The sequence below is a fragment of the Camellia sinensis genome, chromosome 5 (genome assembly GCF_055761805.1).
Source record: "Camellia sinensis isolate YWXY chromosome 5, ASM5576180v1, whole genome shotgun sequence".
Classification (NCBI taxonomy): domain Eukaryota; kingdom Viridiplantae; phylum Streptophyta; class Magnoliopsida; order Ericales; family Theaceae; genus Camellia; species Camellia sinensis.
Window position 1 is genome coordinate 135,668,899 of NC_138965.1, and position 72,089 is coordinate 135,740,987.

A 72,089-nucleotide genomic window follows, 5' to 3' on the forward strand; every position below is an offset into this window, starting at 1 on the left:
CAAGCAAAGGCAACGATGACTCAGATCGATTCTGAGGACACCTTGCCGATTTCAAAATTGGCCGAGGGCGAGAAGAGTTCCTCCGCCGCCGAGAAGAGGCCTGCTGAGGACGACCTCTCTAAATCTACCAGATCAAAGAAGTTGAGGTCAGACTCTGCAACCGCCTCGGGTTCAATTAAGGTTGATGACCCTTGGGCCCCATCCATTACGATCAAGGATAAACCAGTTAGGACTGGTGATAGTGCTATTGACATTGAGGTCGGTGTTGCCCTCTCAACTGCATTTCTCCTTTCAAATGACCTCAATCGTATGGCCAAGGTCAGCGAATATGAAAACTTCGCTCTGATGGTGCAGGATTCTGTACTGGTAAACTCTTAACACTTGGTACTCTCCATTCTCTATTTTTATACTCAAAGAATTTACTAACTCTGTTCTTTGCTTTTCTTCTAGGCAATCCAATATGCCCACTCATTTGCGATGCAGGCAGAGGGAATGAAGAAGGAACTGGTCCACAAGACCAAGGAGGCTGTTGGTTTGCTCAAGTCGTTGAACAAAGCCGAGGCCAAAATGAAATCCTTGATAAATCAAGCCAAAGCAGCTAAGCAAGCCCAAGATGAAGCCGAAGAAAAAGTCGGTGTTGCAGAGGTTGTTGCTGCGGTTCTTAAGGCAGAGAAAATAGAGGCCGAAGCAAAAATAGCCGAAGCCCAAGCCGAGCTCCTAACTGCTTTGGCCATAAAAGATGCTGAGATCAAAGCGACGGACGAGAAGGCCTATGCCGAAGGGGTAGCCGACATCCGTGAAGAATACAAAAAACAAGTCAGACAGGCATGCAACAAGGGTTACACCCTTAGTTGGATGGCTGCTCTGAAGGAGTTGGCTGTCCCCGAGGACTCACCTCTCAAAGATGAAGGCTGACTTATGCTACCATTTCCTTTGACTTCAAGCCAATCTGAGGCTAAGGTTTGAGGGGAAGAAGAAGAAGAAGAATGAGAGGAAGTCGAAGACGAAGACGATGACAAAGAGGCCGAGGTGGCAGGTGACGCCGAAGTTCCTGCTGGGGCCAAGTCTTCAACTTTAAATGAGCAAGTCCTAAACTTGACTTAGGATGAGGAGGACGAGGTTTCAAAAGGTGCCTCTCCCAAGAAGACAACATCTGAGGTGCCAATCGCCGAGAAGAGCCTCGATCAAACTCTTCAAGAGATCGACGCCGAGCTCGAGGCTGAAAAGGCTGCCGAGAAGATTTCCCCACTGTCTTCTGGGGCCGAGACACAGCCTGCCACCAACGCCGAGTAGTCTGACTATAAGCTTTTTCTCTGTACTTAGTACTTTTTCTGAACAATGTTTTTAGTTTTCATATTTGGCCAACGTGCCACTTTTGTAATCTGAACAAGTAATCCCTCTTGTAGGCCGAAGTGCCCTTTTACTTCTTTTGAATTCAAGTACAACTTCTTCTTTCAAGTGTCTGTATGTTTGTATGCTTTATTGTTTCCATACTTGGAATATTTTGCTTGTCTTCAGTTTTATTCTTTTAGCTGTACAGTCTCCTTGGACTATAACTTCCAACTTGTTTATCTTGACCTTGCCTTAACACTTAAAAACATTGTAAAAATATTTTAACAAGTGTTTATCTAAAACTTGCCATTTCACTTATTGTCTTCTACCAAGACTTCAGTCTTCCATATTTTCCAAGTTTTGGCAACCCGGTAATCTCTACAAGTATGTAGATACTTCTTTCAACATAACCTCGGTTTAACTTCAACTTGTAAATTTTTCTGAAAATTTCAACAAGTGTTAAACCAACTTTAACTTGTGAATTCTAACTCCCAAGCATCATTCTCTAGTTCTCTGCCCCCTTAATGTGAACTTAAGTTCCACTTAGGTTCTCATTAAGCATGTGGATATGACCTTGTTGCCGAAGTTATATTCAAATAGAGACTAGCCGAGGTTCTCAACCTTGGTTCCTCTGTTAATCTTACGCAAATCTACTTAGTTTCAATCTGTGTTTGACTCTGCCAATATGGCAAGTCCAGGTTAATTCTACTTAGTTCAACTCCATTATATGCAAGTGTAATTCAACTCTGCCATATAATGAGTCTAAGTTACTCGTCATGTTTCACTTAGAAACATTGCCAACTTAGTTCGACTGTATTATATGCAAGTATAATTCAACTCTGTCATATAATAAGTCTAAGTTATTCATCATGTTTCACTTAGAAACATCGCCAACTTAATTCAACTCTATTATATGCAAGTATAATTCAACTCTGTCATATAATAAGTCTAAGTTATTCGTCATGTTTCACTTAGAAACATCGCCAAATTAGTTCAACTCTATTATATGCAAGTATAGTTCAACTCTGCCATATAATAAGTCTAAGTTATTCATCATGTTTTACTTAGAAACATCTCCAAGTGACTAGTCAGTTGTATTACACAAGTTTTGAAATTAAAAATCAAGCTAAAATTTTATCTATTACTTCGGCTAATAACAAAAAAAAACTTTAAAAAACAAAAAATCTAATGATAAAAAAACTTTAGGTTGCAAGTACTCCAAGGTCTTGGCAACTCGTTGCTTTCACTATCTTCAAGTCGATATGCCCCATTGCCCAGGACCGAGATGATTCTATAATGTCCCTCCCAATTTGGCCCAAGCTTTCCCTTTTTGGGATCCTTCTTGTTGCCGACGACCTTTCTCAGGACAAGGTCCCCGACTTGAAACTCTCGTGGATTGACCTTCTTATTGTAAGTCATAGCAAGCTGCTGCTTGTATGCCCCTAGCTGAATTGCTGCTTTCTCCCTTCTTTCTTCTAACAGATCCAAATCTCGGGCCAAGAATACCTCATTGGTCCCATTTTTTACTCCCTGGGTTCTGATCCCTAGAATGCCGACCTCTAGTGGAATAACTGCTTCTGTGCCATAAGCCATGGCGAATGGGGACTCGCCAGTTGATCTTCTCGGCATAGTTCGATATGCACAGAGTACATTAGGCAACTTATCCACCCACTTACCTTTTGCTGCTTCTAGCCTCTTCTTAATCCCATCCAAGATAGTTTTGTCGGATGTTTTTACTTGTCCATTGCTTTGAGAGAAGCTTGGAGTGGAATAGTAGTTCTTGATTTTGTACTTTGCACAGAAGCTCTTGATTAGCTTACTGTCAAACTGCGTACCATTGTCTACTATTATCGCCCTTGGGATCCCAAACCTGGTGATTATGTTCTTCCATATGAAGTTCTTTACATCAACGTCCCGAATCTTTGCAAGGGGTTCAGCTTCTACCGACTTGGTGAAGTAATCTGTTGTCACTAGCAGGAACTTCCTTTGTCCAGTCGCTTGGGGCAGTTGTCCAACAAGATCCATGCCCCATTGGGCAAATGGCCAAGGGCTGGACACTAGGTTCAAATCCGCTACTGGTTGGTGTATCAAAGGTGCAAACCTCTGACACTTCTTATTCTTTTTGACATAAGCTTCAATATCTTTCTGCATATAAGGCCACCAGTACGCCTGAGTAATGGCCCTATGAGCAAGTGACTTGCCCCCAGCGTGGCTTCCATATACTCATTCGTGTATTTCATATAGGAAGTCTTCAACTTGTGCAGGATGCACACACCTCAAAAGGGGACCAGTAAAAGATCTTTTATAGAGATGTCCTTCTGCTGTTAGACTGAATCTTGCCGACTTCAGTCTGATCTTGTGTGCTTCTTTATGATCATCTTGTTGTTTCCCATCTCTAAGGAATACTATTATCGCATCCATCCAACTTGGTCCCATCTCCACACACATTGCCTCATACTCTGTATTTAGTGGTTCTACACTTGGACCTGACAAATAGTCAACTATTATTATCCTTGTCTCTCCTGGTTTCATTACACTAGCTAGGTTGGCCAAGGCATCAGCATGGCTGTTGTCATCTCGGCTAACTTGTTGTAGTCGGCATTTTTAGAATAATGCTACCAGTCTGCCCACCTTCTTTACATAAGCCATTATCCTTTCATCTCGGGCTGCGTATTCGCTTGTTGCCTAGTTGACAATAAGCTGGAAGTCACAGAAGACCATCACTTCGTCGGCTTCCATTACTACTGCCAACTTCAATCCTGCGATCAGTGCTTCATATTCTGCTTCGTTGTTTGAGGCCTTAAACCCCAAACGAATGGACTGTTCTAGCATCTGCCCATCTAGCGATACTAGCACTACTTCTGTCCTCGCTCTTTGTCGGTTTGAACTCCCATCAATAAACAGACAGAAGGAGTCGCCAATGTAAATATCGTAGGGCCTAAGTTTCTCTTCTTTCTTCTGTTTTGCTATCTCCCGCTGGGTTTCTTCTTGTTCATCTGGACATCCTAAACCGCGACTCAACGGAGCTCGATGTATAGTGGCACCTGGTGTGAACTCGGCCATGAAGTCAGCCAAAACCTGGCCTTTAATTGTTGTTTTAGGTCTGAATTCCAGATCGTATTGGCCCAACACCACTGTCCATCTGGCTATCCTGCTTGTCAGATCTCCTTGTTGTAACAGGGACTTCAAAGGATGCTCAGTTAATACCACAATCTTGTGGGGTTGAAAGTAATGATTCAGTTTCTTGGAAGCTATTATTAAAGCCAATGTCAATTTCTCCAAGGGTAAGTACCTGGTCTCTGCATCTGCTAGGGTTTTACTCACGTAGTAAACTGCCATTTGTTCTCCCTTTTCTTCTCTGATTACAACTGCACTCACTGCATGCTCTGAAACCGCCAAGTATAAGAACAGCTCCTCTCCAAGTATTGGATTTGAGAGAACTGGAGCGGTGGTCAAGTATTTCTTCAAGTCGGCTAATGCGACTTTGCACTCTTTTGTCCATAAGAAGTCTGTGGCTTTCTTCACTAAACTAAATAAAGGTTTGCATTTGTTAGAATTTCTGCTTATGAATCTATTTAGGGCTGCAGCCTTTCCAGTTAACATCTACACTTGTTTTACCGACGTTGGGCTTTTCAACTCCAAGATGGCCTTGATTTGATTCGGGCTTGCCTCAATGCCCTTTCTGGTGACCAAGTATCCCAGGAACTTTCCTGATCCAACTCCAAATGCGCACTTCAACGCATTGAGTCGGAGCTAAAATGTCCTCAGGATATTGAAGACTGTTTTCAGGTCGGCTAGATGATCCTCAGGTTTCTTGGTCTTCACGACCATGTCATCAATGTATACCTTCACTATTTTGCCTATTAGGTGTCTGAACATCTTAGTCACCAATCTCTAGTAAGTTGCTCTTGTATTTTTCAACCCGAAGGGCATCATTCTGTAGCAATACAACCCTTTCGGGTCCTCATCTGAGGAGTACATGGCTATCTGATGGTACCCTTTGTAAGCGCCCAGAAAGCTCATCCTTCCATGTCTTGAGGTGGCATCCACCAATTGGTCAATTTTGGGGAGTGGGAAACTGTCTTTGGGACAAGCCTTGTTCAGGCTGGTGAAGTCCACATAGACCTTCCACTTCCCATTCTTTTTCTTCACAACAACCATGTTTGATAACCATGTTAGGTAGTTTACCTCTCGAATGGGTCTGGCCTTCAGAAGTTTATCCACTTCCTCTTCTACTGCCTCAACATGCATCAATGTAGGCCTCCTTGCTCGCTGGATGACAAGTTTGGCCAACCTGTCCATATTCAATCTATGGCAAGTGACCTCAAGGTCAATGCTAGGCATCTCGTATGGTGTCCAGGCAAACACCTCAAGGTTTGCTCTCAAGAATGCCTCTAATTCCTTTTTCTCTTCCTCGGCCAAGCTTGAGCCGAGAAGGAAAAAACGCTTTTCATTCCCTTGCTGGACTAAGATTTTCTTCAAGGCTTCCTCAATTTTCTCAGCTAGTTCTTTGCCGACGTCCTCAAGGACCTCCATGTCTTCATCCTCAATCTCTACTGTTTCTGCTTCTCGTATGTTGCAGGTGGACTTCATTGCTCCCATGGAGCAATTCTTTGCCTGCACCTGATCCCCTCTGAACTCCTCAATTCCATGCTCTGTTGGGAACCGCAACAGCTGGTGCAGTGTTGACGGAACAACCCCCATTGAATACAGCCATGGCCTTCCCGGGATAACATTGTAAGGGGAGGGGATGTCAATTATTGTGAACTCTGTGTTTGCCTTTTTGGTGCCAGCCTACACTTCTAAACTTATTGCTCCCAGGGGCCATGTTGGCATTCCATTGAACCCAACCATTGGACCATTGGACTGCTCCAGATCATCTTGGTGAAAGCCAAGCTCCTTGTAACACGTGACATACATGATGTCACAAGAGCTGCCCTAGTCAATTAAGATGCGCTTTACCTGACACTCTCCAATTTTGAGGGATATTACCAGGGCGTCATTGTGTGGATGTTGCACCATGTCTAGATCGTCTTCAGTAAAGGACACCATTGGTCCCTAGTGCTCGTCTGCCCTAGGTCTTTTCTGCTGGACCTGATACACATGTTGCAAGTGTTTTATCTTCTAAGTCTCCCCACGTATCTCGTTCTCATTGACCTTCGAGTGAATCACATTGATCACTCGAGGTCCGCCTGCCTGCGGTTGTGGTGCTGGCGGGAGTGGTGCTACTAGTGCTTGAGGCAGTCTCGCTTGTTCCTCCTTCGTCCTGGCCTCATCTACTAGGTCCCTTAAATAACCTTGTCTTACCAAGTCTTCCAGATGTGTTTTTAGGGCTCTGCACCCCTGAGTTAGATGCCCATCCTCATTATGGTAGGCGTAGTGCTTCCCTAGACTTCTTCCCATAAATTTGCTGGAAATTTTCTCTAGTGCTCTATAATAGGGCTGATTTCGGATTCTTTCTAAGACTTTGTAAACCGGAATTCGGAAAACAGTTGTGACTGCCTATATAGCCCTCAGTCCTGTCTTTTGTTTGTTGTATCCAGTGTTACCTCGGCCTTGCTTCGGCGAGCCGTTTCTCTTCTTTTGTTTTGATGCCTTTATCCCCAGCATGTCTTCCTCGGCTCTCGCATACTTCTCTATCCGGGCCATAAGTTCCTCCATACTTTTTGGTAATGTCTTTGCCAATGATTTTTGAAGCAGACAATCATCGTTCAGGCCGTTCTTGAAAGACACAACCGCCACCACTTGGTTGCACCCTAGTATTCGGTTGAATACCTCATAATACCTCTTGGCATAAGCCTTCAGGCTTTCATCCTCGCCAATTCTTAAAGCCATCAGGGAGTCCACCCTCAACGGCTGTAGTTTGTTTGTCACAAACCTGGCAACGAACATCTCGGCCAGGCCTTTCCAGTTTTTTACAGTTCCTTTTGGCAAGTTGTGATACCAGTCTGATGCGATTTTTCCAAAGGATAAGGGGAACACCTTGTAGAGCAACGGCTCGTTCCGTGTGTATAGTGCCCTTGAGTTCAGGTACAAGCCAACATGAAAGTTAGGGTCAGACTTACCATGGTATATCTGGAATCTCGGCATGTGGAACCTCTTCGGGGCCTCAAATTTGTCTAATTCTACCGAGAACGGCGTTCTTGGCTTGGCCGGAGAGATTACCTCGGTATCTTGTCGCTTCCTGTGGAGGTAATCTCTCAGATCCTCTTTGGTTTGTCTAGGAGCTCGGCTATCAACGGATTTTAGCCTCTTTGGTGCGCTACTCCCGATGTTGTTGTGAGTCCTCTTGGACCTCCCTCTATTAGTCGTGTCGAAACAAAGCTCATTTCCTTGAGCATGCTGATGTTCTTTGGCATAGGCTTCTTTGGTACGATGTATTTTCCGAGACTCTCCCTTCATCGACTCTCCTCACCCGACCTCTTGTAAAGGTCGGTGAGAATGTTCCTTGGTTCTGTCGTGCTGAGGGACTGTAAGAACTATTTTCTGCCCCCCTTTCTAGGCATCTTTGTTGGCCGCTGGAATCGGTGTATCATGTAACGGAAACAGTGGCTACATGACGTTGTTTTGCATCATGAAATTGATGACTGATTGCAGGTTCGCCAATTTGTTCACCATTCCCTTCATCTCGTCGTCCCTCTGCAGGCATCCATCTTTCCATACTTGGAGGTCGTCCTCGTTATAATACCTGCCTCGGTCTGCCTTCTTTGGTACGTCTCCCTCCTGGCCGACGTCTTTCTCTCCGAGATTCTGATCTCGAGTTTTTTCATTGCAATTATCCTCCTCTACATTAGGATCAAAGTGTTTACCACTTCTAGTAGGAATGTCGTCCCCAATCTTCTTTTTCTATCCGTCGTTGGCCATCTATTCTCCTTTCTTTCCCACAGACGGCGCCAAATTGTGAGTGCTAATTTCTAACCACACTGCCAAACAGGTACTTAGCTGGAGAACATCAGCAGAATAGATTGCGCCTGAACGACCTGTCACAGAAAGATGAGACTCCGGCGGTGGTTCGTCCACCCGGGGGTTCTCTGACGATCAAGTTAGTACTCAATTATCTCTCAAAGATAGCAAATAGTGCTTATACTCACTAGTCAGAATACAAAAAGCGTACCTTAGACCCATGAGGGTTCCTTACTTTTATAGTCAGCACTAACCTAATCCTTACAGAAACCTAGCTTCCCTTGGACTCTGGCCCAATACTCATCCTGGACTCTCCCATAGATAAAGATAAACTCCCTAAGGCCCCATTTGTTTTCAGAGGTAGAATGGAAGGGATAGTGAGGGGATTGTTAGTGAAGGGATTAAGTAAAATTGTGTTTGTTTTGATGATAGTTGTTAGTATATGAATTGTTAAATTATTTTTATATAAAATAATAAAACAAATAAAAATATAAAAAATTAAACATTAATATTTATAAAAAAATTCTCAATATATAAAAAATAAAAAAATAATAAAAAAATTTTCTAATCTTCTCACTATTTTTCTAATACCATCTCCCTAACCTCCATCTCAATCCCCTCCCCAACCTCCATCTATATCACCTCCACCATTCTAATCCCCTCCCCAACTCTACAAACAAACACAACACTAAATAACACTTCCACCATCCTAATCCTCTTCCATCTACATAACCCAAAACAAACGGGCCCTAAGAGCTTTATCCTTTTCCAGGCTGAGGTCCTCCCCCTCCCCCATTCTAGGACTCTTATAGCTTATCCGTTTATCCCGAATTCCAGTATTTGTGCAGATAACTTCAGCCTAGCCGAGATCATCTCGGTGTCATGATCAGGACACGTGGCACTTCGGCTGACATTTCGACGGCACCTTGGTCACGTGTTGTTATTCAAGAAAATATGTCCCCACAAGTATTATATGATAATGTTACATAATACTCTAAATAGTATTTTGATACTACTGAATAATTACCGTGACATTATACATTAAAACTTAGCCCTTTTGTTGATGAAGTTGGATCCTTCATTCAAATCAATCTGTCTTCCCTGTTTCAATGCATCTTTATATTACATGATATGTATCTCTCTGTTCTAATTGTGTGATGGAGAAAGCACTTGAAAAAAAAAAAAAAAGTAAGAGAAATTATTAGTGACACATGATGTTATGTTACATTTAGCGACACCTGATGTGATCATTTAATAATAAATTACTATATAGACATAAGGAAAATGGTTAAGGACTCGAATTTGCCTCGAATCTTAATTTTATTTTTTTTCTTTTCTTTTAAGATAGTGTTAGTTTGATTTTTTTTTTTCCCTCTCTTTTCTTTTCTTTTCTTTTCTTTTTTCAAGGGTAGTTTATGTATAGAGATGTGTTAAAAAATTAGACATTCTGTAAGTGAATTGAGTTAGACTGATTGGATGATAAAATTGATTGATTAATTTTTTTTAATTTTATTTGTTGGGGTTTTTTTTTTTAAAGGTAGTTATGTGTAGAGGTATGCTAAAAAACTAGACATTCCGCACCAACTCATCGTACAAAATTATATAAAATTAATAAATTTTAACCAACAGTCTAACTGATCAATTAATTAAGTTGGACTGATTGAGTGATAAAATTGACTGATCAATTTATTAATGTCATATAATTTTATACGATAAGTTAGTACGAAATATCTAATTTTTTTGATACATTTTTACACACAATCATCCTAAAAAAAATAAAATAAAACAAAAAAACTAACACACACACAGCCAAAAAAAAAAAAAAAAAAAAAAAAAAAAAAAAAACCACATTCGAGGCCTCGAATTCGAGGCCTCTAGCACTACCGATAGATATAATAACCTTCACTTTAAGGCCAAGTTTGGGAAGACTAAATAAGTGCACTTTTTGTCTTTTTGGACTTAAAAATTGAGGTTGAAAATATGGATGTTTGGGTTAACTTTTTGACTTTTTATTGGAAAATGTGTAATAAAAAATTGTAAAAATTGATTTGTAGGGAAAAATTTGAATTGGGAGTTGTGCAGCCGTAATTATTGACTTTTGGTGAATAGTGTTAACTTTTTAACTTTTTGAGTAACTTTTTGACTTTTTGACTTTTTTGGAACATCCCAAACTTGGCCTAAATATAGTGATTGCAAAACTATATTGGAACGCGTAGTTATATCCGAATAATGAGGAGTTCACTATCTCATGTATAGTTTTATTATTGATTAATGATACTATGTACCGTTACAATGTCATATAACTGTTATATTAAATTTTTACTCAAATGATAATATTATTATACATCACACCTATTACAAAATCACAATAAAGCTTAAAAGAAATTTATTATTTACACATATATGAGCATCCACATCAGTCTCAACAAATGTAGATTTTCATTAAGGCTTGGTTTAGGAAGTGAGTTGGTTTTTTGATTTTTTTTGACTATTTTAGCCTGAGGCTAAAAAACTTAATTTGAGAAGGACTTTTGACTTTTTTTCATTTTTTTGTGAGAGAAAGAATATAATGATTATGGGTTGGATGTGATGTTTTGTGGGGCTAAAAAGCTTATTTTGTTTTTTGTGACTATTTTAGCCCCAAACCCACTTCCTAAACAATGCCTGAATATAATTAATAAATCATAAAATTCTTGTTTCATCAGTCTCAACAAATTATTTTTAAACTAGCTCTTGGTTAACTTTGCTATAACATATCACTACATGTAATGATACACTGTTCACAGCTTATACAATATTTTATTATTTATTTTTAAGAGTGACTAGACATCCTGTTGGTCATCCAGCAACACAATTTGTTTTTATTTATTTTTTTAGGAATATGAAACTACATAGACTTTTTATTTTATTTTTTTGTATGTGAAACTGCATATATATAACAATACAAAATTAACTTCTCATATATTATTTGGCTACTTTTTAACAATACAAAATGAATATTATATAAAATTTAACTTTAAAATATAGAATCTAATGTAGTGTATATATATAAAAAATGCTAGCTAAATTAAAAAAATAATTTTTTAATTATAATTTGACTCAAAATTTGTTAAGACTCGTATGGATGCTCTAGAAATGGGTGCACCACTTTCTAAGTTTTACTTGTGTGATTTGAAATAAAAGTTATGATCAAGTGAATTTATGTTGCAAAATTTAAAGTAAAATCTACAAATACAAATTATTATGATTGTGTCATGACAGGTGTGATTAAAAGTTACAATCTATTTATGATAAGAAATATTACGAACTACTTTGATAAAAAAAATATTATGTTATATTATGATGTGAATTACTAAATTTTTTTTTGTGATACAGTTTTTAAAGACTTTTACCATAGCAGGTCCCTAACGTCTAACATGGGTGCAGTGCAGCCCATCACCAGGTGGTCCCCTCACCTCAACCTCTTAATTTGTTTGAATCTATCTACGTATATAATATTATTTACACTCATAATTTATTTATTTTTATAAATATCCTAAGGAAGATAATTACTGTATAGGCCAGAAGCTGACACAAAATGCCATTTTAGTCTGACTGTTAAATCTCCTCCCTTCCTTCCTTATCACACACCAACCTCTTCTCTCTCTCTCTCTCTCTCTCTCTCTCTCTCTCTCTCTAGTGGATGAGTGCTTCAATTCAAATTCTCTATTGGTGAAGGTCTTTTCATATCTTTGTTAGGTTTTGAGTGCTCTGTTCTCACATATTCAATGCAGCATAAAAGACCCTTCTCTATCAAATCTTCATTCTTTGGAGTTCTCTAAATCTTTTGCTCTCATATTGGTAATTCCTCTCAAGCTCCACAAGTAGAGCCCTGTTTTAATGGGCATGTTTGGTATCATTTTCGTTTTACGTTCTTTAGAATAAAAAGTTCGTGTGAAACTTGTTCACCAATAAAGTTTTTTGTGTTATCTGAAACAAGAAAACATAAAAACAAAAACGATACCAAATGAGCACAATGATTTTTTATGCATAATCTTTGACCTTTCTTTGATTGATTTAATGAGGTTCATGCCAATGTTTAAGGCCTGTAATTTACTTATTATGAACCAAATTGCTGCGTTTTTATTTTTCCTTTTTCTATTTGTTTTTTCACAATTGGTAGGAGGAAAAGTTGTATCGCATATCGATAAAACTTGAACTCAGACATAAGACTTATGATTAAAACATTGTTTTTCATTATATATTAACGATATGAAGTTGGGATTATTATAATTTTGAAATAATGAATACAATTTGTATGACAATTTCTTGAATTAGGAACACTTTAAGCGATTGAAGTTTTAGCTTAGTCAAGCGATTGAAGTTTTAGCTTAGTCAATCGATTTTTGAGCTGAAAATGCCACTCAAGAATGGTCGTGGGAAGACAAAAGGGGATAAGAAGAAGAAAGAAGAGAAGGGTATTGATTTGTTTTTCGAAAACAAATTTATTTTTTATTTTTTATTTTTTATGTTGTGAATGTTCAATACCTTGTTTTTGTGCAAGGTATTATTTAATTTCTATGCTTCATGAATTTGCAGTTCTTCCAGTTGTAATAGACATAACTGTAAAGCTTCCGGACGAGACTCATGTTATTTTAAAGGTTTGGTACTTCTGAATTTATAGCTTTTCTACTAGTTATGCAACAATTCATTGATATTTAATGTTATTGTGTTCACATTCACTCCCTTTTTTTCCTAACTTAATTTTCTTTGTTTATATTAGCTTCTAGCACAGAGAGCATGAATATTATTTATTCTTTCTATTTTACATATCAGTCTTGTCATCGTCTTGTGTGTTGGAGGAAATAACGAAGCTGGAGAAGAATCTTATTAGTTTGATGTCACAATTAACAAAAAAAAAATTGTCAAAGACAAATTCAATTTTACAACAAAACTTCTAAAATGTGGTCGTGTGTTTCGCTTTTGTTAATAAGTTAGGTGCTTGAAATTATTTTTAGAGTTAATTGGGTTCGTATACACGTGTAATTGTGTGGTTACTAATAGTTGCGTAATCAAAACGCAATTTTTTGAATTTCATATTATTGACAAATGATACTGTCGTATATTTAGAATTAAGATATTTTTAAATTGATAATTATTAATATAAAAATAGTTTATCTGTAGCACTCAAACGTTCAATTGTTAAAAAAGTACAATCCAAGTATTGGAGAGAAGCCGGCACCTACTAATATTATTTTTAAAAAATTCTTTTATTTTCTCAATAGATGAAAATAACATTATTAACTTATTTGTAAATATGGAATGGGCTCGTTTGGTTTGATTTTCTGAAAAAAATTTGGGAAATTTTTTCTACAAATAAGTTTTCAAAAATAATGAAACCAAACAAATTTTCCCAAAAAAATTTCTCAAAACTTGTAAACCAAACAAGTTTTCCAAACAAATCTCTCTCTCACACATATCAAATCAATCACTTTTTCCAAAACTCTATCTCAAAATAATTTTCCAAAACATCTTTTAAAAAAAACTAAACCAAACATGTTTTCGTACTTTTTATCTCTAAAACACATCTCTCAAACACAAACCAAACATTGCCAATAGTTGTTGTCACTTATCAAGGACGGAATTGCAATATTGGGCAGGGAATATCGACGGACAGGATTACAGATGTTCGTCGCCTATTATCTGTGAGCACAATTACTTGCTGTATCACCAAATTTTCATTAACCCATGAGGTATGGTAATTTTAGTAATAATATCAAACTATGATGACTTTTCAGCAATTTTGAAAAATATATAAAATTCCAAATTTACCCTTCTTGTTATCCATTTTACCAAACAGGTACGAGGGCCGCGGTTAAAGGACTCGGTCGACGTTGCCGCACTCAAGCCATGCGTCCTCACTCTAGTAGAAGGTAATACGACCTCGTTTTGACAATACGACACCGTATCCTTCTCTTTCTCTTGTCTTAAATTTGAAAAGTCATTTTTACCGTCGATTTTTTCGATTATTCTCCGAGCAGAGGACTACGATGAAGAGAGCGCAACGGCGCACGTTAGAAGGGTGCTGGACATTGTGGCCTGCACGAGCAGCTTCGGTCCGTCGGCGATCAAGGACTCCGGCAAGAATGCGCGCGGTGCGCAGGATAACAAGGCGGTCAAGAAGTCCGGCAAATCTCAGTCGCCGTCACCGCCGCAATCGCCGAAAGATGCGGCGGTGGAAGGAGAAGGAGAGGGAGAGTTGAGCAATTCATGCCCTAAGTTCGGTAGCTTCTACGAGTTCTTCTCTCTCTCTCATCTCACACCCCCTCTGCAATGTAATTTCTCTATCTCTCTCTCTCTCTCTGTGTATGTTATTGCTAAATTAAATTATAATTGTTATGGATTTTATATTAATGCAAAACATTGGTGTGTAGTGGTGTTATATAAGTGAGTGTAGTGTTAGGCTATCTCCAGGCTTACTCAAATTTAAGTTTGAGTACAAGTTTTATTTGATATGAACTATTTCAAATGAACAAACTCAGATTTAAGTATAAATTTGAGTAAAAGATTCAATTATGACAAAGTGACCAATTTGAGAGTCACAAAATAGTTTTAAAAATTTTGCCTAAACATTTGAGTTTCCCTTGATTTAGGTAAAATGTTGAGTCAGTGATTAGAGATTCCCTTACACAAAATATATGTGTGTGTTCGTAGTGTGATGTGAACATGGATTTTTAGAAATCAAATTTCTGGAAAAGAACATTCGGATTATAAAATAAAAAAATTTATAGTTTCATTTTCCTTTTGAACTTTGAGGAAATTTATGCTACAAATAAAGGTTTGTGTGCTTATTCCCCATTTGGATATTGTAGTTATAAGGAGATCAACTAGGCAACACGCCGATGGGAGTTTAGTGGATGATCATCTTTTTTCCTTTGAAGTAAGACCTTCCCGAACCAATTTATTTTCTGTGTACTATTATGATATTTCAGTTTGCATGAAAACTGAAAATAGTACTATTATGCATGACAATCATGGTGATTTGCTCTGTTGATGGGCAGGTGAAGCTCTGCAATGGAAAACTAGTACTTATTGAAGCTTGCAGAAAAGGATTCTACTGTGTTGGGAAACAGCGGATTCTTTGTCACAACCTCGTTGATTTGTTAAAGCAACTTAGTAGAGCTTTTGATAATGTTAGTATTGCAAAATCTCTCATTTTGGGTTGCTCATTTGTTCCATTTCTTCTTTTGTTTGCTTACTTTTTTTCACATGTGTCACGATTTGATTTATGCTTTTTCAAAAGCATGGATAAACATGTTTATTGTCTTATTGGTTTCTAGAATCGGTATTCTTGAACTTTGAGTTTGCTGATGCATGTTTGATATGCAACTAAGCATTGGTATGGGAAATTCTACTCTTACAAAGTTATTTGTTTTACATAATTCTACAAGAGAATAATGTGGTGGTGGAATTTTTGAAATTGTAAGCCACCTTACTAGGTCTTTTGTTTTAAAATGATAAAGACCCTCATATGCCACATCATTTTTATAAGATCTCTATATTATTTTTTTGTTTGTTTGTATAGGATTACTCTATTGGTATTGTGTTTCACTCCTCTTTAATTTGTGTGCTCTTTGTGATGTTAATTATTTATGTAAGTGAAGAAATTCAGTTTGGGTTTATTTGCATGGTTTTGTCATTCAAAATCTACGGTGCACTTTCAGATATTTATTTCTTTTTGTCTCATGCTTCCTCCTTTAATTTGTCTAAAATATTGTTGAAGTTTTAACACATCTTTATTCCTTGTTCTCAGGCCTACAATGATCTCATGAAAGCATTTTCAGAACGAAACAAGGTACACAACCATTGCCGAGAGTGTATTTTCTGACCCAAACTTAATTAAGAGTCTGTTTGGTGCAACTTATGGAGCTGCTTGTACCTTTTTTATTTTGGAAATCTATGTCAAAGTGTTTGGTGCAACTTCTTCTTATAACTTATGAGACAGAAATAGTTTAAATAAGTTGATTATTGAGAAACAGGGGGAGAGGTGCTTTTAACTTTTGCTTTCTCATTATCAACTTTCAGCTTGCTAGAAATTGCACCAAACAGGCCCTAAAACCTAACCTTCCATGAGATTTTAGTGCATATTTATTTTGGCTGAGGATTTTCAATTCCTATATCCTATCACATTTTTAACCAATTTCTATGTATCTTGCTGCAGTTTGGGAATCTTCCTTATGGTTACAGAGCCAACACATGGCTCATCCCTCCCATTGCAGCACAGTCACTGCCGATATTCCATCCTCTCCCTGTGGAGGATGAAACATGGGGAGGAAATGGAGGTGGCCTAGGAAGAGATGGCAAAAGCAATTTATTACCTTGGACTAATGAGTTTTTATCTCTTTCGGCCATGCCTTGTAAGACAGCTGAGGAAAGGCAGATTAGAGATAGAAAAACTTTCCTTCTTCACAGCCTATTTGTAGATGTCGCCATTTTCAGAGCAATTTCAGCCGTGTGGCATGTAATGGGAAATTCAGAATCAACCCATTCAGCTGTCAGCAGTGAGATTATCTATGCTGAGAAAGTAGGGGACTTGAGTATAACTGTCATGAAAGATTCTTCAAATGCGAGTTGTAAAGTAGATACTAAGATTGATGGAGTTCAAGTGATCGAGTCAGACCCAAAGACGTTACTAGAAAGGAACCTACTGAAAGGAGTCACTGCAGATGAAAATACTGCTGCCCAGGTAAGATAGCATAGAAAAAATGACATTTTTTTCCCCGTAAATTGAGATTGTCTTCTTTTGATATTGGTTTCTGCTAATTTTGCTGAAGAAAGTTGAACATTTTGAGTGCAGGACATTGCCACTCTGGGTGTTGTAAATGTGAGATACTGTGGTTACATTGCGGTGGTTAAAGTTGAGGGGAGAGAGAATGTCAAAACAGGTCCTCCATTGCAAATCCCTGAACTTATCGATCAGCCAGAAGGCGGTGCTAACGCCCTCAATATTAACAGGTTTTCACTGATCACTACCATGTGGATATTTCACATTACATTGTGAGAGCACACATGGGTAGTTTCTATGAGAGCATATAAAGCATAACCCATTAACCTTTGCATGTTCCTGTAGTTTTTCATGTAACTAAAGTGAGTATTTTGATGCACTTGTTATATTGAGGAATTCTTAGTTTTCTTTTAGACAATTGTCTGAATTTGGCTTAGAATATTTCACATAGAGATTTGTAATGTTTCAAGCTTCAAATAGAACATATTTTCCTTTTGCTTTAAATGTAAGTTGTTTTGATTGTTTTTTGGACAAATTACATTGGTAGTCCTTGCATTTTGCTCATTGTGTCATTTTGGTCCTTGTCATTTCAATTGGCTCGATTTTGATCCTTACCTTTTGATTTTGTGTCAGTTCGGTCCAATTGATACCGCTGATTAGGGTTTTTGAAGGAAAATGATCACTGAATTTGTTGAGATTAATTCACTAAGTTGAACAAATTTGCAATTTTACCTAAAAAAACATGACATGCACAATTTATGTCCGCATTTTCTAACAAAAAACACTAAAAATTGTAATCAATTGGACCAAAATTGAGACAAACTTATAAATTAGGATCAAAATTGAGCCAATTGAAATTATAAGGATCAAATGACACAATGACCAAAGTATAAGGGTTGCCGGTGTTATTTGCCCCTTTTTTTTCTTTTCTTTTTTTTCATTTTGCAAATGTTAACACTTTAACTGAAGGTATTTCAGTGGTTGAATTTTTACATTTTTTTTAATTTCTTCAACTAGGATTTGCATTGGATCTGGAATTAAAATCCTTGATCTCTCTTCGGGAAAATATCGAGGCCAGTTTAACTTTGTGAACAATCATTTTCATCTACTCTATTTATAATCTTGGATAAATACTGATACTGAGGCAAACATTCAGAGGATAAGTTATTGTGCTATTTGCCAGCCTTTAAAATCTTGGAGACAGGAGTGGCTGCTTGTTTTTCATTTATGTCGGTACTAAAATTTGCTCCTCATTTATGGTTTGATATATCCTTGTATTATGCGTCTCCCTTACCTTCCTGTCCCCAAAATTGCTCCATTAGTTTTGTTGGGCATTGTAACCTTGTGTCTTTGCAGTTTAAGGTTGCTTCTTCCCAAAAGAGAAGCTTCAGAACTCGTTAACGCATTACCACATTCAAGAACTTTGGAATCTGAAGAGCGCCATTCTTCCCAAGCATTTGTGGAGAGGTTGTTGGAAAAGAGTCTTGCTAAGGTTCAGGAAGAGGAAATTGAAGGGGACATTTTTGTGAGGTGGGAACTCGGAGCCTGCTGGATACAACATTTGCTTGATCAGAAAAATACAGAAAAAGACAAAAAACAGTCTACTGAGAAGCCTAAAAAAGAGACGAAGGTTGAGGGACTTCGGACACCTCTTAGATCCCTTAACAACAAGAAGAATTCTGAGAACTTGAAGTCCACTTTAGGAGTTGTCAACGGGGAAGCGGAAAATGCCATGTCACCTTCTCTACAAGCTCAGCTTGAGACAAATGCCAATGACAATGAGCTTGCGCTAAGGAAATTGTTGTCTGATGCTGCTTTTTCTCGTTTAAAGGAGTCGGAAACTGGTCTCCATTGCAAGGTAGTATGTTATAAATATCATTGAGGTTCATGATTTTTTTTCTTTTTGGCCCGGCAGTGTAGCACATACTAACCTACTGCTTTTTTATTTTATTTTAGTCTATGCAAGAGCTAATTGACTTGTCTCAGAAATATTACAATGAAGTTGCTCTTCCAAAACTGGTAACAAATGAACATATATTTCTTTTTTTATCTGATTCATGTGATAAATCACAATCATTTTTATGATGCATTTTCTAGCATTGGATTGCATGACACAGGTAGCAGATTTTGGTTCCTTGGAGCTTTCACCAGTTGATGGTCGGACTCTGACTGATTTCATGCATACCAGAGGACTTCGGATGTGTTCCCTGGGACAAGTGGTAAGTGCGTTGTGGTTACACAGGATTTTAATTTCTTAATACCATTTAATTGCTCAATCATTTTAATTGATTGTTGCTATTTCCTTTTTCTTGACTAGGTTAAGCTTTCAGAAAAGTTATCACACGTGCAGTCTCTCTGTATTCATGAAATGATAGTTCGAGCTTTTAAGCACGTTCTGCGGGCAGTGATTGCTGCGGTTGTTAATACTGAGGAAATGGCTGGGGCGATTGCTGCTGCATTGAATCTGATGCTTGGAGTCCCCGAAAATGGGCAATTAAATCAATCCTTCAGTGTCCATTTTCTTGTGTGGAGATGGCTGAAAGTATTTTTAAAGAAAAGATATGAATGGGATCTCATCAACTTAAACTACAAAGATGTGAGGAAAACTGCAATTCTACGTGGGTTATGCCATAAGGTACTTGGCACTGACAAAGTTCCAAAAATTTGGCAATGGCCTCTGTTTTTAATGTCTGGATCTATATATTCATTTTTTTTCTTTTTCTTTTTTTCAAATTTTTTTTTTTGTCCACAAGGTATAATAATTAAAAGGAAGTTACACTTACCCATTTTTTGGAATACTTTTAGTCAACTTATGGGACACATAAAAAGCTCTTTAAAGAGTACTTACTGCTATGGAAAGATGCAAACAGTTAAAAAACACATTGAGGATGGTTTGAAGTTAGAGACTATCACTAAACAGGTTACGCTGGGATTTGCCTTATTTTCAAGTGGCTTTTGTATTATCAATTATGTGTTGAAATCTTCACTTGACACTGAATACATATGTACAAATATATTCAATTATGTCCATCCAATCAAATTAGTTTTGGACAGTATGATCTATTTGTTAACAGCGAGCAACAGACGTATATATGTGTTGATATCATGGAGCACCCATTGTTGTCCATGACTCTACAGTGCATTCATATAAAGACACTAATTTCCAAGAACAATTTTCCATTGGGAAAAAAATGTAAATATATGCAAAGAAAGTGGTGTCTTTCATGATTCCATTTCTTTAATATTAGTGGAGTTTTATATGATAGTTTAGGTCTTGTAGTTGTTAATGAAACATAATCAATGTCAAATTGTTTTGTTTGTGATTCAGGTGGGGATTGAGCTGGTTCCAAGAGACTATGATATGAATTCTCCAGAGCCTTTCCAGAAAGTAGACATTGTCAGCCTAGTACCAGTACATAAGGTGATACAGTAAACCATGTTCATAGTAGAATGACACATTCTATTATAATTTTTTCATGTATGAATTGGTCAATGACTGTAAATTTTGTGGATTCTTCATTTCTTTCAGCAAGCAGCATGCTCATCTGCAGATGGACGACAACTTTTGGAATCATCAAAAACAGCTCTAGATAAGGGAAAACTTGAAGATGCAGTCAGCTATGGGACAAAGGTATTTGATTTCCAAATACCTTATTATTTCTTATAAGTTATGTCACTTATTATCTGTTTGGGATTTCCTAGATAAACAGTTTTTTTGGCTAAAAAAGTCAAAAGCCAAAACTTTGTTTCGGGAAGGCTAAACCATAAAAAGCAATTTTTTTAGCAAATCTGTGAAAAGATTATTTTACCCACAATACTTTCAGAAATTCCACCGTGTCCCTACAAGGGCTTCACAATACTATAGGGTAATATCGTAATTTCTCATCAAAAAGCAAGTTTGAAAAGACCCAAAAAGCAACTTTTTTAGCAATTATGAAAGCTAGTAAAAAAGAAATTGCCAAACCGCAACTGTGTGTAAGAAAAAGTAGTAGTTAGTTGCTTCCACAAATCTGTTCCTCCGTTCTGTTTTTTGGTTAAATTAGTATGTTACGTGGCTAAACTTCTCTGATGTTTCCAGGCCCTTGCAAAGCTGGTAGCAGTTTGTGGTCCTTACCATCGAATGACTGCAGGAGCTTATAGCCTTCTTGCTGTAGTTTTGTATCACACCGGAGACTTCAATCAGGTTTTCCATCCATTTTTAGTGTTGCTTGGACCTCTTGTAGAAGGAATGACTCGTGTTATAGAATGTTCTAGAAAATTTGCATGCTAGATTAGGCATCCAAACTTCAAATACTTGTAGATCTATTGTTTGAACCTTTTTTTCCACCTTATAGTATATATATCGTGGTATAGTTGATTCATTTAACCCCAATTACAGGCCACAATTTATCAGCAAAAAGCCTTGGATATCAATGAGAGAGAATTAGGCTTTGATCATCCAGATACCATGAAGAGCTATGGGGATCTTGCCGTGTTCTATTACAGACTTCAGCATACAGAGCTGGCTCTCAAGTACGTTTTTGTTTCTTTTGGTGTTGCATCCCAGATTTGAAGTTCATTAATATTAGCATTGCATAATATTGTTTGTCATCAATATTGTGTTTCATGCTTCTACTAAGTGAAAAGTTTTGTTGTCAATGTTCAGATACGTAAAGCGTGCACTCTATCTTTTACATCTTACGTGTGGCCCATCACATCCAAATACTGCTGCAACATACATCAATGTGGCTATGATGGAAGAAGGCCTGGGAAATGTCCATATTGCCCTCAGATATCTCCATAAAGCTCTGAAGTGTAACAAAAAATTACTTGGCCCAGACCATATTCAGGTTTCTTTTATATAGCAGAACTCCCTTTATTAATTTTATGCTGGTATTTGATATGCTCTTTTAGCTATGAGTTTATGGTGGGATGAGATATTAAAGTTGGACTGACATAGACCATTGATTGCCTTGGTCTAATCTGTAAAATGGGATATGCTGCAAATGCACATACTCCAGAATGTGGTATAGTTAGGTTGGCATTATTCGCTTTGTTGAAGTGACATATTAATTTCTGATGCAAGAAATGTTCTCTCTTGAACACAGTGAGCATAAAACTATGATTTCATCTTGGAATGCGTGTGTTGTGGACACATGCTTGTCCATTGATCAAACCAAAAATGCATATAAGACTATAAGGCATGGTTTTACTTCAATATTTTATTTTTAGGTCTACAAGTGAACCGAGCTGTTCACAACGATCTTGATCTCAGATCATTCAAACTCATGTAGTTATGTTTTGAATGAGGTCGAAAGTACTAAACTAGCTGAGCTTAAGGATAGATTTGCAGTTGGATAATACTTATTCCAATTCTTTGATTTCTCTTATGGTGCTTCTGCTCAACTTACAAACTTTGTTGTAAATGTTATTGAAACTTCATTTTTCATATCACTGGTGGATGTTCACTAGATGTGTTACTGTATCCATGAGGACTATTATGAATTTTTAATTTTTGATTATATCTTTGACACCTAATCCTTTATATTTTATTTCAGACAGCCGCAAGTTACCATGCTATAGCAATTGCCCTGTCATTGATGGAAGCTTTCCCTTTGAGTGTTCAGCATGAGCAAACAACCTTGCAAATCCTCCGAGCTAAGCTGGGCCCAGATGACCTGCGTACGCAGGTATTCCTTTTTCATTGGTCCAAAAGACTAAAATATGGAATATTTATTTTTATACCGCTTTGCTACCTTGAGATACATTGATCATATGTTGCAGTGGCTCAAACCCATAAATCAAAACTTCATGATGCTAGCTATCCCATATTTCATCTTGCTAAATGTTGGCAATCAGCTAGACACAAAGATGCACAAACTCATGACACAACATGGATACAAAAATTTTCAAAATTATGTGGGACACAACAAGTGAGGTTATGCATAAAATATATAATTTATATATTTATTATATGGCACATATAAAGATAAAAATTTATTATGTGTCATATATATGAATATTTAATTCAAAAATAATAATGTTTAAAGTGTAAAGGAGGATAACATGTATAAATTTACGTTAATTTTCTTTTATCACTGGACTCCTAGTTATTTTATTCAAATTTATAATGTGTTTCATTTCATGTATGTCTAAGTGATAGACATGTATTTCTCAAGTGTCTGAAAGCGTGTCTGAATCAATAAATTTTTAAAAAATTGTAGGACATGTTTGGACGGTGCAACAGGTGTTGGAAGTGTCCAAAAAATGTCATGTCTTGTCATTGTCCAACATGACACGCTATCTACTTAGAAGTGTTGGTGTTTCTTAGGTTGGAACTGGGTTGGTTAATACCATTAGCATCACTTAGATGTTTAACTAGGGCTGTATCAATCAAGTGAATGACTTGATTCAAAGAATTTGAGTACCACTTGTTTGGCAAGGCTAATAATAGATTGTTTCTTTTTCTTTTTCTTTAGTTTTTCAGCTATGAGTTAAAACTTGTTGTAATTTTGTTCTATTAATTTTTTTGCTGTCCACAAATGGTTGTGAACTCTGTATCTCAATGTCTCAGGATGCTGCTGCTTGGCTCGAGTATTTTGAATCCAAGGCTTTTGAACAGCAAGAAGCGGCACGGAATGGGACTCGAAAGCCCGATGCGTCCATAGCCAGCAAAGGCCACCTAAGGTATAGCAGCAATTTTTCTGACAATACGAACCTTTATCCAATCAATACTCATAAAGTTTTTTAATGTGGTTATTGTATGTATATTTGTTCTAGATTGTTGTAAACATGCAATGTATAATGGGAAAAAAGGTAACCCAGCAAACTATCACCCGGAAAACTGAGGGTGCTGAATTTAGTGGATTTCAAATAAACAATTTAGAACTTTGTTTTATTTTTTGCTGCACATGAATTTTTTTATTTGGCAGTGTGTCAGATTTGCTTGACTACATTAATCCAAGTCAAGATGCCAAAGGGAAAGATGATGTGGCAATGAAGAGGAAAACCTATATTATGAAGGTATGCTCCCTTCATCTTCATGTTTATTGAAATTGATCCAAAACCATGATTGATGCCTATGAGATAGGGGATATATTGACCAGTTTCTTTTCAGTTTTTACTAATAATGGTGGCAGTGAAAGATTTTCACTGTTGGCATATGGCCCATCCATCTGTTGGCTGCCTAGGCTATTACAAGGTAGGAAGCCTATTTTTAACAGTTTGGAGCCATTCAAAAAGGCCCATTAAATGGGCAAACGGCGTCAATTAAAGCCTGCTAGCCAAATTAAGGCTCATGTGTGAGTGTGCTGCAATGAGCCTTCTCTGTTGCCTAATGTTGCTTACACCTTTATGCACCAAGGCTGGTGGCGGCTCTATTTGGTTGAGATTTCAGAACTTGTTTTCTGAATTTTTTTTCAAAAAATAAAAAATAGTTTGACAAGAATATAAACAACGCCCAATTAGTACACATTAATGTGCGTTTAGGAGTTGAAAGATTGAGTACACGCCTAACCTTTGGCATAATGTACAAAATGGTAGTCCCATGACTTGATCCTATAACCCAAGGTTATTAGTCGAACTCTTAACCATTGAATCAATGGTCACTCCTAGTTTGACAAAAATATACATCAAAAAAATATATTTTTGAAATTTCAAAATTTATTCCACCCCGAAAAAAGAAAACCAATATGAAAATAATGAATCTTTATTCTTTCACCAAGCTAATTTTTGAGAATTTTCAAAAAACAGATTCTGAAACTTCAACCAAACAGATAAAACTTAGATGTCATTGATTTAGGTTTAGGTTTTTAAATCTGTTGTGCAGGTGAAGGGGAAATCTGACCAAAACTTCAGTGTTGCAATTTCCGAGGGATCTGCAGAGGATACCCCAAAAGAGGCATCAGATGAAGAGAAACTAATTACTGATTCTGAATCTGACACAAATGTGAATGATGAAATCATCTCTCCACCAGTTAAGCCCATAGAGCTTGTACATGACAAAACTACCGAGGACAAGCCAGTTCAGTTCAAACAGCCCAAGCTGGAGGAAACTGCTGCAGAAAAGCCAATAGTTGCCAGAGATGTTTTAGCTGAATCACATGCCGAGGGAGAAGATGGATGGCAACCGGTTCAAAGACCAAGATCCGCTGGCTCGTATGGTCAGCGACTAAGGCAGCGACGTGCAACTGTCAGTAAGGTTTATGGTTATCAGAAAAAAGATTTGGTTTCTGAATCGGATTATGCCAGACTTAATAGTAACTATCAGAATAGTAGGTATTACCTGTTAAAGAAACGAACAGTGTCTCCGGGAAGTTATGCAGATTACCATACAGCGAAGAGTCCCTACTCAAATACCAAATTTGGGCGAAGAATCATAAAAGCTGTAACATATAGAGTTAAGTCCGTACCATCATCGGAACCTGATCCAGTGTCTGCACTGAGAGAAGTTGAACAAATATCGCAGAAAAGTTCAATAGTTAGCCTTGGAAAATCTCCTTCATACAAGGAAGTAGCACTGGCCCCACCAGGTACGATTTCGATGTTGCAGGTTAGGGAGTCTGAGAATGATATTCCCGATGATAACAAAGAGTTTGGTGTTGGAAACAATGGATTAGAAAAAAAGGAAGCAAAAGAATATGCTGACATGATAACAGAGGCTGAAAACGTAAAGGAAGAGAAATTTGAGGATTTTGTGTTGAATTCCAAAGATGACTCGAACGGTGGAGTTGAAGATGTTGACAATAAGGAAGAAACTAAATCAAACAATGTGATGACGCATAACCACAACAAAGAGCTTGGTGTTGGAATGGACGGATTAGATACTTACATAGCAAAAGAAAGTGCTGACATGATAATAGAGGCTGAAAACGTAAAGGAAGAGAAATCTGAGGATTTTGTGTTGAATTCCAAAGATGATTTGAACGGTGGAGTTGACAATGTTGACAAGATGGAAGAAACTAAATCAGACGATGCGATAATGGATAAAAAATCTGAGATTGTGTCTGCAATCGTCAAAGTGGTTAAATCTAGCTGTGTGGAAACTGGAGTTGAAAATGTTGACAAGAAGGAAGAAACTAAATCAAACGATGTGATGCTGGATGAACATACTGAGATCGTATTTGCAATTGTTGAAGCGGTCAAATCTAGCATTGTGGAAGTTGATCAAATGGTACACAAGAACCTCCAAACCAATGACATGCCAAATTCAATTGAGTCTCCCCAAGTGGAGCTCAGCGAGAATGATTCATCCGAATCAGATAATAATTCAAATCCCACCTTGCAAGGAGTTGAGGATTTAAAGGATAGATCCTCAGTTTCTTGTTCAGGCGATGCTCGGGAATTATCCAATAAGTTGTCCGCATCAGCAGCTCCATTCAACCCATCACCAGCTGTTGCACGTGCACGACCAGTGTCAATGAACATTACTCTCCCTTCTGGTCCCGGTGCTGTTGCAACCATTGGCCCTTGGCCATTGAACATGACTCTTCACCCCCGGCCTCCTATGGCCTTGCCCATGGTTATTCCTATGTGCTCATCCCCTCACCCGCCATACCCTTCACCTCCACCCACCCCGAACATGATACACTCATTGCCATTTTTTTACCCTATATATACTCAACCCCAAGCTGTGCCAACCACTACCTTTCCTATTACTAGCAACCCCTTTCATACCAATCATTTTGCATGGCAATGCAATATTAGCCCTAATGGAGTTCATTGGCCTATGTGCCGCCCAATGGAGTTCTCTGTCTCACCAACTGTTGTTGAGCCAATCATCGGTCCTATTGTGGAACCGAAGGAACAAGTTGATAATTCTGAAAGCCCGAGTTTGGCTCCTAACCCGCTGGTGGACATTGCTAATGGCAGTGAAGCTGATAAAGAATCGAACTTTCTAGCATCAGAGGCAGTGGAAATTGGAAACAAAGTGGCTATTATTAGATCAGAAGATGAGAAAGAAATCGGTGATTTGAATCCACACGGTGTTCTAAGTTCTGGGGATCAACCGAATCATAGTAACACTCTTGATGATCAGGTGTCAACACACCCTCGGAAAATTGATAGCGAGAAAACCCTCAACATTTTGATAAGTGGGAGAAGAAACCGAAAGCAGACACTGCGAATGCCGATAAGTTTGCTCAAGAGACCTTATAGTTCAGAGTCTTTCAAAGTTGTGTATAGCAGAGTACTCCGAGAGAGTGAAGCTCTCAAGTCTTCCAGCTTTACTTCAAATGAAAATACTATAACCAGTGGCAAGTAAGGCAAGTTTTTGTTGCTCTTACCTGTTAAGTATAGTGGAGTGGTTGAGAGGAAGTAGAAATTGTATTCCTTGATCATGAACAAGAAAGAGAGTAGTATATTGAAGCTTCCGATTTTCACAGTTTCATAGTTTCTTGGCCTCTTACACCACTTCTTGAAAAAATACAGGTTAGTCCCCTACAAGCATAGTCTATTTCCTTTAATTTAATTTTTTTTTTCTTAAGGAAACTACTGTTAGATTGAGTTTTCAAAATCATTTTTCCCCCTTCAAAAACTAGAAAATAGTTAAATGAAAATAAACGCCAAAAAAATAATTGCCAATTTTCAAAAATAATTTTCGCCCCCCCAAAAGAAATACTACAGAAGAATGATGACTATTTTTTTATTATTATTTTACCAAACTAGTTTTAGTTTTTTTGGGAAAAAAAAAAAAAAAAAAAAACCAGAAAACAGTTTTTGAAAATTTAAGCAAACAAGTTGTGGACTCATTTGTCTCTTACAAAGTTCAGTTTCCATCATCTTGAATTTTAGCTCTCTGCTTTTTGAATCTTCTGGACATCATAAAAAGTCCGATATTATTGTTAGTTATTATGATAGGGGAATTAAAACAAACAAATCTTATTGCAGAATACCACAATCTCTCAAAGCTGCTATATGAACATTTGGAGGCCAACATGCAGCTGCACAGCGCTCAGAAATTTCTGTCCATAAACTGTCAATGGAGGAACTTTGGGACTGTCTTTTAACATCAGGTACTATCTTGTTATTCCAGTTTTGAATTTTCTCTTGTAAGTATTCTGGAAAATTATATATTAGGATATATTTAACTACAACTTAAAATAATAGCAGTTTGTTGGTTTGAAAACTCATGTTGTTCTACTTGAGAGAATGTCAAGAACAATTTTTTTTTGTAACTCCCAAGGGGGTTGACCTAGTGGGTGCAACTTGGGGCCTAGGGGTGTGCTCCCTCTAGGTCTTAGGGTCAACTCCCATTAGGTAGGAGCAATCCGCTCCTTGAGGCCACGCCCATGGGTTCTATCTGAGATTTGCCCAATCCATATGGAGGGGGCGCTTTGCGTGAGTCCCGGGATTAGTCGAGGTGCGCATAAGCTGACCTAAACACCCGATCATCAAAATAATAATAATAATAATTTTTTGTGGCTCTTGTAAGCACAACTAAGGGGTGATTTCATAATTGGGATAATTACACAAACCTTTGCAATTTTTTATTCCGGTTTGATTGTTACGTCAAGTTAAAATGTAGGGTGTTTTCAAGGGGATTTTGGCATTGATAAATTTCACAATAGCCTTTCTAATTTCACATGAGTTTCAATTTGATCCATGTTATTTTAATTGCAACACATTTTGCCCTATAATATATTTTTTTTAATTTTGTGTCAATTAAGGACAATTGATAACAGACATCTGAATTTTAGGCGGAAAATGCTAACATGCACTACATGTGACCAATGTTTAAGGACAAAATGATCTTTTCAAACTTTAATCTGTTATTTGATCAATGGTTTGCTTGATGTGCAGGTTTACAACAGGAAATTTACTTTTTGGGATTTGAAAGGTGTATTTTTACCTGATGACTGTTCATAGTTGGGAAGTTTGTGTGATTTTGTTTATAACAATAAAAAAAAAAAAACTAAAATCTAGTTTTTTGATTTTTGATAATTAATTTTGATTTATTTGTATATGCCAACATTTTTGTCTTTTGACTGGGTGTGTTGGTTATTGAAAAATGTTGAAAAATGTTGGGAAAAATATTCTAATATCAATTTGTATTGATTTTCTCATATTGCTCATCCATTTTTGAAATGCTTATCGGCCTAGATATATAGATTAATGTGCATGTGAAATGCAATTAAGATCTGTTTGTTTTGACAGAAAAGGTTTTCTGGAAAATGTTTTCCCAATAGTACCTCTCCTCCATGCTGTTGCTTGCAGAAACCAAGCAATGGTTAAAAATTTGTGTTTAAAAGTTCAAACTGTGACTATTTTCAAAGGGAAAAAAAAAAAGATTTGAAGATGACACTCTGCTAGAAAATCTTGCCCAAAGTATAAATTCCATTCTTCTCCAAAAATTGGTTTTGACAAGAACCGAGTCTGATGAAGAAAGAATAATGCTCTCAGGTAACAAATTAAACAGAACAACGAATCAAAAAGCTGTAAAAATTGTAATATGAAACAAAGAGCTCTCTCTCTATATTTGGCATACATCGAGAATTTGGCTTCTTTTTCTTTTTTTTTTTAATTTTGTTCCAATCAAATGTAAGGGAAGTTCACACATGGCTTCGCAATCAAATGTAAGGGAAGTTCACACATGGCTTCAAACGGTATGTTTTTCATGTTCAAACTCGGTTTAACCCCAGTCAGCCATGAGGGTTAAACATGGGTGCATCCTCCTTAGGTAAAAAAGCATAGATCTTACTCACCCTGAACCAAAAAAAAAAAAATGTACTCCAAATCTCAGATTTTCACAATAAAATTTTTGATAAAAACATTAAGAATAAATTGTAAATACACCCCTTGAGGTTTGCTTAGCCCCTGTAATTTGAAAAATTACAAATATCTTCTTGCTAAAAATTTTTATTTAACAAAATTAACTACAAAAAGAAATTCATAATTGCTCTCCTATACAATAATAAAATTACCTAAATTATTAATTGAAACATATTTATAATATTATTAAAAATTATTAATTGACTTGATGATTTATTAATAAAACGGACGATTTGTTATGAAATTAAAAACTTCAGGGGATGGAATGTAATTTTCAAAACTATAGGAGACGATTTATATTTTAATCAAATCTCAAGAAGTGAATTTGTAATTTACCCAAACATTAAGGAAAATGTCAATACAAGGATTGGATTTCCTTTGGCACCATTGTTTGTTTCTTCATTTTTCTGACTTATTTAATCGTTAATACACTTTTAAAAATTAAGTTGATTTTTTTAAAAAAATTTACGTCCATCTAACTTAGATAACCTCGAAAATCAATATATATATATATATATATAATTAAAAAAAAATTAAAAGACAAAATAAATCAAATTATATACATATAACCTTTAACAGTTAGCTTATTTTTGTCTTTAGTATTTTTTTTTTTTTCCCAATATTTTTTAGATTGTCTGGATCGAGACAAATTTAATATTAAAACTCATTTACATGTTTAGGCTATCCTAGTTTTGGTGCTTAATTGTATTTGTTGCATCATCTTAATGCTTGTTTATAACAAAACTCATTTATTTATCCCAAAAAAAAAAAAAAGTAACATATTATTAAAGAAAGCTGCTATAAGAGCTGGTTTGGCAATTGTTTCTTAAACAACTTTTTTGTTGAGTTCATTTTTTTCATTTTTCATTTTTTTTTTCTTTTCTTTTTCAAACAACTTTTTAACTTTTAGGTCCTATTAGGTGAGATAACCCTAAAAATTAAAAAACTTAAAAATGAAAAAATTCAGATAAAGACTAAAAGAAAAAGAAAAAGAAAATCACTATTAAATACAAAATAATTTTTTTAAAAAAAAAAACTTTTTCAGCATTTTCTAAACAAAGGTGAAAGGCAAAAATAAGCTTAATTTTTTTTCAAATTTATAAATTGCAATCAAAAGAATCCGGGGACTTCCGTGTAGATCCTAATAAGTAGACTTATTGTCCAATAGGTCATATGATAATTAATGGCATTTTTCATTAAATACTATTAAAAAAAAATTTACTAATTGTTAATTTTTAGAGCCAGTTTAAAAATTTTATCACAAAAAAATTACTAATTATAAGTTTTAACGACAGTTTAAAAAAATCATCACAAAAAAAGTCACTAATCTTCAACTTTCAGGGACAATTTGAAATATTTGTTACAGAAAAACGTCACTAATTACAAATTTTAACAACAATTTATAAAAATCGTAACAAAAAAAAGTAGCTCATTGTCAATTTTTAACGACATACGTAAAAAATCGTCACAAAGAATTATTTTTAACGATGATTTTACTAGGATTTATTTTCAATAGAAATTAATCAGGATTAAATCCAACTATTAGGATCTATTAGTAGTTTAGAATTGAAGGACGAGCGAGAGGGAGAAGGAGAGCGCGCAAACCTTTGGTTAAGAGTTGTTGAATATGGGTTACTCATGCGAGTTGGGTTGGAAGGCCGGAAGGATATCAGAGTCATGAGACTCTTTTTGCCTTGCCAACACTTCTAAAACAATAGTTGTAGCTAAAACCGTACCGAGAAGAAATATATAACCCGTTTTCCATTCACTCCCTGCCTTGCCAATTTGCATCCCCAAAACTATGTTCAAGTTTCCAAAGAAAAGTGCAATCCTTCCAACCCAATGGTGGTACCAATTCCAGTATTTTCTCACCTTGCTGCCCTTGTCAGGTCGTGCCACGATCGCCAAGACCTAAGTGTCCATTTAATTAGAAAGAAAATAAATGATGAAAAGTGAAAATAGTAAAGAGTGAAGGAAAAAAAATATATATTTTCTTGTATGAATTTGATTAGCATGAAGATTTTGCAAGAAAATAGGAATTCTAATTGTGAGCAACCACTGTTGTAATAAATTTAAACTTTATTGTATTTTACTGTACTTTTGGTAAGAAATTAGAAGCTTAATTACTCCGCTATCATGAGTTTCACCACTTTCATGATAAACGAATTTAGAAAAAAATTATTTTTGTCTATTTCTGTCAAAATCCTAACCAAACTTAGCCAAATAAAAAATGGAACTGCAGAACCAAACTGGAACCAAACCTTTTTTTGCAGTTTGGTTCTGGTTCGGTTCCAAGGGTTATACGGATCTGTAACTTGCAACTATATGAATCGGTCACCAGAACAAGGGTCACAAGTTAATTAAAAGCATAACACTTGAAATAAGTGGAAAGTATAATGAGATTGAATAAGATCAGCGAAAAACCTGGAGAATGCTAAGCACAAGAACAAAGATTCCGATGCCTCTGTGAGTTGGAAAATGGGCATGAATTCTGTTATAGAGCGATGCTCCAAGTATGACAGCAGCGACGCCCAATATAAATCCCACAAACTGAATGCTCACATGAAGGTAATACCATAGTGGATCATGATGCTTAAAGTATCGAGCAGCGATTGCTCCAAAAGGAAGAAACAGACCCCATCCGATTAAACCTAATATCCCATGGGAATGCTTCGCTTGACTAATTTCATCTAATGCAGGTGCAGGTACAGATGCAGCAGAAGCAGAAACTGAAAGAATGAATTACATATCATCTCAACCGCTAAAGATTTTTATCCCAAAACCGAGGAAACTGAATTAAAACCTTTAGGTGTCATTTGTACCAAAATCAACTGTACTACGAATAGTTAACATTGTAAAAAAATGAAGACACCTACACCAGGCGAATAATTAATTGGAATATGAGTTCGGTAATTGCATCACAAACTATTAGTAAATGGGTTCAAAATTCTCAAGAAAACCAGTGAAATTTTACAAACTTTCAATTCACAGGGCCTTAAAAAAACATAGTACTAAAACTGTAACCACATATTTTCCTAGAAAAACAAAATCTTAGAAATCTAGCAGGTCTTTTCTCTTTATTGCCCAAAATTACAACCCAATTTGGTTGGAAGAGGTAGAACAAAGAGAGGAGAAGAAGAGAAGGTAAAGGATACAGACGAAAAGATTTGATTATTTTTCTATGCATTGATATTGGCAAGTGACTACCTCCTAAATATCTGGCCACATTACTTGTCTTCTCCATTTATGTATTAGAATATAAACAAAATCCGATCCCTTTTTTGCCGATCAAAAAAAGTAAACAAATAAAATCCAATCCTTTGTATTCCAAAATGGACAAAACAATTTTGAAAAAAAGGAAAAGAAAAAAAAAGGAGGGCAAATTACACTGACACCACCTAGATTGTTATGAAATCAGGGAGTCATGAGGCACCCCTTATTCTCTGAAAGTACACTAACATTCCTGTTAGCTAACACCTCCATGGTACCCATTTTATGGCCCTAGACAATTAATCTGGCTTAATATTCCAGAGTTTTTTGGCAGATGTGCATTGCCACCATATCCGCCAAAACCTAAATTTGATCAGGAATATGTGACAAAAACCAAGAAGAAAAATGAGGACTACTTTACTACATTGATTTTACTTGTGTTGAGGGTGCTCTTTGCAGTTGGAAAGGGGTTAGGGCTGCGAAGCAGAGTGGAAGGCTTGGGATCTTGCACTTTGGTGTCCAGCATAATCAGCAGATTTTTCAGGGGGTGGCTGTTTTTGTTGCTCATTTGAAGACTAGGCTCTTGGTGGTTTTGTATACAGTTGGGTGTCGAGGAGAGAGAATCCAAGGTAGTGTTTGGTAGAACTTTAGAATTATGATTTAAGATAGAGTTGTATTTTGAGTTTGTGAGTTTTGGAATTATGATTTAAGCGTGGAAAATTTATTTGGATATGAGTTTTGAATTGAATTTGAAATTTTTGATGTGACATAATATTTGATTCAAAAATTTACAACTCATAACCAAAGACACGACCCAAAATTCTATTCAAAGCTCATAAAAAATTTTAAAAATATTCCGAAAATATTTTTTTTTAAATATAAAAATAACAGGTGCCAAAAAAAATAAAAAATAAAAAAAATTGTTCCAGTCAACCGGCCGGACGTTCGGGGGGACATCCGGGAGGATGACCGGGTAAACATGTTTTCAAAAGTGGGTGTGGAATCAATGTTTGAAAATTGTAACCAAACAACGCACTCAAACCAAGGTGTAGAATTAAGTTTCCAAAACTCCACCAAACATGGCCCAATTTTTTTTTTTTTTTTTTTTTTTTGTGTGTGTGTGGATTTTTTAGATACTCTATATGTCTAGGGGTTGGTGTTGATTGGTTTGTGGATGTATTTGTTAGCATCGCCTTGATGCTCTTTTATTTATCCAAAAAAAAAAAATACAGATTTTACCTGAATATACTCTTCATCTAGTAGACTTATGTGTTTGAAATCTTAAATGAACAAAATAACAAGTATTGTTGATGACAACAAATGCACTCCCAAAGGACTCAAACATACCTGCAGAGAAGTCGAACATTATACTTGTTTTGTCGTCGTGTGGATATAGGAGGTGGTTCTTTGTTGGATATTTAGTCCCATAAGCCAATAGAACCGGTTGGCGAGCAAGCAGAGAGGCAAATTTCAGCTGAAATGCTATGTAGATTGTGGCACCTTGAAGCGCCACAAACGCAGGAACTTTAGTTAGTGGCAAATCACCTTTATCTGGTACCACAGCTGATTGCTCAAATCCTTTCAAATAATACTGCTTGACATTTGCTTGACCTTCTTTACTAATCCATCCCACCATGGAACTGGCATTAAGCATCATCCCATCTTTCGAAAAAGCCATTCCTACCCATCCACTTGTATACTCAGCCGATACTACAATTGTCACGACATTGTCTTTAGTTTGTGAGTACTGCAAGAGTAAGCATATATTAGAAAAATGGAAATATATAAAATGGCTATGAAACATGGTTGCCATTCATGATTTATTTATTTTCACTTTTTATTTTTCTGGAACATTAGTTTTTCCAGGACAAATTTTCAATTGATTTACAATTGGAGAATAAATGTTTTGATGAAAATAATTTATGAGGCGAGGACTTATTATGACGAATGTTTTCATGTTTCTCTGTACTAGAAACACTTCTATTAGGAATTGTTTTACAAACACCAACAATACAATATTATGATTACCAAAAAGGAAATTCAATGAAGAAATAGTTTGAGATCCATAAATAATCACAAAAGGAAAACATTTTGATTCTAATCTTTAAATAGAAGAAAAAGGGAAAGGAAAAAAAGTTTTTTTTCCCATTATTATTGCCACATGTTATCTCAATTCCTTGAGCTCAAGAAGTTATGTTTGTGTCATTCTTAATGTATAATTATCTCATTATTATTGCCACAAAATTTTGAATTTTTTCAATCATTTTCACCAAATTGAAAACATTTTCGAATTTTCCGAAACCCCAAATTATCCCAATTCAACTGTCCAATTTTATTTTGGGTAAATTACATATGCACCCTGATTGTCCTTATAATTTAAAAAATTACAAATACTCCTTGTCAGGATTTTTAATTTAACAGTATTACCAAAAAAAATAAAAAATTTAACTACTCTTTTATACAATAATAAAATTACTTAAATTGTTAATTAGAATATATTTTTGACATAATTTAAAATTATTAATTAACTTAATTATTTATTAATAAAATTATTAATTTGTTATGCAATTAGAATTTTGAAGAGACTTAATATAATTTTCAAAACTACGTGATATAATTTTTAAAATTACATGACACAATTTGTATTTATAATTTACCTTTTGTGTTATTTTGAATTTTGATTTCTTCAAAAAAAAAAAATCCTCTTCCATTTACATTCAATTCAAATGATAGTTTTTTTTACACAATGAAGCAACAAAAATTGCAGAAGGAGATGGAAATGGAACGGACCTGTATAACATATGAATTCCAAACAGGTTTACACACCATCTTAGATGTGTCTCCGAACGTTTCAGGGATAACTTTGGAGAGATCGGCATTGCAACGAGAGGCCGCTTCTGCATTTGCACCGCCGTTGTCGGCTGCGGAAACCGCCGCCACAATCAGAACCAATGCGAACCCTAGCCGCGAAATCCTGATTCTCGAATCTTCCATTGAAAGTGACATAAATAAATAAATAAATAAAAATTTTAAATTCAGAGTCGAGTTGAAGATTGTTTGGTGGGAGTGATTTGAATGATTTGATTTTGAAGGTGGTTGGTTGGAGGTGGCGTGTAATGATTGTTCCCGCCAAATCCTTGCAAGAAACAACCTAACCACCCCAGCTCTGGTTTTTTCTCACATGCACATGGTGATGATGATGGTGTGGTGGAGGTTATGATAATGTTTTTTGAATTTGGATTTAAATAATGTAATGACTATTGTTAGAGGAAGTTAGGAGGGCTATATTTAGACCATGTGTGGTGTGTCATTGACATTTTGTTGAACAAGTCAAACTCAAGAAGAAATTATATGGTAATCTATTCTACACAATTTTTATTAATACATCATTTCATTTTGATTTTTAATGAAGTGGAAGAAGGAGAATAGGAGGAGTGGTGTGGGTCTACCCTTTGTATAGTTCCTTTCACGTCATTAGAGGGAGGTAGAGTATTTAATTAGAACTCTTAAATATATATATATATATATATATTATATTATTTGGATTCAACTTCTCTTTTTAAGTTTAAATTTGAACTTGAGAATTTTGTGAAGCTTACTATAAGTTTTATTTTAATATTTTGTAAAATCTTTGTGTATATTATTCACGAAAAAAATTTAAATCAATATGATAATAGTAAAATCTAAATTTTTTTATGAATGATATATATTAATGATCTTATAAAATAAACGTTTTAGATTGTCGGAATGACCTGTAGTGAACTCCATTAAACCTCTTAAATTTCTCTAGAATTTAAATTTAAACATTACAAAAAAAAATCCAACCTTTTATTCACACTTCGCTTGAGGAGTTGGTTATTTTAGTTCGTTTTTTAATTTTTGGCTATTTTATAGCTTGGTTAAAAAATTTGTTTTTTGAAAATTGGTTGGCTTTTTTGAGGAGTTGATTTTGATGGTTATAAAAGAAAAAGTGAAATGATTATGATTTAAATGTGACATTTTATCTTGTTGATTATTCTAATTTACTTTATTTTTATTAACTATTTTAACCCAAAAAAAACTAAAAAAGCAACTGTGCCAAACATGCAAGACAATGATGTAGAAACTTTGATAAATTTCATATTAAAGGAGGCTCCCAAATGAAGCAACTTTAAACAAATAAAGAATAACACTTTTAGGAATTCACACTTAAAAAAAACCAGAAAAACTCAAGATTTGAAATCAAGGGTGGAAATTCATTAATGGTGTGACCACATAATAACAACTCTAATTATACATCATAGATTTAATATTTTGAAATATTTTTTGAATTTTTTGCAGGTCCATTCACTTGATATAAAGATAATTTACAGACAATTTTTATATAAAAACTTAACTAAAATGATATAAGAGTGACATTATTAAAATTATACTAAAAAATAGGTACGAGAATTTCTGTCCAAAACTACTGTGTCCTGTTGAAAACTTACCATTTATATATATATATTTGCCAAGCTATACATCAACAGGGGTTGTAGCTCATATGGTAGAGCGCCCTCTTTGCATGCGAGAGGCACGGGGTTCGATTCCCCGCAGCTCCATATTTTAGTTTTCACTTGTATTGTATTTTATTTTCAATAAATACAATATTTGATTGAAAAATACCCTTAATAATTTTCAATTCAATTTTTTTTATTCTTTTTTAATTTACAAAAATCATATCCTATTATTACATTGTTAAGTCATAAATGTGTAATTAATTATTTATTAAACATATTAAAAATGGGTGATTGACCCGTAAATCTCAAAAGGTGACTTGTGGATCAACCAGTCACAATTTTATTTTAATGAACACGGAAATCTCATTGAATGGGAATTGGCACATTTGCCCATGTGGTTTACTATAGAAAAATGCTTCGGACCCCCACTGGAGGTCGACCCCCAGTGAGGTGGCACTCCGTGATTGGGCCAAAAAAAATTTGTTTTTTTTTTTTTTTTTTTTTTAAAGTTTCAGCCAGTGGGGGCTCGCCACCTCACTGGGGGTACTGGGGGTCTGTACCAGATCTGGTTTACTATATTAGCCACGTTTGGAAAATACACTAGCCATGTTTGGAAAAAGGACTTTTTTATTTGTTCTGTATTAGCTACAGTTGAAAAATACACTAAGGACAACGTTTGGAAAATACACTAGTCACGTTTCACGTTTGAAAAAAGTACACTAAAGGCTTTCTTTATTTGTTCTGTATTAGCTACATTTAGAAAATACAGTAGTCACGTTTCACGTATGGAAAAAATACACTAAGGACTTTTTTATTTGTTCTATATTAGCCGTGTTTGGAAAATACACAAAAAGGACTTTATTTGCCACATTTGGAAAATGTAATACATCCCCCCCCCCAAAAAAAAAAAGAGTCCGACAATCAATAAGAGTAAAAACGTCTTAACGCGACACAATAATGGCCTATTTTGAAAAGATGGTAAAAAGTGACTTTTGGACTTTTAACCAAGCTTTTGGCTTTTTTGGACAAATGATTTGAGAAGTTGATAAAAAGTTACTGTTTACTTTTTTGAATAATATTTGTTTATGATGTCAAATTATAATAAAATGACTAAACTATCCTCATTTAATTTAAAAATATTTACAATTTCACCCATATAACACATTTTGACCCATGGGGGGTAGAATTGTAGTTTCACCAGTGGCTGAAAACCAACTTTCCAAATAAAAAAATACAAAAAAACCAAATTTTAGCCTTTGCCATACACCTAAAAAAGTGGCTAAAAGCCAAGTTCCCAAAACACCCCGATATATTAAATAAGATCTTATAAAAAAAAATATTTCCAAATGAACAAGACCTGCAAGTCTTAAGAAAAATAAAAAAGATTTTCATGATATATAGACTTCTAAAGTGAGATTTTCAAGTAATACATTATATTCCTGCTAATTTTGTCTTAATTTCCCTTTTTTTTTTTACATTTTTTTTTTTTTTTTTTGGGTCTTAATCTCCTTGAGATTTCATATAATTTGGCATAATTAGATTAGGTAACTATGTGCAGCCTGCAAAGTTATTGTGTGTCTACTGCAATTTCTATTTATAATTTATAATACAAAAATTATTTGAATATGCTAAGAAAACTGAATTATTGAGAAATATGTTCTTCATTTCTGTGTTTTGATTATCAATTTTTAATTTCAATAAATTATACCAAACATAACCAAAGAAAATTGTTTCCAAACCTATATAAAAAATAAAATGTAAAATTGATGAACCAAAAAAATATAGAGAAATGGAATCTCTTATGCTGTGTTTGACACTTCAAACACTTGAATTTATAGAGAAAATTTTATTTAAAAAAATGGAATCATTTCCCTCTAAAAACCTAATATCCAAACACAAGCTTAATGTAAGTTCAAAAGACTTGATCAAAAGCTCCTAAAAATAAGACCACTTGGTACCTCTGAAAAATAAAGACCACTCCCCATGGAAAAATTATCCCCATATGACTAGCTCAAAATCAAAATCCGAAACTCAAAATCAATCTGATAAAAAAAGCACAGCAAACACTACCATGAAACAAAAACAAAAATAAAACAGAAGAAATAAAAGTAGAATCGAGAGCCCTCTACTTGTCGCCTTCATAACATTCATGTCCAAAGCATTCTACAACACAAGTGCCCAGTAAGAATGCAAATTCAGTTTCCAAATACAGTGTAATATTGTTGATACAATATAACTCATCGTGTCAATCTTTTCCGAGTGTAATAAAAAATACAGAGGCAAATCATGATCGGCCCTTCCCTTCCACTGACGTATAAAAAATCAGGTCATCAATCAAATAATCACAGCCCTCCGATTACTGACTCTACTTAGACCAGGCAACTGCATCAATCTCTGATTGGGCAGATCTGTAGAGCTCAAGTCTCTTCGCAAGGTTTATACGTCGCTGCATTATTGTTGGATCCTCATCCAACAACGAGCCCAACTGTTTCGCCTGTAAACCAAAAATTTGAAAGGTAAATAAGCAACCATCTAGATCCTCTTATTCTTGTCAATTGTTTTCTTCTCTTTTTTCCAGGTTTTTAAATATCGAGATTCACCAATATATCAGTCAATATTGTCTGATATCAGCCAATTTATGATCGTATAGCTGACCAATGCTGATACGCATACCAACAGTTATTTAAAACAATGCTTTTTTGGGGATTGACGAAGAAAACCTCACCTCCTTTTTACCCAAATCAGTAAAGAAATGGTCGAGTAAGCTACGCTTGGCCTCACGCACTTGACAATAGACGACGGACTTCGGAATGGAGTGCCTCAAACTTCCACAAACCATATTGACATAAGACAAGACAGTTGTTCCTGTTTGAGATAGATAAAATCTTAATTAAAATCGAAACAATTGATACAACACAAACCTTCTGTTAAGTGGATTAGTTGAATCTATTCAAATCTATACTAATACCTAAAGTGTACAACCCATTTGATGTGAACACCTTATTGAAGCTTTGTCATGTTTTTTCTCATCCCTAAATTGCCCCTATGTAGTTGTCAATTTCAAATTTTGTTAATTTCTTCAGTTTTTAATAGCGCACACCTTGTATTATATATAAAGTGAACAGGTCAGTTTGGTGTGAGCACCAAATTGAAGTTGTGTAGCACTACTTTCATTTCCAAAATTATCCGAGAAAATGCACTTTTTGACTGTTCTAAAAATTTTTAAAAAAAATTGTTTCTTACCAATTCGTCTAAGGTACGCCTCATTGTACCTATCAAATATTGAATGCGTTGGATTTCCACCCTTATCAATATCTTGAGGAAGCTTTCGGAAAAAATCAACTGTCAGGTAGCTATACTCCATTTCTACTAGTTGTAGAGATGCTTTTTTGCTTTCTTCCTTCATCCTGTCCAACGATTCACATGCTGCATTTGCAACCTCCACTCTAAGAGTGGGATACTGCTTTAGCTCCTGCATGATTCAAAACGTTTCATAGAATGAGATTACTGAAACTAAATCTACGTTCTTCCTACATCAAGTTTATTGTTATTTCCCCCACAAAGCGTGATGATTATTTGCAAAATCTAAAAAGCTAAGTCCACTAATGCCAAAACCTCATCCCGCCCCATTGCAGTACTACCCTGCATATAATGAATTAAATTGAAAAAAGCAATATAATGGAGGTGGTCTGGGAACTTGCCATAGTCTCGTTGATTGATTTGTGAACAAGTTCCTTCAGGACGGCATGAACCTGCAATCATTGTGAAAAAAGTATCAAGCAAAGTAAATTGCAAACTCATGCTGACGGTACCAATATGAAAAATGAAAATTGTTAAGTAAATACAAAGTCCATCAACTATTACACCTTGAAATTGTCTTACGAGAAATTTAATCAAATTATGCATCTAAATGATTGAAAATAGTGCTTTCCTCAATTGATTTATATTTATACAGTGTTGTTAAGGCGAAAATGATTTATACAGTGTTGTTGGACATTTGCATCCAAAAATAGCAATCAAGGAGGAGATAGAAATGAATTGGAACACAACTATAATTTCCTCAATTGATTTATATTTATCCAGGATTGGGGTATGCATTCCCATGTTACCAGAACTCTTAACATTCGTTCCAAAGAAACCAAATATAGCTATTGGGATTATATAGATGCCTTTTCCCAGGCTTTTTACTATATGAATCCTCCTCGGAGCCATTCTTGGTTTTTTCGCATCCTTCCCGATGTTCTCAAAAATGATCTCCCAAATTGGTTTCTCATTTGGTGGGATAAATTCGGACTCCAACTTGACGCCTTTCCAGAACACATCAGACTTGCATTCAATGAATGGCAAGTAGCTTTCAGCCAAATTCCAGCAAATAAGGACATTTCTATGTCTAAATGTCTTGTTCATTTTGTTATCAGATTTGGAATTCCATAGATATGGAAGTGGGATTTCAAATGTGATTTCCAAAATAAAATTCCCAAATTAAAAAGAATCTTTCTTTATAAATGGTGGAATAAAATGGATGATCCTAAGCCAAAGCAGGAATTGCTCCAGAAAATCAAGAATCATACACAAGCTTGTTGGGATGCGTCTCCTAAGTCTATCCCAGCTACTCCAGTTAATCCTTTTATTCAAATCCAGCAGGAGCTCAGGCAAAAATTTCCAGACTTATCAGAAACAGAGCTTATTGTTAAAAGCATGGATTATATGAAGCAACAATTCCTTCAATCCATGACTAGTAAAGATTCCAGTATGAAATCAACTTCCAGTACTCAAAGTGACGATGATAGAGTTCCTACCGATCCTTACGAAGAAGAAAATGAATTTACAGTCTTAGTGGGTGAGTCTCAAGATCCGAATGAAGGCCCGACCGATAATGAACCGAATTATGGTGATCTTTGGGATTCGGTTACTGAAATGATTGCCGACAAATTAATTCAAGCCAAAAGAAAAGGTAAAGGTAAAGGTAAAGATGCATAATGCCTTTAGCCGATCTGTCCATTTTTGCCTTTCCAGCTCAACGACTTTACAGCTCCACAAAACGACAATCCACTTTCGGTGCGATTATTCCAGTCTAACAACTTGTCAGCTAACTTTTGACAAAGGTAGATTCCATTATCTACTTCCTTTCCAGCTGTCCCTCTTTGCCGACAATTGAAGATAACAAGATAGGATGCTCGACTGCAATACCATTCAGCACACACCACCTGTCTTCATTATCATTTCTTTTGTAATATAAATAGGTAGCCTCCGACTTGTGGAAGGGCACCACTAAATTTTATTTTCCAAGTTTCATATTCTGTATTCTCCCTCTCTCTCTCATTTTCAGTGTTTCTTTTTGAAGTTTCAAGCAATCTAATAAAAGTTTGCAGGTTTGACTCTAAGTATTTCGTATCTTTTAATGTATGTCTGTACATCAGTTAGTTATATTAAATGATATATTAGATATTTGGAAAAATAGAAAAATTAATACTGAATATTATATAGAAATAACTCGTAGTAATGATGCTTGGGCTTTACAGCAATTAGAAGAGTGTAATGCTAAAATTGATCAAATACAAAATTTAATTAACGAACAAATTTGCCTTTTGGCAAGGGCTAATCGGCCTCCTCCTCCAGCACAGTAAATTCATGGACCATATATGATGTAATTAAATTTAAATAAAACAAAACTATGTTATACACTATTCCTGGATTTGTGCCGTATGAAAGGTAGCATAAGGTGAGGTTGAGTGGGACGTCATCCAAGTCGCTTAGTTCCAGAGTCCGTCAAGCGGTTAGCGATAAGGACCTTGAGGTAACATAAGTCGTTGACAGAGGTGCTTAGCCTATACCCTGTGTCGAGCACTTTTATTGGTATCAGAGCCATGTGTAGTTTATTTTATAATTTGTTTTATTAATTTTTAAATATGCATATATGGTCATATACAACTAAATAAGTACTGCTCCTTCAGAGGAAAATACAGTAGCCTCTACAGTATCCAATTCAGTAGCCTCGACTTCAGAAGCCAAGGAGCTTGTTGCTTACCAGGAAGTCAAAGAAGCCCTAGATAAGTGGACAATCCCAAAGGTAGACCCAAAGTCCATCTATAAGATTGGAACTAAATTTTTTCAGCAAAAAGATAATTAAAACATTTGAACATGCAGCTCCAGTAGAAAATAATGATACTTTAATGTATCTACTAAATGTCCAGGATCTTATGCCTTTCTTCAAAGAATATAAGTATGTCCATATAGGACTTGTACAGATTGCTTTAAGACCTTTGACCCTTTTAGGTCAGAATACCAGTATTCAATGTACTCTACGTGATGGTAGGTGTACCAATTGGAGAGCTTCGCTCATGGGGGCTATGGAAACCAGTCTAGCTCATGGGGGCTATGGAAACCAGTCTAGCTCATGGTCCAGTATATTTTGATATTTATCCAAATTTTAGTATTGCTCTTTCTGATCAAAATTTATCTAAAGTTTTAGAATTCAGAGTTATTACTCATGGTTATGAATATCTTCCAAGATCCCCTCCATTTTCAGTAATTTCCAGAATTTATTTAAAAGTTCTATCAACCTTAAATCCATATGTCAAGAAACAAAGTGTTCATGGCCAGACAGTGTTAATAGACACTAACCTTTACAGTAGTCAGGTTGCTGTTCCAAAGTTAATTGAGTGGGAAAAAATAACCTTTCCAGAAAGATGGCAGCTAACCAATGCTGTTCCTCCCAGACCAATTGTGCGACATAATTTGGATGATATAATTCAGACTCACCAAGGTAATGTTTACCTTCAAGTTCAGAGACCTCCTGTTCAATTATCTAGGAGCATGTCTAGTGCCAGTTTTAGAACTGCACCTAGCCACCAACCCTATAAGGTTGAATATCCAGAATCTTCCAGACAATCTTATTCTGAACCACCAGATGCCATATTTCAAGGACAACCTTCCAGATCTTATTCGAGACCACAATCTGATGAACCCCAGGAACCAGATCAGGATCCCATTATTCGAGGTGTTCAATATTCTGATCAACAAATTCCCCATGGAATCTATGATCAACAAATTCCGCCAAACATTTATCCTGTTCCTAAGGAGTCCAGAAAAGGCCAGTATAGTCCTACAGCCAGTGATATGGATTTCAGGATTTAAATGGATTTGACACCAGGTAGTGAAAATCGCAAAATCCTCAAGAAGGATTTATTCCAGGAAAAATATACAGAATTCAGAAAATGGTACTTTGTTGTTCATACAAAAGAACAATTACAGGATTATAAACTCCAGTATTATTCGTATCTTGAGGAAATTCAAGTTTTATTTCCCTTTCCTTATGGTATGTACAAAATGTTTGTCCTCCAGACTCTCAGGTAAATGTACTAGAAAATATCCAGCAAAAATGGTTGACCACTGATGGTCACGAAATTCATTCTATCCATCCTCCAACTCAGGCTTTAGAACTTCAACCTACAGGACCTAATACTAAACCCATGACTATTGCAGCATATACAGAAATACCTCATAAAAATAAAAATAGCGATCCAGTCCTTGTCCAAGATATAATTCTAGTATTAAAACAAAATAATTATACTAATTTATTCTGTCAAACAGCAGGGAAGCAACTTACAAGGATTGAAGAAAGGGTTGCTCATGTTAAGAAAAGCTGCAAATTAGAACCCAAAACTACAGTTGTTACTGAACCTGTCCTGATCAAACCAACTCCAGTTCTTTGAGATTTTAAGTTAAAATCTAAAGAAGAAACTGATTTTATGGACACCCTTCTTTCCAGAATCAAAAATTTGCATATTAGTGAACCTCCTCCAACGTCCACGTCTCAGGTTAATATGCTTTCCAGTAATCATTTCCCATATTCTGATGATTCATATGATCAATTATCTCCTCAGCAGATTATTGATATTCAGGCCAATTTTCAATCCCAACCCTCTTCTATCAATCGGGTTACCTACAGTCATAACACTCAACGTATGTCCATGGCCGGTCCTAATCGATATTACTATCCTCGTCCTAGCCCTATGGATATCCTTTATGAAGAAGATTTTTTACAAACTCAACGTTCTTACCACAGTAATACCATTTACGAATGGAATCTTGATGGTCTTTCTGAATATCAGATCTATGAACTTCTCCAGCATATGCTCATGTTTGCCACTGCTTGTAAACAAAATAATAATTCTGATCACCAGGTTGCTTGCTATCTTGTTAGTGGTTTTACTGGTGTCCTGAAAGGATGGTGGGATAATATTCTCACAACTACCCAATGTACTGAGATCCTTTCATCCACCAAAACAGTCATTGACATAGATACTCATACAAGCCCTAGTACTGGTCCTGCTCCAGCACCTGTCGAACGAGAAGAAGAAGACGCCGTCTATACCTTAATAAATACAATTATTGCCCATTTTATTGGTCATGTTTCAAGAATAGAAGATCATAACAGAGAACTGCTTATGAAACTTCGATGTCCTTCTTTATCCAATTTCCGATGGTATAAAGATGTTTTCCTGATGAAAGTTATGCAGAGAACTGATGGTAGTTCAGAGCATTGGAAAGCCAAGTTTATTGATGGTCTTCCTACCCTTTTTGCCGAAAGAGTTCGCAAGAAATTAAGGGACAGACACCATTCAATAAATATTCCATATTACCAATATACTTATAGACAACTCGTAAGTATAGTTACTGATGAAGGTCTTGCACTTTGTAATGACCTTAAACTCCAACAACAACTTAAGCAACAACAACTTACAGGAAAAAGAGAATTAGGAGAATTTTGTGAACAATTTGCTTATGATCCTCAAGTCCAGTATCCCCAGAAACAACGAAAACATAAGAATTATTCTAAGTCTTATAAAAAATCCAGAAAATATAGAAATTCAAAATATTCTAAAACCCAGGTTCAGCCTCAAACATCTAAACCTAGATATAAATCTAGAAGAAAGTCTTTTCAGAAAAATAAATCCACAATTAAATATTATAAATGTGGACAAACAGGTCATTATGCTAATAAATGCAGAGCAAAGATACAATCTAAGCTCAATGAGTTAGCATTAGATGATGATATACAGCAAAAGATATTACAATTAATGTCTGATTCTAGTTCTTCATCAGATCCTTGAGATAATGAATTAGCAGCAATTTATTCATTTGGTTCTGATGAAGAAACGGATGAATCGCCAGACGCTGAAAAATGCTCTTGTAAAACTACAGTAAATCAAATTTCCGATGAAGCTAATTATTGGAAATCAATTGTGGAAATGAATGGACTTAATATTGGTCCCAGTATTAATGTCCTTACAGATACTGAGCAAAATCTTTTAGATATTGCCGATGAAATAAAAACTCCCGTAATTAAACTAAAGTTTCTTGAAATGTGTTATAAGCAGAAGACAGAAGAAGTTCTTCCACCTAAGCATTATAACATGAAAGAAGTCTTTAATCGAATGCAGACACCAACTTCAGAAAAACCCACAAATATTCAGGATTTAAAAATGGAAATAAACGCTTTAAAAGTAGAAATAAAGCATTTACAGACTTCAAATATTGCTATTAATTCTGAAATCAAAAGAATTAATGCTAAACTACAACGAAAAGACAAAGATAATACTGAAGAAACAAATCCAGATTATCTTATGAATTCCAACCAAGTATTTCCAAAAGACAAGCCAATCCCTAACTAGTGCTAGTGGTAATAATTTGTATATTGACTACAAACTTCCAGAAGTGTTAATTTGCAATCAGGGATTATGTTTAAAAACATCTTTTGTTTTAATTAAAAATGTCTCAAAACATAATTCTTGGTACTGCTTTTCTGAATCTCTTAATGCCAATTACTAAAATTGATACTATTGGTATTCATACAACCCTAGATAACCAAAAGGTTATTTTTGAATTTATTACCTCCCCACACACCAAAGAGTTAGATCAAATCACTAATTTAGTCTCTTTAAAACAAAACCAGATAAATTTTCTTCAAAAAGAAGTTAGTTTTCTAACTACAGAACAAAGACTTCAGCAATCATCTTTTCAACAAAAGGTTAAATTGCTTGAAAAAGAATTCCAGGAAGAAATTTGCAGTGATGTCCCTAATGCTTTTTGGGATCGCAAGAAACACATTGTTTCGTTGCCTTACAAACCAACTTTTGATGAAAGAAAAATTCCCACCAAAGCTCGTCCCAGTCAAATGAAAAAAGAGTAAATGGAATTGTGTAAAACTGAAATTAATACTCTTCTCCAGAAAAAACTAATTAGACCCAGTAGATCTCCTTGGAGTTGTATTGCTTTCTATGTTAATAAAAATGCAGAGATTGAAAGAGGTGTTCCTCGTTTAGTAATTAATTATAAACCTCTTAATGAAGCTTTACAGTGGATTAGATATCCAGTTCCTAATAAAAAAGACCTTTTAGATCGATTACAGGATGCAGTAATATTTTCTAAATTTGATATGAAGTCAGGATATTGGCAGGTTCAAATTGCTGAAAATGATCGTTACAAAACTGCTTTTACAGTACCCTTTGGGCATTTTGAATGGAATGTCATGCCATTTGGCCTAAAAAATGCTCCATCTGAATTTCAGCATATCATGAATGATATTTTTAATCCTTATACAGAATTTGCTATATGTTACATTGATGATGTTCTTATTTTTTCATCTTTAATAGATCAGCATATGAAACATCTTAATATATTTAGGCATGTTATTGCCAGAAATGGTCTAGTAATTTCTGTTCCAAAAATGAAATTGTTTCAGACAACTGTCAGATTTTTAGGACATAATATTCATAATGGAACTATTATTCCTATTAATCGAAGTATGGAATTTGCTTCCAAGTTTCCTGATGAAATTAAAGAAAAAACTCAATTACAGAGATTTTTGGGTAGCTTAAATTATATTCATGATTATTACCCTAACCTAGCTACTGATGCAGCCGTTCTTTACAACCGTCTTCATAAAAACCCACCTGTTTGGGGTCCAGAACATACATCCGCTGTTAAGAAAATTAAAGCTAGAGTCTAGACTTTACCCTGCTTATGTTTACCTCATCCTAACTGGAAAAAGATTGTTGAAACTGATGCCTCAGACTTAGGTTTTGGTGGTATCCTCAAACAATTTAATCCAAATACTAATAAAGAAGAACTCTTACGTTTTCACTCTGGTATTTAGCATGATGCAGCAAAACGATATCCGACAATTAAAAAAGAATGCTTAGCCATTCTAAAATGTGTTTTAAAATTCCAGGATGATTTATTAAACCAACATTTTTTAATTCACGTTGATTGTTCTGCTGCTAAGCAAATCTTTAAAAAGGACGTTGCTAATTTAGCCCAGCAACAGATTTTTGCTGCTTGGCAAGCTACACTTTCTGTCTTTGATTTTGATATTGACTATATTAAAGGTGAAAATAATTCTCTTCCTGACTTTCTAACCCGTGAATATTTGCAGAAATCGCATGCAGGGTAGATCTCGGGGCTCCGCCCGTCGGGGCCGTGGAAGGGGTTCTAACCCCTATAATACAGAATTTCCGCCATTATTTGGCCATTCCAGTAATCCAGGGGAATCTTCTAGCAAATCTGCTAAAGATGTCCTTCTTGCTCCAGAAACATCTTATTTCCAAAATACTATCAGAGAAGAAACCGTCCTCTATATTGATTCTGCCGATGTCCAGTGGATGGTTGATCCATGGGAGATTAAACGCCGATATCTCGCCACTCAAAATGCTCCACCGCATACGAGCAAATTCTCACCGAACTTGCCTCGGTACAATTCCAACATACTTTAGCCGATCCCAATCGGACTGCTAGTCCTATTAATTACAGTAAGGTTACTATCCAGAATATTGTGCCTATCCAGGCTTGGGGTATGCATCCCCATGTTACCAGAACTCTTGACATTCGTTCCAAAGAAACCAGATATAGCTATTGGGATTATATAGATGCCTTTTCCCAGGTTGTTTACTATATGAATCCTCCTCGGAGCCATTCTTGGTTTTTTCGCGTCCTTCCCGATGTTCTCAAAACTGATCTCCCAAATTGGTTTCTCATTTGGTGGGATGAATTGAAACACAACCACTTCAGATTGAAAATACATGATTGACTCAGTAAGTAGTATTGAAAACATCTTGATGTGCACAGATGCTGTGTGTGTGTGTGTGTGCGCGCACGCTTGTGTGTGTGTGTGAGAGAGAGAGAGAGAGAGAGATTTCCATTCACCACCTCTTGTAGTTTTATCAGGTCAGGAAAATTAACTCTATGCACACATTATGAAAATGTGATTTTCTGTAAAAGTAAACTCTCAAACTTAGTCAGACTACAAAATTAAAAAATTTAGAAGTAAAACTCTTGTAATGTATATATGAGACAAAAATACTCTACGAGCTTTATGTGCATAGATAGTCAACATACTCCACAAATAACCTAAAGTGAGTTGGCTGAAAGAACCAATAATCTAAACTAGACCGGTTGGGTTTTGTTGGAGTAAGACTTCATTGATTTTCAGATCATAGACAAGACAAGAGTTGTTTCAAATCCAACTGCAGGGCCAGTTTTCATGCAAGTTCTCATTTCTCTGGAGAAACACGGGCTGGCAGGCATCCTGCAATGGCAGAAATGTTACTTTTAAGGAAGACCGCTGCATAGGAGCAATAGCACAGCCATGCAGAATGAAGCAAGGAGCCCTTATTGCAATCCTTTGTTTTCATTGCAGAGTGGTATGCAAGCAAAGTTTCAAATATGAAGGCAGTGACATTTAATGAAATAATAAAGACCTTTGATGAAACCCTATCTTCTATTGGCCACTTGAAACCTGCATCTATGACCTCCCCTTGTATCACAAATTAAAATCATCACTGGTCTAAGTTTTGAATCATTTAAAAAGCTTTCCAGTTAGTAAAACAGATGTTATTCCATCAGGTCATAAAGTATTGGTAAGTAGATTGTGACCTTAATTTTTGTGTTGCACATGATAGAGATCATGACTTGATTTAGTTTTTTAACTCAGCCACACATAATTATGTCATACATTTGATTGCAAACCAAAAAACAGAGGGGGGAAAAATGGAAGAAAACAATATCTAGAAACCTTGACAAAAAGCAAAGGAATAAAAGAATGACACCCAAGTAAGAAAGAGAAAATACCAATAGCAACGTCTAAGCAACAATATAACATGGTACACTCACCAAGTGCATGAAATGTTGGTGTAGATAATAAGTAATTTTGAATACATACCGCATCAACCGCTGCCTCAGCAGGGCCTTTAATAGTAATTAGTGAAGATTCAATGAGACGGCGGTAACCTTGCTCAGGGGCTATTAAATGAGGTTGGTATCCATCAGCTTCAGTAATTAGCTTTCGTACATTGTCCATTGCAAGCTGCTTGTCAAATTGCAACCTTTTTAAAGCAGCAGGAAGTTGATTATCAAATATGTTATAGATTTTATCACCACCAGGGCGTCTGCAGAAATCGATGATCATTATAAACACAGGTTAGGTCAGAAACTAACATTCCAAACATAAATAGTAGTGCACAATAATGAATTGAACTAATTTAGCGTACATACACGCCATCAAGGTGTTCTTTGAATATTCCATCAAAAATACGGCAGATTTCCATAATCATGTATAGTTTGCCCTGCGTTAGTAAGAGAGAGAAGAATATAATAAATGATTTGCAGCATGTGTAACCTAGGAAAAAGAATAAAGGATCTTAAAACTTTAGATGAACACAATGGGAAGTTTAGAAAATCCTTCATCTAATTGGGGGCCATAAACTCTATACAAATATGAAAGGCAACCATATTCTAGCTGGTAAACGAGCCACTTCAATAAATGTATTTCGAGTCTCGCCTTGATACATTAAGCCAATTTAAAACTAAATTATAAGGAAAAGAAGTATAAAGCAGTCCTTACTCCAGCATCAGTGGCAACAGGCTTCCCAAGTCGGCTCAACTCCGTTTCTATATCAATGATGGTTTTGCTAATGAGAGACTGAAGGCCTGGGATTCGAGACTTGATAACTTGTTCCAAATGCTGAATTTAGCCATATAGAGTGTCACATGTGAAAAACCACCACAATAAGAATACTTAGTATGAGAAAAACCATATGAATTCAAACCTCGTTCTAGTTACAAGAATTATAGCATCAATAACAGTAATTTATATATCAAACTTGTCAACAATCTAGAAGAAAAGTTTTTTTTTTAAAAAGAAAAAAAACATAACATTCATTTTTTGATAGGAGAGCGGGGGGGGGGGGGGGGGGGGGGGGGGGGGGGGGGGGAATCATACTTTTGAAAGAATCTTTCCTAAATGCTCAGAACCCATCCTGTGAGCAAGATGCTTGTACTCTGGGGTATTGGCAAAGTACTCTCGCTCCCTACGCCGAGCAGCGATCATATCAGTGTTTTTGTTAATGTCCGCTTGAGATCGATTAACAACACCAATCCAAGGAAACTGTAGCCTAAATGCCTTTCCTTCCAAGATCTGAAATCACATGAATTAGTTATTCCATGATTACAATCAAATCCAAAACAAGTCTTCACATTCAATAACATGAAATTTATATTTTGTCAAAACTTATTTTAATATAAGAATCTTACTGTATATGAAATGACATTGAATATTTCCAAAATTACGGATGGATAAAACAGCACACCAAGAAAACTTAAAACTCAAGACTATCAATCTTGAGGGCATCCAACGGGGATTAAGATATAAAGATATGAAAACAGAATAAAAACCCTCGGAAAAAAAGAAAAAAGAAACGCAACCAAACACAGCCTGCACCTATTAAAACCAAAAGAGTAAAGAAATCGCAGGACTTTCATATTATTCAATCCTTAGACAACTGTAGATGTTTGATCACTCAAATTATTCAATCCTTACACAACTGTAGATGTTTGATCACTCCTCATAAACTCCATGACAACAAAACAAGATGGATGAGATAACACTTGATCATATCACCATGTAATAAATTATAAATCAAACTCATCCAAAATATCCTTCGCATTATCATCATTGTTATTGACAAGAAGGCATCTATTACTTTTTACCAACAATAGCAGCTTCATGTTTAATTGAATCCCAAGTCAGAACAAAAATACTGAAATGTTATCAAATCGTTCTGTTTATGAAATCCAAAATATAACTTACCTCGACTGCATCAGTACCCTTGTCCATAAGATCGATCTTCGTTAAAACTCCAAATGTCCTCTCTCCTAAAAATATGGCAACCACAAAATGAAAATCAGAATGTGTTACGGGGCAAGACGTGAAGAACTATATAATCGTCATCATTTTTCAATATGTTAAAACCAGCATGACTAACAATTCTCAATCACAAGAATCTAAGAAAATGTTGGTCATTATATCAAAGAAAATAGATTTGATGCATCCAAATAAAAACACTTGAATATCTTAGAACCAGCATGGGGCGGTGGTTTTTCGATTCTCTCTTTCCTTTCTTGAAGATAACCACTTATTTACACAATAATGATTGAGTTCTTTTTTCTAGGTAAGAAGCCTGAGCAAGAGCAAAGAGAATCCTTCTCAGGTCTGTCTCCTGATCTTGATTCGGCAGCAGTTCAAACACATTATCCATCTGAGATTGAAAACAACGGATTTTATTTAAAGGATAGGCCTAGACAATTTTCCCATTCAAAAAAAAAAAAAAAAAATTGAACTTCAGATTTAAGCCTGCTGTCCAAACCTATGTTACCTGGAACGTGGATCTTTCCGATATATGAAACAGAAATGGAAACAGGAACGTGGTACGTCACATGTTTTAAAATATGGTACGATAGGGGTAGACTTGTATATATTATACTTAAGAATTTAAGGTACTTCTAGAGTAATTTTTTTTTTAACTATTAGATATCCAATAAAATGTAATATTTTCTATGAGCATTATGACCCATTTTTTTATTTTTTATCTTATCAAAACTTAACTCACCTTAGATTTTAGTTCATTATATTTGAATTTTTTCCTCCTAAGGTAACATTTAAGGACATATATTGAAAAAAACTTTTGGAATCGCTTTGGAACTCTAAATTTACTATTTTGGAACGGACATATACCATGCTTCGGAACGTGTGTACCAATACGTAATTTACTAGGGTATTAGCATTTTCTGGTAAGATAGGTCCAAACGATGTATGTGGTCAAGCAACCTTGTAGCATTTTAGGCAAGTAAGCATGCATTTGTTCATGCGTGCACATCACACATGCAAACGCAAGTACCAAGTTTTGCAGTAAACAGCATAAAATGGTTTGGAGTGTACAGAACAAAACTAAGAAACGCTAGCAATTGAATATCTGTGACTTCAGCAATCTCTCAATGATTATTTACTCTATTGAGTGAACATGATTAATGATTTGTCTGCCTTTGTTTATGATAAGTTCTACATACTCAGTATACAAGAGCACCACCTTCAGGCAAATATACTAACATCTGCTCCCATACAACATGTAACAGGTAGCAACAGGTTCCTCAACTCAACAAGCCTCTCTCCCAAATCCCAATTACTTAGGAGATCTATTTCCCCCAACTGCTTATATTCATAACCTCAGCTAGGCAATATAACCTACTGATTGTTTAATTTTTTGTTCTCTCAGCCTGTTGTAGCAAGTTATCTGACCCTAAACAATAACCAGCTTGTTTGGTTCTGGTTTTCAGAAAACAGTTTTCAGAAAATTCTACTTTTTTATTTTTCGTATTTTAATGTTTTCAATGAATTTTTTTAATATTATAAGCAATTTTTTTTTTAAGTTTTAGACACATCTAACATAAATACACTGAAAAAGTATAGTATTTGTGAAAAAAATCCTTAAAAAATAATACCAAAAAATACAAAAAATTCACCACATTTTTTGTATTTTTGTGTATTTATTAATTTTTTAAAATATTTTTCTCAAATATTTTATTATTTAGATACATCTAAATAAGGTACATCTAAAAAAGTAAAAAAGTTGCTTAAAATTTAAAAAAATATTCACTAAAAACAAAAAAACACGAAAAACAAAAAAACTCAGTTTTCAAATAATTGAATTCAGAAAATTGAAATCAAACACACCGAATGATTTCAACTAGGTATACAGTCCATAAAATTGCAGAAATTGCATCTGGCTAGGAATCTTACCTTTGGGATCTACTTCACGAGAAATCTTAATTGCATCGGAGGTAGCAAGATCTTGATTGGCAGGAGAAATTGCAAGAATTATACAGTTGGGCTGCAGGTTAAGAGACAAAGATAGACTAATAAAATATGCATCTCATTAAAGTTAATACACGCAAAGCATCATGAAGACTTGAGAAGAAAACATGTAGTCTAGAGAACAGCTAGGAATAACTGCATGATACCATATACTGTATCAAGAATGCACACCTAATTCTTAAAAATAACAAGAGCAAAGCAAATGAAACATGCACAAAGTAAACTGCCCCCATGGAAGTAGGATGATCTAATTCAAAATTCTCACCCAATTGTGTACATCTCGCATATTTTTTTCACAGTTGCAGGGCCACTATAACTGACTCCATTTTGTTTACTCCTGTAGAACTCAACAATTGCACCTACTTGTTCAATACTATACTTCCATTCTGCTCTTATAAAAGGAATGTTGACTCTCTAACCATTCCGTTGCAGTTTTCGAAAACAACCAGAAATGTTTTTAAAAAAATGAAGCATACTATGTACAAAAAGTTCACACCCTTCTTTATATAAGGGTGTCCTAACCATCCAACCTCTATTCCATGCAGGTTATCATTAAACCCACCCTGAATAGTCCAGCATGCAGTTTAAAATTATTACTTCTAATCTTAGACTTCACTACAGTTCCCTTGTAGAATAGACCTGTTTCCCAAACGAACTTACGAGGTTCAAGGAAAACCAAAAGAATATTTTCATCAACTTAGATCTAACCCCCATAAGCAAACTAAATCAGAATTTGAATAGAAATTACCTTCTCAATATAGGACCGAACCATATTCTCAATGTCCTGCACAATGCTATCAGACTGGCCCTCTACAATGATCAAAATAATCAACATCATATTTTTAGACGGGGAAAAAAACAACAGTACAAAGTCATTAAGGAAACATTATAATTGAATTTAAAAAAATACATGCAAAAGTTGAGAGTTGCTTTCTCACCAACAGCAACTTTTGTAAGCCCGGGAAGATCAATTAGTGTCAAGTTCACAACTGCAAAGTCAAACAATCATAATAAAAAATAATTAATAATAAATCTTACCAAAAAACAATCATAATAATGAGATGAAGTAATTCCAAATTCTACATTTAGAATTAAGTAAAAATTCCAAGTTGAACTCCATATGAAACTAGAACTATGGGGACCAAATCGCAATCTCACTAAACTATAATGACCAACGGTATAATTACCCTAATGTAATCTATATAAGCCTACCCCTATCATGCCACATTATAAAGCATGTGACATACTGCGTTCTCGTTCTAGTTCCATGTTCCAAGTAACATAGGTAAGAACTCTAATAGGTTATTCTCAGCTCACAAGACTTCCATTTACAAGAAGGTCTAGGAGAAGTAATAGTAGGGCTGTTCACAAGACCGAACCACCTGACACAACCGACCCGGCCTGACCAATCCAACCCCTCCATGGATGGTTTCAAACTGCTCTCAGTCGGCAACGGTTCAAATGCATCAAAATTCTGCAAATTTTGGTCGACTATCAAGCATCACATAACATAACCCATTCAACCCGACCCGATGAAATTATTTATATATAGTGCAGTGGGTTACATGTCCAGGTTGGCTCAGCAGATAGTGGAGACCTCCTAGGTAATTCCCAAGGTTACATGTTATCTCCCCGAGATTTGACTCATCCCCTCAAAATCTGACCTCTCCCTCTCTCTCATGAAACCTTTTTTGTCTCCTCCACTCATTCTCATGTCTATCTCTATCTCTCTCACCCTCTCATCTCCTTCTCTCTCAAGTTTGAGACGTACCGAAATAAAACCCAAAAGCCATTGAACCCTTTCTCTCTTATAGTTTCATCTCGCTCTCTGTCTCTCTAATCTACCAATCGAACCCAAAAGGCATCATCTTCAAGTCTCAGGTCTACCAAAATCGAAACCCTTGTGGCGAAAGATCAAGACTCGCACATGGCGGTGGTGTATAGTAGCGACATTGTGCTATGGCAAAAAGATATGTATCCTCTTTCTATTTTCAATTTTTCCTCCACTTTTTTGGTTATATCTAGTGTGTGTGAGAGAGAGTTTGTTATCTCTCAAATTTGTATAATATGCTACCGACACTGTGATTGTCTTTATGTATGGTAATGTGATTAGTGTGATAAAGGAAAGGACAAAAGCCATGGAATTTAAGCAGTGAATGGAAGATTAGCCGACCGAAAACCGCCCGCCAAACTGAACACCCGATGTGCATGGTTTCGAGCATTATTTGGCTTGACATCGGATGACCACTTCTCTAAACCAACAAGGTCAGTTCGAATAGAAGTTCAGTGGTGAAACCAACTCGACTTGACCTGTGAACAGCCCTAGGTAATAGGGAAGCAACCTTAACCTTTTTTTGCAAGGAGGCCAATTCTAGTAACTGAAATTCATGCCACAGTGCTAGGGTGAACGAGCACTTGCCATCATGCCAGGACACAACCTCTATGGGTAAGAACCTATGTAGCATGGATACTTCAACTAACATACCGTACCTGTACTGGGTACTTTTTTGACATATAATACTTCTACATACATACCAGGTACACAAAACACGTGCTTAAATTTTTTCTTATTAATTTTTTACGTACCCAGACGTATCTAATATATACCCAAGTCGCACCATACATAACTTTATTTTTATGCTTAGCATGACTTTAAAATTAAGCTATAGTTTGTAAGTTATCTAATATAATGATATTTAATTTTGGTTTATACCCTTATTTTGGACATTAAATGTTAATTGAAGATTGGACCTTAACAAATTAGACCATTTAATCAATTTTTTGCATTACTCCAAATTAAAAATAAATATTTTTTTACAAACATACCAAGCTATACCCACACTCTACTTTTTTTAAATTTTACCGTATCAACGTACTCATGTCGTACCCGTACCCATGCTTCATAGGTAAGAACTCTATAGATCGTAGATTAATAACTTCATATTTTAAAGAAAAATTACAGTTGAAAAATTAACATATGAGTGTAAAGCATAAGAAAGCATGACACACAATCCTATCTCACCATTGGGGGAATAAATACTAAGATAAATTGGAACACTTGAAATCTGTTTTGAGCGGCCCGTCTCTCGATCAGTCTCATCGGCGATCTCCTTCCTCACAGCAGCTACAAGACACAACTAATAGTTTAGCAAATAAGATAAAACTGATAGAAAATCAAACATGAAAAATGTTTCAGATATTTTTTTAAAGAGATAATGGTATAGATACATAATCAAAATAGGAACTATGTTAGATAAATGCGTAGCATTTTCATCGATACTAAACATGGTCCTAGTTGAAGTACTAACTAGTAACCACTATTATATTAAAATACATTTTACTAAATCATGGTAAATTTTAAACAGAAGGCAATTTAAATAGAACAAAAATAATTATGACAGGGTGCCAAGTGGTATTTTTCAAAAAAATTCATTTGTGATAAGAAATATACCAAAATCTGTGAACCTCTTTCTTGGGAGGTGCATGAATTCTGCATATTCTCTTCCTTCATCAATCCTATGAAGCTGTAGGACAAGAGGACGTCGAGTAACAATTCCTGCATACAATACTTTAACGTTATTTCTAAAGTTCATAGGATTTATGTTTCAATGAGCATCTTAAGTTTACTATAGAAAAAACATGTTGTGAGCCTATAACATTAAATATGAATGGTGAAAGCATTAATTACCTGATCCACGAGGCAAAAAGTCCTTCCCAACAATGCTCTCTAGCACTGAAGACTTCCCAGAGCTCTACAAACCATTAAAGAGATGGAATGATGGATGTATAAGTAATGAATAATTAACTTGTCCAGAAATGGGAAATTGTGGGTTTGAACCAGCCAATATGGACAGTGATACTTAAATACCAGTTGAACCAATAAATTATTTACAAATTAAGATTTTCACATATAACTTTCAAACAAATAAATGGTGACTAGTATCAATAAAACATACCCTCAAACTTTCAAAATGAAATATGAAGAATGTGTTTTCATGCTACTGCCTTTTCAAATAAATTAAAGTGGCATTTTCTTACACAATAATCATCATATAAATCATAATTATCAGATTTAATGAGACATACACATAAATGCTAAGTGGGTAGGAAGACCAAAACTACCATGGGTTGAGATCGTGAGACTAGTGCAACAGGGTTCATGTAACCAACCCAAAATTGTTGAGAGAAGGCTTTGATGAGTTCAGTTGAGCTAAGTAAAGCTTTAACAATCAAAATAACACTTAACAAAGCAATGGCAGAACAAATTCTAAACCCACTGCTTTCAAATGATTCCATGAAACTCTTGATGTCATAAATTTTAGAAGTGAAGTGAGTGGTAATATGAACAACGTTTTTTAGCATATAACATTCTATACTGCAATATCTGATAATAGCTAAAAACAAGTCAACTCTGAAAGGATTGTCAAAATATTTTTACAATCCATATTCCAAACCCTAAAAGTAGGCAAAACTGCATTTTAACTTCTACTGTTAAAACTAATATATGTCTAAAAATAACATATTCACTGTTTAACAAACAACATGGAAGACTGATAAAGAACTTATAAGAGTACGATTCAATTTATTCCCTACTAATAAGTTTTATATAAGATCATCCAATTTAATGCGACTCAAATACCAAAACTACACATAACTTAATCAAAAGGTAAATCAAACCAAATTTTCCTCTGATTTACGAGTAATACATCAACAAAAATCTAAGATTTAGGTAAATAAAAGAATCAGTCGATCCAGACAGCAAATTATTAAACTATTAAACTTGAGATCAAAGCAAATCCAATTTTTTTATTTTTTTAAAAATCTCTTGATAACAAGAAAATGAATAAGGAAAGAGAGATTCAGCTCACAAATTTCGAATCAACAGAAAAGAACAGACTAAATGTGTCAATCAAAGATCTAAAGATCGAAACTGAATCAAAGAGAGATCTGGAGATTTGAGATCGAACCTGGCCACCGACGACGGCGATGGAAGGAAGAGAGTCCCAGAGAGTGGGCAAAGCGCTCTCTTCGCCATGATCGCCTAGAGCAGTGCAAGCTCTCTGTAGTTTGTTGACCAGAGATATCAAGTTCTCCATTCTCGATGTAGAAGACCTAGTCGGTGGTGACGATGACTTTCAGAACTTACTGATCTCTGGTTTCGAAAATTAAGATGAGAGAGAGAGAGTCCAAGAGATGTAAGAAGAAGAGACCAACAAAATTTTGAGATGAAAATTTGTGACTTTTATCGCCTCCCGAAAGTTTCAAATTAATAACCGCGTGCGTGCGCGTCTGTGAGACAAGGCCCTATAGTTTTGTTTTTGTGTTTGAAATTTGTTTTGTTTTTTACTTTTTGTTTTTGAAATATAATAAAACAAATGTAAATTACACTTTGCCTTTTATTATTATTTTACTTTACTATACTTTACTTTAGATCTTTAATTAATTAATGGGTTTATTATAATATTTTACTCTTGAAATCTCGTTAAATGTAATTTTTTTAAGCTTTTAATTTCTTTTTAGTTGGGTCAACTCTCTAATTTTTTATAGATTTTTTCTTAAAAAAATTAAAAAAACCAATAACTTAACTTTTAACATACTTTTCAAAATAATTTTTAAACTTTAAATTATCGATCGAATCTATTTAGCCTCTAAAATATATAGATCAAAATCTATTTAGTCCCTGAACTATCGGTTGTGTCTATTAAGTCCTTAAAATATATATAAAATCAAAATCTATGTAGTCCCTAATAGGATTACAAAAATATAATATATGTTTATATATATTATAAATTAGTAAAAGGCCCTTCCCATTAATATTTTATTACAGAAAATTCTTTTAAATTTTTATTTTGTCTTTAAAAAGTATTTTATTTTGTTATATGTTTAAATTAATATTAGAGTCTGATCTTTTAGTCTTGCCAATAAATTATATGGTAAACTACCAATAGGTCCTAATGCTGTGTTTGGTTGAAGGATTTGGGGACGGATTTGGAAAGGAAAAGGGAAAATGTGTGTGAAACTATGTGAAATATAGGCATGATTTATTCACATTTCACCTACTTTTTCCATTTCTCTTTCCAAATTCCTCCTCAAATCCCTCAACCAAACACAGCATAATAGTTTAACTTAATTCTCATCCAGTCCTATTGAAAATAAATCTTGATAAAATTGTTGCTAAAAATAAATTTTTGGTAACAATTTTTTATATATGTTGCTAAAAATTGATAATTAGTGACTTTTTTGTCATGATTTTTATAAATTGTCGCTAAAACTTACAATTAGTGACTTTTTTTATGACAAATTATTTCCATAGACAATAAGTCCACTTATTAGGACCTACACGTAAGTACCCCTAAATTATATAAATATTAGATATACTGAAGAAGTAAAATTAGATAATTTAAATAATAATATTTCTCTACAAATAGTAATAGCATAAAATAGTATATTAATTACAAGTAATAAAAGAATTGATCGAATAATTTAAAAATAATCAATTGAAAATTATAAATGAAACATGACATATAATATTAGGTAAAAGTAAGTACATATCCATTATAAAAAATAAGTAATAAAATACTATAGATAATTACCCTTATCCTTATAAAGAAAATTAATTGACACCTACTTTTCAAAGACAGAATAAAAATTTAAGATTTTTTTAAAATAAAATTTAATTAGATAGGGTCTTTTACTAATTTATAATATTTATGAGCTCATATTTTTTTTTTTTTTTTGTAATCCTTTTAGGCACTAAATAAGTTTGAATTAAATACTTTAGGAACTTAATGAATTTAATTGATAGTTTAAGGACTAAATAGATTTAATTTATATATTTCAGGGACTTAGTACATACAATCGATAGTTCAGGTCTTAAATAGACAATTTGACTATAGTTTAATAGTATAAAGTATAATAAACCCTTAATTAATTGATTTTACTTTAACCCTTTACGTTCAAGTATTTTTCAATTTATTATTAAAACTAATTTCTATTTAAAATTAAACAGAATTCACCTCTTTGTTTAACGCTGGACATAAAAGTAATGGTTTGTTTAGTTTTTAAAATATGATTTCGATGAAAAAAATCAAAAATTTGTTTGGTCAACAAACTTTTAAAATACAATTCAAAACTTAAGGTTGTGTTTGGTTATGTTTTTGAAATGTAATTCCACACCTTAGTTTGAGTGCTGTGTTTGGTTAGAATTTTTAAAAATTAATTCCACACCCACTTTTGAAAACATGTCTACCCGGTCATCTTCCTGGATGCCCTCTCGGATGTCCGGCCGTTGACCGGAACAGTGTTTTTTTTTTTTTTTTTTTTTGCACCTGTTATTTTTATATTTTAAATAAAAAATATTTTTGGAAATTTTTTAAATTTTTTTTTTTTGAGATTTGAATAGAATTTTGGGTTATGTGTTTGGTTATGAGTTGTAAGTTTTTGAATCAAATATCATATGTTACATCAAAAATTTCAAACTCAATTCAAAACTAATAACCAAACAAATTTTCCACACTCAAATCATTATTTCAAAACTCATAAACTCAAAATACAACTCTATTCTCAAATCATAATTCTAAAACTCTACCAAACACTACCTAATTTTCTCTCTGCTCTCTCATTCTATTATTATTATTAAATCAATCATTCATTTTTTCTCTCTGCTCTTTCCTCTCTCATTCTCTCACATTCTACATATCAATCAATAAAATTTTCTCTCACATCTAGGGGTGTAAAAATAACCTGTGGGCCGCCCTGTCACCGCTCAAAAATTTCCACAATAGATATTCGCCAACTCCCATTGTTAAATACAAACATGAGTAAGTATTCCATGTTAACATCATCTACAAATCTCTAACATTTGTATTCATTGATCATTAAAGGATTTACAAAAGGCAGTCCACGTGCAAATATACATTCAACATCCCTAGTATATGAATTTATAGCATGTGGCATAGCTGTTCAAATACAATTAAATGCCCTCAAGAGTTATAATTTCCAAGACTTAAGCTCAATTACACAAAAATGGTTTTAACCCATACGCATAAAACCCTTGGCTTGCCAAAAATAATTTCAATAAAGCAAAAGAGCCTCGTGCTCTAAAAACATATCACACGCCTCTAACTCGACGGAATCACTACATCTTTTTCTGTACAAAATCTCATAGGGGTGAGCACCAAGCCTAGTAGGAAAACCTTAACAAAGTATATATACATTTTATACAACCTTACGGGATGATTGCATATGCCATGCTATGACACCCGAATTTTTTTTAAAGTTAATTTAATACTGCACTACTTAAATAAATAGAATTCCTTGTTATATCAGGAAAAAAATAAAAATAAAAAATAAAACATTTGATTCTATAATTATACGTGCCAAAATGAAATCTAAATTAAAATATATTATTAGGGGCTAATTCAAAGCAACTATAAACATATATGTGTGAAAATACGAGGACCATTAAGATTTATCAAAAAATTGTATATGATATATATTTATTACGCCCAAGTGCAGACTTACAAGTGGCACAACGAAGCGGTATAATCCGTTGGTCAAGCCACGTGTAGGAAATGTAGGGTTTAAGGCACTAAAACAATGTCACTTGAGAGCATGGTTTTGTAACATCTGTATAGTAATTAAGTAGGGGGAAAATTTTGCTTGTTGAGCAAGCATATGAACCAAATATAAAAGGGGGGAAAGGTGAAAACGTAGGAGGAAAGCAGAGAAAATAAAATAAAAACAACAGGAAAGACAGTAAAAGCACGAAGTGTGACTCAGAGCATCAAGTGGGATAAATAGTAAGGCATTAACATTAAGGTGAGTTATATTATAACTTGAGTTATTATAACATGTTTTATATATGTCTTGAGTCACCATAAAATATTTTACGAATGTTTTGAGTTACCACAATTTATTTTATATAATTTATGTTTTGTAGTTATATTAATGTTTCAATTATGTAGATTATTTTCTAAACTCTATTTGCTTAAATTGAAACCCACGGATATGTTTGTTTAAATTTTGGATATTATTTGACAATGATTTTATAAATAATTATTTTCTATAAGTACTACCTTGAGAGTCTCACACCTTGGGAGACTTAAATAAATCATTGGCTTCTGTTTTGTCACTTTGTGGTCCTTTGTTTGTCATGGATCCATTGACCTCTGTCCTATTTGTCACTTCAGTGACCTATGTTCTGTTATATTCTGTACCGTGGTTATGGTTAGTTAATTACCTAATCTTAGTTTTGCTACTTATATGATTATTTGTTCAAATTAAGGTTTTAACTTAAATAACTATCCATGGTTATTTTGTATCCCTAAACTCACAGTATAATATTTCTCACTCTGCTACGTACTTATAACTGTTACCCCTTCAGGTGACGAGATTTAGCAGGATCCAGATGGGGAATAAATCACTGTGGTTTTTGTTCTTTTAATTACTATATGTATTTTTGCTCGGACTCTCGTAATACAATAAAAGCCTAAAGGACTATTTTCTCTTTTAATAAACTTTTGGTACCTATTCACGTTATTGTAATTTGTTTAATTTATCCACTTGCGCCACTACTACAGAAAGTTTCGAAGTTTGGGTTGTGACACATGCAATGTTCAAAATAACATGTATCATTACATTTTGAAAACCTTCATGCACAATGCAATCCTGAAAATTCAACATTTTAACAATTTAAATATAGTTAATATGGGCGATAAATACGACTCAGGTAATCATAGGCTGGTACTTGCAAGTAGGCTTAACAAGCACTACTAAATCCCCACTTTACCGGTAGCTAACCGGAAGGCACGTGATACCTCCTCCGCATGTGTTTTCGATCTTTCACTATGGATACTTAGGCCTACTTAACCAACACTATCTATGCCCCCATCCGGACTTACCAATGTATTTATCTCAAAACAAATCGATATAATCTTGTTTCACAAATCAATTCTTTTCTCAAAATAATTCTTTTCTAATGCAATATTTAAAATCAATTGCATCAATGATAAAAGAGGATGGTAATGCAAATGTCCAATACAATAATGAAATTCCATTAAATATTCTCAATTCATCCACACAATCTTCCATTGTAATCAAATTCTACATCTCTGTCAATGCAAAAATCATGATACATTATAAGAGATAAAATAATACAACATTAGCCTTCAAGCATCTTTCACATATTAATTATCATAATATAATTCTAAAGGATGATATAGCAATCTCAATCTTCATGTATTCTCTATTTTCCACTTAGTCATTTCAAGACCAAACATTAATAAGCTATACAACAAGCTTTAATTAAATTAATACTCATATTTCTTTCCATGGAATTTCCTCTTTATACACAATCATAGGAACATCCCAATCACACATTCACCATAATACTAGACAACCATAGATTTCATAACATCATGACATTTTCTCAAAAACAAATCCCCAATTTTTAGGGTTTCCACAATATTAAGGTTTTCATCATTTTTGAAAGGATTTTCTAAAACAACATCCCTCCTCAACAATATAGTTCATACTCCCAAGAATTTTTAGAAAACATTTAGAAAAACTCCTTTTAAAATCATCAAGAACTCATAAATCAAAATTAAAATTCCATACTACAAGAGGAAGTTTCAAAATTAACATAAGCTTGCAAAAATGTATATATAACTCAAAGATTGTTCCTACCTCAAGTTTTGGAGAATAAGAGAGAAGAAAACCTCCAAATTTAACGGTGTTGAAATCCGATCTCCACTGCACAAAATCTAGCCCTCGAGGAGTTCTCCAATTTTAATGAAGGAATTAGGGTCAAAGCTCTAATGGATTTGGAGAAATTAAGGGTTTAATGTAATTTGGTGAAAGTAATTGTAGAGAGAATGAAGAGAAAAGCGTTTTAGAGAGAGAGAGATGAGGAAAAAGTGAGGAAGGTGTTCAACCCAATGAAAGAAAAGGACCAAATTTTCGAACCTAGGGCTTTCGTGTATGTGCGCGCCTTCTTTCGCACCTGCAGTGCGTACATATCCACACGTGCAGCCCCTTCCCTCGTTCGTGCGGCTTGTTTCCCGCACTTGCCTCCGCACGTGCAATTAAAGTAGTAGTCACACAAAGATGGCATTCCCTCACCGTACTTGCAACCTTACCTCCCGCACATGCGGGACCATTTCCGCATGTGCGGCCTAAGCCTTCGCGCTTGCGATTTTGCCTTTCACAAAAAAAAATACTAGCAAGACTACAACACTCCAATCCCAGTTCAAGCTTTCTGAAATAAGCAAAGATTTTACCCTGGAACAAAATAAGGATGAGAATTCGAGAAAGGTTTTCAGGAACGGTGAATCAAACGGTCGACGAGACCTTAGGTTAATACTCGACACTCCCAACGGCCAAAAAAAAAAGAAAAAAAAAAGGTAAAGATAAAGATAAACACAATTAAAAGAAAACAAAACGAGTTACCTACCTAGGGCATCACACGCCTAAAGCCTGCCCGCGGCCCGGGTGGGCCTGGGCTGGAGCTTGAGCTGGGGACCCTAAGCCTAGGCCCTTTGTTTGGATGCCCGACCCCTCGGCCTAAAACAATTTCACGCCCTACCAATGCGCCCTCCCTCCAACAGCTCTCTAATCCCAACGGTTAGAAAATTCAACCAATTTTTATTTATTTATTATTATTATTTTTATTTCAAACGGTCATGTGACCATTTATACATCAAAAGCCAAAATTTTATTTTTATTTTATAAATTCACTCCCTCGTTCTAAACTCCTATAAATACAACCCATCTTCTATTTTATTTCTCACAAACAACTCTCTCTAAAACTCCCAATCTCTTTCAACTCTCAACTCTTTCAATTAATTTTAAAATCTCATACCTACTTGGCAATTGTAATTGTGCAAGAAAAAACTTTCATCAGAATGAATTAATTTTTGTATCGCATTTGCCAGTCAGTAAAATTAATTATTTGAATTAAATTTATTATTTACTTATTGTTATATTAATTATTTCTTAACATAAATTAGTTGTTATTATTTACTCATTATTTAAATTAATTATTAATCCTTATATATTATTTTACTTACATTATTATAAATCTTAATATTCTTAATGTTTATGTCGATATTGATGTATATATTACATAACATAAATGTGTTGATTCTCCTTCTAATGTACCTAATATCCCATTTCCAACAGCTAGATCATCATCTAGGAGCATGACTAGTAGTGTTTGGGAGTATTTCGAAAAAAATATTTGTAAATAATCCTGATAGTACAATTACAATTAAAGCAAAATGTAAATATTGTGTACATTTACTTAGCCTTCGTTTGGCAATGACTTTTTTAGTTGGCTTTTTATTTTTTTTTGACTTTTTTAGCCTGGGACTTTTTTGTTCGTTTGGTATTCTTGATTGACTTTTTTGGCTTTTTAGCTTTGGAATGGTGGATTTTTTTTTGTATTTTTGTAATTTTTGTTTTTTTGTTATTTTTTTGCCTTTTTTTTTGTCCTTTTGTGATTATTTAGCCAAAAATGAAAACCAAACACCACCTCAGGCCTCGTTTGGGAACAGACTAATTTAGTAACTTTTTGACTATTTAGCTAAAATATGAGCTAAAAAAACTAGTATATTTGGGATGACTTTTTGGCTTTTTACGAAAATATGTGCAAAAAGTAGAGAGAAAAGAAAATCTTTGACTTTTTGGTATGGGTTGTTGGCTTTTTGGTTTTTTTAGTAACTTTTTGACTTTTTAGCTAGATGTGAGGGTTCCCAAACGGGGCCTTAGTGTTGCATATGCAGGGGGTACTAATCATCTAAAAAGGCATGCTAATTATCATTTACAAAGTCAATAACTTTATTAGAAGTCAAATGCAATTAAGGCTTTTATCAACTGGTCATTTGCAAACATTTTCATATGATCCTATACGTGTACAAAATTCTGTAGTTGATTATATTATTAAAAAAGAACAACTTTTTACTACTAGTGAATGTTCTGATTTTTTATAAATGGCATGAAGGTTTTGCACCGCAATATCAAATATTTTCAAGAAATACTATTAGAAAAAGGATTTTAAAGAAATTTGAAGATATTAAAAGTGAATTATTTAACATCTTCAAAAATTTAAATGGAAGAGTTTGTTTAACATCTGATCTATGGTCAAATAATGGTTTAGAATATTAATGTATCATTGCACATTTTATTTATAATGATTGAAAATTAAATAAAAGAATTATTTCATTTAAATTAGTTAAACTTTCATACACTGGTCATTCGCTTGGTGCAGAAATAAGAAATGTATTATATGAGTGGACTTTGCAAAATAAAATATTTACCATTAGTTTAGATAATGCAACATATTACAATCAAACTGTAACCCATTTAAAATTAACTTTACAATTACTTGTTAATGGTGATTTATTTCATGTTCGTTGTTGTGCTCTTATTTTAAACTTGATTGTTAAAGAAACTATACATGTATATGAGATTTCTGTACTAGTAATAAAAATTGCGATTCTTACTATTATGTCTTCTATTAATTGAATTTTGGAATACATGAAAATTTATCAACGAGAAGGTATGTCATTTAAAAAATTAATTTGAGATATAGATAGCTAGTGGAATTTAACGTATAATATGTTAGAAAGAGCTTGCAAATAAAGAAAAGTAATAGATTTATTTTTTGCAATAATATCAATAAGAGAAGTACTGACTCCCATATAACTCAATTAGCGCCAAATAACCTTATATAAAGATTTTCTAAAAGTTTTTAATATTGAAACAAAATTATTTTCTTATATATATATATATATTTCTATTTCTATTTCACCATTTTTTTTACATATGTTAGCAGAAATAATGAAAGTTTTTACAAAATATATGGGTAATAAATATTATGCAACCATTATTACTGTAATGAAAGAAATTTGATAAATATTTTGATCCATTGCCTCATCTTTTAGATTTAGTCATAATAATTGATCCTATGTGTAAAGAAATTGATTTATAAGAATTTTTATAACGTATTTTCGCTGATCAATGACAATTTGCCCCTATTATGAAAACATGCAAAAAATTATTTGAAGCATGCAGGGCAGTTGCAGCTGCAAATACACTTGCACACACTGTACCGGTCTCTTCTCAAGGTAGAAGAATAAGTGTTTTTTCAACAATAAAAACTAGAAGAATATTTCAACATATAAGCGTAAGTAGTTATGAATTTCAACGTTATTTGGATAGCCCACCAGTGGACAATAGCGAAGATTTTGATATTTTATATTTGTGGAAACAAAATGAACCTATGTGGCTTGTGCTTTCATAGATGACATGTGATATACTAACCGTTCATATTTCTACAGTTGCTTCTGAAACAGCTTTTAGTGTAGGTGGACGGATGTTGAGCGATTACCACAGTAGGCTTTCGTCCCAAATAGTTGAGGCATTGATGATATCTAGAGATCATATGCATGCGCTTACGAAAAAATAAAATTATAGTGAAAAAAAGAGAATTCAAAAGCAATGTGAGTGAGTTGTCTATCTCCTCCGATGATAAATCAACAATTTATTTTTCACTATTTTATTTCGTTATTTTTTTTGTATTAGATTATTATGGTGGAGTATAATGCAAATGATTGATAAGCGAGTAAGTGCCAACCTAGTTGGGATGTACTTGACCTATAATGATGCAATTGCTCTACCATCATCAATAATCTACATCTATTTTATTTAATGATATAAATTTTTATAATATTTTATTTCATTTTGAAATAAAAATTATTCATTCAATATATGTTATCTATTTAATTTAATGATTGTAATATTGAAAGTTTCATTTTGACATATATAAAATGATTTATTTCAAAAGAAGAAAATTACATAATTTCATATTTTTTTAGTCATAACCAAAAAATATAAGTCATGCACAATTAAATTTAAATACCACCACATGAAACATAACCAAACATCTCATTAATCTTAACTAAAATATTCTAGTACAATTTTTCTTTAATTTTTTATCCCTCATAAATAATCTATATATAATATATTTATTGTTTATTTTTCGCAAAAAAAAAAACTGTCAAGACCAGTCTGTACCCCAACCCGAGGCCCCAATTTGAGTGGACCTGGGTCCCACTTTTCAGCCTGCGACCCGGCCTTACCTGGCTTGAAAAAATGTGGGAGCCCGCACGGCCTAGTGACGGGTTGGCCCATCCCAAGCTAGGCAAAATTACAACCGTACTCACACTTATCTATTCAACTAAAAATAAAAAAATAAAAAAAATTACAAATCATCCTAAAACTATTTTCAAAACTCATAATAAAAAAAAATTTCAACTTTGAAAACTCTTTTCAACAACTTATCTGTCAAAATATAACTCAAAACTCATTTCAAAAACTAAACTAAACAAATTTGAATTTAAGTTTGGGTCAGAGGTGTAAGTTAAATAAAATATATTTCATGTTATGTGACTGTCAATGTTATATTTTTTTTGTCTAATTTTAAACAAAAATTAAGTTTTTGAGTTGCTATGTAGCAACTGCCTAAAAAATTTCTGAGTAAATTGAAAGAAATTTGAGGAAAAATTGTAGAAAAATCATAAGTCAAAAAATTGCAAGTCAGTGGGATGTTTTTCAAAATTCCATAACATATGACATGTTTAAAGCTAATTGCAAAAGATGGTATTTGAATTTATTTGGAAATAACTACCCTTGCCTCTCATTTTCATCTTTCTATTTTTTGCAACTCCGGCCAGTCACCACCATAACTCCTCCCTCACCCACCATCACAACTTCTCTTCCACCTCAACCTCTTTATTAATTTGTAGCCTTATCCTTTTGTAACCCTTCCCTCTTATCCTTTCACCATCATAGCTTCAACCCCAGTCCATTCTTATCACCACAACCCCCTACATTTTGTCACTCAGCCCGTACAACCTTTGAAAACCAAATCCTACCATTGTGAGCTCCTAAACGAACTCTGAAAACCATTGCGAGTGCTCGAACGACATCTGAAAACCAAATCCTAACATCGAGTGACCTCTAATAACTAGATTGCGACTCTTGACGACCAAATACTAACCCCAACAATCTCTGGCTACTAGAATATAACCCTCAAGTCTCTCTCTCTCTTAAGGTTATGATTTTGAGAAAGGCAACAAAGGGTATGGAAGGGGTGTTGACAGTTGTGTATTGGGAAGAAGGGGTGGCCATGTGGAATGGATGTGAAGGGGTGAGAGAGTGGAGTTACAATAGTGAAATAGGGGTGAGGAAAGGGCTGAGGGTGGTGAAGAGGAGTAGGAGCAGGGACAGTAGTGGTTGTTCAGAGTTATAGAAGAGAGGTGAGAAAGATAAGGTTTTTAAAAGGATAGGGGTTGGAGATCGGGAGAAAGGCTGCAATGGTCGGAAGTGTTGGACAATCTTCACTGTATTTAAAAAGATTAAATTCTGTTGTGTACAAAACAACAACAAGAATATAAAGAAATAAAGAAAATGAGAGAATTTGTTTGATTACAAAAATCAAACTCGAAATAAAAATAAATAAATAAAACCACAGATTTTATTTTGTTACAAAAACAAAAATAAAATCTGATTAAATAAACAAATAAAAAATAGAATAAAATTAAACAACTTACTTGGTTAATTTATTTGAATAACTTTTCTGATCAAGTCCAGTGTTTAACACTGTATCCTTAAGACAGATTCGTCCTCTCCACGGTGCTTTCAAAATTTGGACGTCTATCTCCTAGGATGAAATGATCTTACCAGAAACAATAGCAGCACTACAAATTGTTTGTCTTACGAACACACTAAGTGTTTACACTCTTTCTTTCAGAAATAAAATGCAGCAAGATGAAGAATATAATTAGCAGAGGTGAAATACGAAATTTCTGAATGAAAAATATCAAATGAGGGTGGTCCTATTTATAAATGTAAAGGTGGCTCTTGGTTTTAAATTGAACAGGTATGATACCTGTTGGTTTTGAATTCAAACAGATTTGAATCTGTTGATAATTCAAACAGATAGCAAAAAACGGGAAAGGGCCCTGTTTGGGTGTGCATTAATTCCAAACTAGTTTATTTCTGTTTGAAAACGGGAAGGGCCCTGTTTGGATGTACAGAAAATCCAAATCAGTTTAATTTGAATTCTGGATTTTATTTTACCAAAAAATAAAATTAAATTCAAATGTTTTTGGCCCAAAAAGATTAGAAGCCCAACCCAACCACACACCACGCACCCGCGCCCAAGCCAGCCCGCCCGACCGGACGGACGGCGGCGCGCGTGTGGTGATTTTTGGGTCCAATGGGTCTAACCCATTTTGCCCATAACCTCTCCCTCTAAAACACTTGGGTACCCCTTGGGGCACACCCCAAGTATCTCACCCAAGCCTTATAAACCCTTTCAAAACTTCCCACCAAATCAATGTGGGATAAGCCAATTTACAACCTTAAAGAATTTATACCAAAA

General features: G+C 34.6%; 4 protein-coding genes across 5 annotated transcripts in view; 2 read left to right on the top strand and 2 right to left on the bottom strand.

Moving 5' to 3' along the window:
• Positions 1-1,434, top strand: part of LOC145790217 (uncharacterized) — a 4,499-nt gene extending 3,065 nt beyond the window's left edge. Inside the window, exons 1-2 of the mRNA XM_082868019.1 lie at positions 1-366; positions 451-1,434. The exon at positions 1-366 is cut by the window's left edge and continues 3,065 nt beyond it. Of these exons, the coding sequence (XP_082724145.1) occupies positions 1-366; positions 451-915 (831 nt within the window). The 3' untranslated portion in view covers positions 916-1,434. The remainder of the gene's footprint in view (positions 367-450) is intronic.
• Positions 1,435-11,866: 10,432 nt separating this feature from the next.
• On the top strand, positions 11,867-29,040 carry LOC114323115 (protein REDUCED CHLOROPLAST COVERAGE 1). 2 transcript variants are annotated; one of them, XM_028270600.2, is made up of 26 exons: positions 11,867-12,075; positions 12,553-12,692; positions 12,814-12,875; positions 13,875-13,967; positions 14,075-14,147; positions 14,256-14,549; positions 15,087-15,154; positions 15,276-15,407; positions 16,028-16,069; positions 16,436-16,960; positions 17,072-17,229; positions 18,356-18,857; positions 18,956-19,018; positions 19,117-19,218; positions 19,317-19,634; positions 20,328-20,420; positions 20,529-20,630; positions 21,078-21,182; positions 21,378-21,511; positions 21,645-21,828; positions 22,537-22,668; positions 23,553-23,665; positions 23,911-24,001; positions 24,786-27,406; positions 27,866-27,990; positions 28,778-29,040. In XM_028270600.2, the coding sequence occupies exons 2-24, from the start codon at positions 12,632-12,634 to the stop codon at positions 27,237-27,239; spliced, it is 5,901 nt and encodes a 1,966-aa protein (XP_028126401.2). In that variant the 5' UTR covers positions 11,867-12,075; positions 12,553-12,631; the 3' UTR covers positions 27,240-27,406; positions 27,866-27,990; positions 28,778-29,040. The 2 variants fall into 2 exon arrangements, with proteins under 2 accessions (XP_028126401.2, XP_028126402.2); XM_028270601.2 differs by having other exon boundaries at positions 24,807-27,406.
• LOC114323116 (cytochrome b561 and DOMON domain-containing protein At3g61750) lies at positions 28,861-36,309 on the bottom strand. Its single transcript, XM_028270602.2, has 5 exons — positions 35,747-36,309; positions 34,304-34,703; positions 32,171-32,475; positions 31,352-31,657; positions 28,861-29,680 (listed from the first exon to the last, which is right to left on the bottom strand). Exons 1-4 carry the CDS (start codon positions 35,960-35,962, stop codon positions 31,379-31,381), a joined length of 1,200 nt encoding a protein of 399 aa, XP_028126403.1. The 5' UTR covers positions 35,963-36,309; the 3' UTR covers positions 28,861-29,680; positions 31,352-31,378.
• Positions 36,310-39,537: 3,228 nt separating this feature from the next.
• LOC114323113 (phragmoplastin DRP1A) lies at positions 39,538-60,016 on the bottom strand. The gene is made up of 16 exons (XM_028270598.2): positions 59,611-60,016; positions 58,332-58,395; positions 58,095-58,199; positions 57,666-57,767; positions 55,582-55,632; positions 55,392-55,453; positions 54,569-54,659; positions 52,583-52,647; positions 51,716-51,910; positions 51,338-51,457; positions 50,989-51,059; positions 50,657-50,882; positions 41,136-41,186; positions 40,678-40,906; positions 40,160-40,299; positions 39,538-39,928 (listed from the first exon to the last, which is right to left on the bottom strand). Exons 1-16 carry the CDS (start codon positions 59,737-59,739, stop codon positions 39,800-39,802), a joined length of 1,830 nt encoding a protein of 609 aa, XP_028126399.1. The 5' UTR covers positions 59,740-60,016; the 3' UTR covers positions 39,538-39,799.
• Between the last annotated feature and the right edge of the window lie 12,073 nt (positions 60,017-72,089).

Bases quoted from the DNA above. Each gene is read 5' to 3' on its own strand.
- LOC114323113 (XM_028270598.2), bottom strand. From the start codon at position 59,739: ATGGAGAACTTGATATCTCTGGTCAACAAACTACAGAGAGCTTGCACT. The intron at 58,200-58,331 runs GTAATTAATGCT...TATTGTATGCAG, and splicing joins CTTTTTGCCTCGTGGATCAG to GAATTGTTACTCGACGTCCT. The intron at 39,929-40,159 runs GTGAGGTTTTCT...TTTGGTTTACAG, and splicing joins CTGATTTGGGTAAAAAGGAG to GCGAAACAGTTGGGCTCGTT.
- LOC114323116 (XM_028270602.2), bottom strand. From the start codon at position 35,962: ATGTCACTTTCAATGGAAGATTCGAGAATCAGGATTTCGCGGCTAGGG. The intron at 32,476-34,303 runs GTATGTTTGAGT...TCATTCTTTCAG, and splicing joins AATGTTCGACTTCTCTGCAG to TTTCTGCTTCTGCTGCATCT. The intron at 31,658-32,170 runs GTTTTTCGCTGA...ATGGACACTTAG, and splicing joins TTGTGCTTAGCATTCTCCAG to GTCTTGGCGATCGTGGCACG.
- LOC114323115 (XM_028270600.2), top strand. From the start codon at position 12,632: ATGCCACTCAAGAATGGTCGTGGGAAGACAAAAGGGGATAAGAAGAAG. The intron at 12,876-13,874 runs GTTTGGTACTTC...AATATTGGGCAG, and splicing joins AGACTCATGTTATTTTAAAG to GGAATATCGACGGACAGGAT. The intron at 16,961-17,071 runs GTAAGATAGCAT...TTTTGAGTGCAG, and splicing joins ATGAAAATACTGCTGCCCAG to GACATTGCCACTCTGGGTGT.